Here is a 72,089-nt window from a genome sequence, read left to right as displayed (position 1 = left end):
CAATACGAAATTTTCCACCGGGTACGAGTCCAGGACAAATATTGATTGAACGATGTGTGTCTGTGTGTGTGTGTGTGTGAAGTGCGTGGCCTGACACCCGGTGCGACCTTCCTCCTCCCTGCCTGATCCCCGGCCGTGGCTTTGAGCTTCCTTTTGTACCCAAACCCCGTTTCATAACCGAGTCCCCCCCGCTCTTTGGAACCCGGGTTTCTGCATTTGTTTGCTCACTGAGCTGAAGTCTGTCGGGACATTTCTCTGTTTGGTTTCCTTGTTAGCTTTGTTGCCGTCCCAAATGGCCCGGAGCTGGTTTGTTCAAGGCTGTATTTTTCTGGGAGAGCTAGCAGAGGGTTTCGTGCTCCACAACTTTGCCGGGGTCACCGCGGGTGATTTTTGCCCCATTATGCTCTGCTCGCCCGCTCAGGCTGGTGGCACGGTGTGTTTGCACGTGTGATGGCCTCTGCTGCTCACAGCATCCACCAGGGCTGGGAAAATGTCTTCCTGATGGGAGATTTTTTTTCCCTGAAATTTTCATATTTGCAATTCCTATAGAAAATCACATATATTTTTTTTTTTTTCTGAGGTCACAAGAGAGCAATTTTCAAAACTGCACGGGTGAGTTGGGCCTCCGATGCTTTATATATATATATATACATATTTTAGATGCAGCTGAGTTTTTGGATTTGGGGTTTATTTGTCTTTCATTCATGCCCTCACCAAAACTCCCGACGTCCAGGCCTCCAGATCCTGCCAAGGATGTGCACATCTGTGGAGCACACGTTGCTGCCTTCTGACCCTTACAAGAACCAGTGTTATTTTCGTCTCACGTTAATGAGAAATATTCGTACTGGTTTATTCTGAGATTATGATTCTTACTTCTATATATAATACACATTTAAAATATAAACACATGCACACTATATATATGCATATATGTATATATATCCCTTCCCCCTCCATCCCTTTTCCTTCTCTTCTCACAGCCCAAACAGTCCCAGTGAGAGGACAGCAACTTTCCATCACAAATGCTTTTCCTGTGACTGTTTTTTTTGTTTTCCGAGCCTGCCACATGAAAGTAGACATAACATTTTCATTTCGGTTGTCTATAAATAAACAGAAATCTGACTTCCAGAAAGCCGCGTTTCGAGGCAGAAGGGCCCTCATGTTCTCCACTGCTGAGCCCTGAGGTTGTGCTGGGACCTGGGGGTGTTCACGAGGAAACACGGACACCCCCACCCTAAAACACAGCACCAAGGCCTGGTTGTGGAAGAGACGGGTCCTAAAACAAGGCCTAGGGAGCTGCTTTCACCATGGCTTTTTCTGCATTCCTTCTTTCAGGCACAGCTGTGGTTTCGTGGACCTCCAAGCAGATGTGTTGGTCGTCCCATGGCCACCATAAAACACTTCTTTACTGTGAGGGTGACAGGGCACTGGGACAGGCTGCCCAGAGAGGCTGTGGAGTCTCCTTCTCTGGAGATACTCAGAATCTGTGTGGGATCCTGCGTTTGGGTTGCTGTATTGACCTCTCACTGCCACAGGCCTGTGTCTGTGTTTGCTGCCCTGTGGTACAGGCCTCGGAAACCCCTGCGCACCTACACCTCTGGTTTCACCCAGCTGTTTCTCTTTAGAGTTTCTTTACCTCACAACACGCAGCTGCTGAGAAGTGGGATCGATCTCCTGCCCCCTAGAGAGCCGAATAGAGAGCCAGGCAGCCTCGGCGATGTTTCTGCTTGAAACCACGTCTCAGGAATTTTATATGGGAATTTTAAAGAATGACAGAAATTTTAAGGGGTTTGAAAGCTTTCCATCTCTCTGCTTTCGCAAGAAGTTTTTTTTTTTTTTTTTTTTTTTTTTCCTGTGCTTGTTTATGGGTTTGATGCTCAGAGCGAACAGATGCTGGTTTAGAAACAGGTCAGAATTCCCAGACTTGCAGGAAACACCGCCTGCCTTATTTTTCCACTGTTTAGTACCCAAAGCTGGGCATGTAAACTGTCCCTGTGAATAACCTGGGTGGTTCCCCCGTTCAGGGCATAGCCCTCTCACTCATGCTGAGGGTCCTCCGGCAGCACAAGCAGTGGGAGACCATCTGTGCACGAGCTGTGGGGACTTGTGCTGATACTGCTGCTTTGGTGCCACCAGAAGGTGCAGAGATAAATGATTGATGAGTGTGCTCAGCACTGAGGCTGAAAGGATGCTTCTCAGGTTGGCTTTTCATCACTGACATGTCCTTATGGGGTCTCGCTTACTGGGAAGTTTTACTGGTAACTGGGTATGGGAGGGAGCTGCAGCCCCAGCTCCTGCAGATGATGATCTTGTGCTCAGAGCTGCAGAATGAGGGAACAAATCCTGCGGGCATGGTCATCCTGCTGGATCCAGGATGGATTCCCAAGGGGCACAAGCACGTGCCGGCACGACGCCACGCAGCACAGCAGCTTTAGTCACAGCCTTGTGTCACCTTGCTTCGCAATATTAGGCCCGATGTGCAGAAAGGTGCTTGCCCTCCCTGCTTGTCGGCGTCATTTTGTGTACTTTGCTTAAATAAATGCAGAAATTGCTGCAATTGTTCGGTCGCAGGGGCTGGAGCCTTTGTAAGGCAATAGCTGTGGGCCTGGTGATAAGACCATGACCGACCATTGACAGCATTGTGGTAGTAAAAATGGGGAAGTGCAAGGGTCTGAAAACAGAAGTGCAATACCTAAATGCACACACACAAGTAGCAGAAGGGAGGTGGTGCAAAAGAACTGTTAATAGGCCAGGAAAAACCTGAAATTTCGTGTGTTCACACTTTATCAAACCCCCTTGATATGAAGTTACACGCAGGCCACTTGGGAGCAGTGAATGAGCCTCTGCTATCCCAGAGCCTTAACAAATTAAATGGGTGAGTGAGAGGGCTGCTCAGCTGGGGCAGTTCACAAAACCTCTGCTTTGGTATCAGTCGTGGTGAAGGAGCTGTAGGTCTTTTATCATATAGGTTGTGGGTTTTTTACTTTTCAAAAGGATGCTGGATCTGAGGAGCATCAAATATTCTCTGTGTAGTCTATGAGGTCAGTGACCACGGAAAGAACTGCATTGCTTTATTTTCTTACTCTGTTCCTGACATTTTTCCACTTGTATGGTTTATTCTTGCTTAGTATATAGCATAAATACACGTATAAGATATAGCTACCAAAACCCAAGTGTTAAAAAAATGCAGAAAAAGAGGCAAGAAGGATTTAAAATGGGGTAACCCAATTTGAAATACTAGATTCACCAGTCTGAGGGCTCAAGGAAAGCCACTAGAGTAGGAGGGGGATAATCCAGACTGTGAGCCTTAAAAGTGGCTGTGGAACAGGCCAGGGTCTTATGAAAGGGTCTCGGCCATCCCCGTATTAGCATGATTCCCAAAGCTTGGGGAATCAGAGAATATTTTCACACCAAACTCCCTCTGCCAGTGACCCAATGTCCTGCCAAGCTTTTTATGATGGGGTGTGGATTACGTTGCTGTCTGGTGGCTTAACTTCAGCATGCTCCGGAGCGTGCTGAGTCTCCCACCCTTTGCAGCAAAATCCCCCTCTGAAAGCACTTGCAGCTAGCTACCAAAGGCCTGGATCCAGCATTGTGAGCGATATGGGAAATGGCTGAGGGAAATACATTACTAAGATGAAAGCAGACAAATTGCTTGGCAGGCAAACATCAGTTTTGTTCCTCAAAAGGTACGTAAGCCCAGGATTTAGGAGAGCCGAGCAGATCTGGAAGAAAAGCACAAGCTTCAAGGGGTATGACAGATATTAAATAAACTACAATGGCTTGCTTAAAAATAACAGCATGCTTCGTAGATGATGAGTATGCCACAGATGTATTTGAGAGTCTGGGGACCAATTCTTGTAGCTTCATCTGACAAAATCCGCAGTGGCAGGCAGCTCGGCAGCCAGCAAGGCGGTGTGTGCGCAGGGCTGGGGGTTTTCTTCCTTCACCTGTGACAAGTTTTGGATCCCCGAAGTTCCCAGGTGTGCCCAGGAGCAGCTTGGGCCAGTGTGGTTGAGCATTCAGGGCTTTGGCTCGTCTCCCTCCTGGTTTCAGTTCTGGGCTCCCTCTGGGAGTGAGGAGTGAAGAAGGCCCTGAGCTAGCACACTGCGAGGAAAGCAGGGTGGCACCTCTTGGTGGCAAACTGGAACTGTAGGAAAACGAAGCGTTGGCTTTCAGGAGACTCCTGCAGGTATCATAACTGCACGTTGAAGGCAGCTGCCTCCCCCAGAACGACTCGGTGCTTGCTACAGCTCACGGGGGCCTTGCCTGGTGTAAAAAGTATAACCAGGAGGTTATGGGGACATGGGTGATAGCCCCCGGAGTAGGTCACGTCCAGTTTACATACTCATTTGGAATTATCATTTCTAGTCTCTTGGTAATAAGTGCCTTAGGTCTTAGTGTTCGTTTTCTCATGTCCTTCCCAGTCCAATCCTAGGATAAACAGATTCTGCAGAAGTTTCCTTCTACAAGCCTACAAGATCCATTTCTATATATGCTGAACTGGAGTCAGTTTTCGTCACAAAGGGAAACTATTTTATTTTTTTTTTCAATTGTTTCAGTGCTGGTTCACATTTGTTGTAAGGAATAGAAATCCTTATATCAATGAAACCCTTTCTTTGGAGAAATCATAAACACAGTAATTTTAAACAGCCAGCACGGCCTGGAGACCCCCAGTACTGTGTACAAGCGCATACTTGTCTTCCAGAAGTACTGATCATTTAATAAATTGACAAATCTAGACAAAGCTTACACAAAAGCCTCCCTTGCTCATCCTGATGTGGAGAAGCCCCTTCAGGAAGCCTTGAAACATGCAGTGCGGGGTGACACCAGCAGGCACCCCAAGGCTCCCCCGCCCGATGCTCTCCATACCTGAGGCAGGAAAGACATGCAGTGAGGAGCCACAGAGGCAACTCCTTTCTCAGGAACACACGGTGCCTTTCAAAACTCACTAAGAAAATACCCCGTGTCAATACTCAGACAAGAGGAATAGTTTCTGACACCCATCACTCTTACACTCTTAACTCTTCCAACACAAGCTTGAGAGGAATGGAGTTGTATTTCCAGTGGTTTGGTGTGCTTACAGATCAAGGGAGAAGGAAAGGGAAGAACAGCTAAAGCATATTCTTTGTATCTTTTCATATTTCTTTTTTTTTTTTCTTAAGTGTCAAATTATTGGGACTAAATTTCAGAAATTCTGTTGCTTTGCCTGAATGATTTACAAGGCATTTGACAATTCATTAGCAATTAATAGAGCACGTTTGGCAGGCTAGCAAACCAAAGAGTGTTATTCATTCACTTGATACCTGGCAAGCAACACGCTTTAGAAGTGCATATAAAAAGCAGAGTGATTTCAGAGCGGGTTGTCACCATGTGTTTGAATTTCTTGCCTTCTTCTCATCTGACAGTAATGATATAAACCGAATTGCATTAGGGCAGAGTGAAATACTTCAGCGAGTTTAATATTTCAAACCCAATTCTTTTAGATGTAACTTTGTGGAAAATCCTGGCTTTTTTGTGCCAAAGAAGAACACTAATATGATTTGAGATACTGGATGTTTCCCTGGAATAGAAATAGCAAATTGACTTTTCCGATTTGCAAGGATCGGCTTCTTGGCTCTACTTGTACTCATCCTTAGGCATGTGTGATAGGGTACCTGGCACTTTTGTAAGCTGACTGAAGTAAAAGAAAAGTTGAATTTAAATAATTGCCTCTTCTGGGCCATCTGCTCAACATTAAAAGAACATCAATTCATTATCCGATACACGTTATCAGAGATAATGTTAGCATTTCTTATTTTTTATTTTATGCTCCTTCTCAAATGTAGTTCAAATTCCCAAGCTCTCTGAAATGGTGAGTCATTAGGAATGTCATTTCAAAGACTGTTTTTAATCTCTTTATCTTTTCCCACAACTGATTTACCCAAGGGCACAAGTAAAGCACATGTAACAGATTCCCCAAGGTCCAAAAAATCATCATTTCTTTCCTATCTAGCCTTATTTTATTCGCACTTTATTTAAAACCGCCCTAAAAAGACTCGTCGAGTTGGTAATTTTAACTATGAGGTAATGGGTGGCTTTTATCACCACATAGATGTAAGACGATAACTGGCTCTGAATTTTGTCTCCTCCGCTTCTCGTTTCCAACATCTGACCCGCAGCCTGGTCTCCTGGCTATTTCTGCTGGCTTTGGAGTACAGGCACATAAAGCTCTTTTCTTTTCGGTCATTATATTATTTTTTAAAGCCTTCTCCCTGTGAAACCATTGGCTAAGTATAGACAATATGAGGTAAGGTGTTAATTCACTGAATTCGTTCAAAATAGATATTCAAGTCGGTGCTGAATTTCAAGCATAAAAATTATATACATGAATCAAAGACTTCACTGATTTCTATTCTTCATTTTAAAGTCATTTGTAAGAACGTCAAGGATGCTCTACGTAAACTACTCAAAAATAACAAGAAAAGGGCAAACTTCTGTATTTCCAAGACGTGGTTAGAACGATGCTTACTCTTGCACTGTAGTCGAAATACATTGTTTCACCACCACATGAAAACTTTGATTAGCCTCTTTCATGGTTTTTTTTTTTGGCTTTGGAATGCCAACAAAAACCTTCCAAGGGCAACCAGTCTCCAGCTGTCCTTCTCACGGCTCCTGCTGGGCAGGGTTATTTCCCGTAACTGTTGATGGCTCCCACCTGGGAGCCTGGGGGCTCTGCCACCACCATTCTTGCACCTAAATGGCCACATGCCTGGCCACCAGCACATCCTGAAGATATTATTAAGAGGAGAGGCAAGCCTTACGTACTAAGAAGTCGGAGAAAGAAGGCAATTGTAACCCAGGAAGAATCTCGTATTAATGGGACCCTCAGGGGAACATTTGTCCATATTTATAGCACCCATTGTTTCAACCCTGATGGTCCGAACGCATTGCGTATTTTTATGCCACATCCTCGTTTTCAGTCACAGCACCCACCAAACCGTGAAGCTCAACCCAAGCAGTGCTGACACATCACTTTGTGACCAGTACCATAATTCACAGGACAACACTGTTCATGTTGTCTGCAGCACATCATTTTCCATGGGCTGGATGCGTACAGGAACACAAACTGACCTCCAAGGCTGCACGCAAAGCACTGGCTAGAGAAAGAGGAGGAATTCCGGGGAAAATGCTTTACATTTTTGGCTTTATCCAATTAAATTGTTCCACCTGGGCATCAAGCTTTCCTGGTCCATCTTGCACTGAGTGGATCTTTGGGCTTACCTCTGCATTGTCTCACTCCTTCCCTCAGCTGTTCATACTCATGCACAGAAAACACCCCCGTAAATGTTATGCTTGCGCTGTGCTGGGACAGGACAGTGAATCACTTTAGACCGAGCAGTCTTCCTGCACTTACACATGGAAGGGAAAGTTATTGTTAGTTCTTTCTCCCAAATTTTTCCCAGTTGAGCCGTTTAAACTCAGCAAAGCCCTTCTTTCTTTGAGCATTGGGGCTGATGAGATCAAATTGACTTCAGCGGTCTTCCTAAAAAGAAGAGCCCACTGATACCCCAGGATGCATCAACAGCAAGAACCGCACCAACCTCTTCTCCCTCTGCTCTTCCTCCATCTGTGTTTTGCTCTCTTATGCACTTTATTTTATTTTATTTTATTTTTTCTTGACAGGATTCCTCATTAATCTGCAGACAGACACTGTCTTCCTCCTGCTTCATTAGGGCTAAGCCATTCATCCTTTCCATCTGAGAGCAGCAAAGTTCAAAAGCACAACTAATTAAAAGCAACTAATGACCGGGATGGCCTTGCAGGCAATGAAAGGAACCATTTGCCTGGGGACATTTTAACAATGCCTGACTTCTGTGCTCCAAGCAGCCCAAAAAACAGTTTATGATCAAAAGCTAATTTTTTGGGGGCTATCTCTTTGTGGATCAGGCAGATAGCATTTCTGATGCACTGAAGTCAGCCGTTTGCTATCTTCACGGTTTTGGGAACAGCCTTAGGCACTGGCTTGAAAACTGGACCGCTATCGGGCCCGTGGAAGTGTCTTAAATAGATGCTAGCAACTACTAATAACACAGGGGTGATGCTCTGTGCTCCAGTACTACAGAAGAAACTGCTGGAAATACCAAGTGCTACCTTGGATCTAAGTTGAGAGAAGCTGACTTTCAGAAACCACTTCAACCTATTCCAGCGGGGTTGGTTTTGACATCAAATGGATGGGTTTTTAGATGGGTTTTTATCTCCCTGAGGATTGTTACTATGCCAGACTCGTATCAACAGGCGGGTGGTGCAGGTACGACCCAAGAGGCACTGCTATTCCAAGGTTCCCAGCTGGGTACCGATACCTGGATACACCTGAAGACAATCCCAACCCCCTTTTTCTTCCATTTCCTCTGGGCAAAAAATATGCATTATTACAAGAGCATGATAAAAAACATAGGTAAGCTATAATTAGAAAATAATACTAGAATTTACTGCAAATAGAAAACTGTAACTGAATTTCTAACATTTGTCAAATTTAGTTATCATTTTTGGTACACAGAACTTGCTCAGACTTCTGTTATTTCTTTAGGAAATTCTCTCTTTGAAGGGGAAACCATGGTGTATCTCAGCTGTTGTTTCTATTTTTACTTCTAGGTGATTTTTTAATTATCTGATCTCATCAAGATGAAACTTGGTCTCAATAGTAAACATTTTTTTTTTCCCTGGCATTATTGCAGATGGATGAGAGATTAAATTTTTAAGGCAACTGAGCTCTTAAAACATTGGTTAACTAGAGTGTAAAGGGCAGTTCTTATTCTTTTACATGTAAAAGCAGTTCCTTACTGTCCTCTAGTGGAGTAGCACTATCCTCATGAACAACAATGGACTTTCAAAAAAAGAAAAGTATTGATAAAATATTCATTTCACTGTATGTTGTTCACTCTTCTGTACCCAAAACCTCTGCAAGCTGCCTTTTGTATTTCAGTTGAAATACCAGCGACCTTCGAAGTAAGTACAAGGTACTATCAAATGGCAGAGCCTAAATAATGGATCATTTCTGCAAGCTTTACATCTGTGGATCTGTGGATCCAGGGGATATGATGTGTATTTAGCCATGTAACTCTGAAGCATAGCTCAGGAGGCAGACACAGACCAAAAGATGGGGTACAGCACATTTTCAAGGGGAAATGGCATCTCTAGTAAATACTCTGTGGAATTTTGGCAGTATCCTAAGTGTAACATGAACCTAAGTGCAGCTATACTGAGGGGCACATACGGAGACAGATACTTCCCCTAGGATACTCTCCCTGTTTCCTGTAACCCAGACTTCAGGAATGCCTGAGGCAGCAGAAGTATCTTTAACACATTCCATCCTTGATGACTTTTTTCCACTTTATATTCTCTTTTTAACCTGCCCAGACTTTCTGTATCCATAATATCCTGCAGTGGTTCCATAGCCTAATCCAAAATTCAGCTGGATATGTAGAGAAATGCTCCCTTCTGCTTGCAATTGAGCCTGCTACCTGATGCCCCTGATGAGCAACTCTTCCTGTTTACAGATTCCACGCTTCAGGACTTCATTGGCATCTGTCATAGCCCTTGTTATGTATTTCCTGTTCAGATTAAGTCTTACCTTCTGCTTTGCAAAGCGTGCCCCCGCCCTTGTTTTTCTATATTCCAGTTCTACTGCTGTCCTCTTTCACAGCAAATAATTTAGTCGACTTTCTACTTTGCCTTTCTTTCCTTTTCAAAACAGTTGGGCTGAATGCAAGAGGTCCTAGAAGAACTCTTATAACCTCCTCCTTCTAAAGGTGCATCAAACCTTCACAAACAGGTATAATCTAAGAGGTAACTTCTTTTATACCTGCTGTGAGCAGAACTCTGTTTTGACACCTTCAAAGAGACAAAGACAGGTCAACTCTTTGCACATTTATCCATAGCTCTGCAAATCCTGCTCATCATATTTTTTCAATTAGCTCACTGTTTCCAATGAACCATAAAACTACTCATGCTGCATCTCCACTGATCTCCTCAGAGTCTTTAAAAATCTGGTGGCAGAACAGTCACTCTGTACTCCTCGAAGAGCAAAGCTGTTTTTACGCTACAAATTCCATGCTATAGCTAAGGGGTCAGCAGTTTCCTCGCTTTTGAGTCCACAGGAGTACTCCCCAGTGCCGCCAACTTGCTGACACTCACTTCATTGATGTTTTCTGCCACTTCACTTTACAACAGCTCCTCTTACCTTTTCTGCAAAGAAAGTTCCTTAAGCACTTCTGTAATGAACATCGGTCAAAATAAAAAGAACATCACTGCAAAGAAAAAGAATCCAGCTTTGTCATCTTATCCTTTAAACGTTCATATTACAGTGTAACCATTTAATGACTCACTGTAAACTTCACTCTGTCTGACAATTACTTATAAATATTGTTTTAAAGAAGAAACTTTTCATACAGCCAATTTTACAATGAATTTTAGGATTTGCTGTGTTATTATAAGTCTCCACTTTTGTTGCGGACATAACTTCTTTTGCATGGATTCTTTGACCAACTGCTCCAAGAAATGAATACTGCTTACAATTTTGTAAACATCTGCTGCCAGCACGTGTTAGTAAACATAGAAATGACTAATGATTTTCATTGTTATTTGGCTTTCTGCCTTTGCTACACAATAGGACATTCCTGTGTGATGCTAAGGCAACAAATCAATCAATCAGGCAGGTAGGATGGTGACAGTGCCTGCGGATACATTAGTCTATTTTTCTGCAAGGCCTACGTCATCAACCTAAGAGGGTTCTGTGCTTCTTCTTCGTGCAGCCTAGATTTTTTTTTTATTTTTGTCTTTTTAGGGATATGCCATAACCTCTCCACCAGTAGAACCTACGGCCACTCCTGTAGTAACTGCATGAGGAATTACATGGTCCCATCCATCAAATATTTAAATACATTTTTTTATAAACACACAAACATCTAAATAAACTAAATATATGAATAAGAAGATATATTTATATATACACACACTATATATGGTATATATGTATACAAATAAATGTATCTTCACTTCATACGACTATATAAAATCTATCTATACTTTCTATTCTTGTATTTCGGTTTAAGGAATATAAATATTTGCTTATTTTATGATCTCATTTTAAAAAAGTATTCTCTTTGGTTGAGCCTATCCTTGGTTGCATACTGCTTGCACATTTTATTCTTCTCTGTCCTAGAACACTACTTTATTCCTAAGTATCATATAGTGATCTTTGGCCTGTGTAAAAGCATTACACCTTGCCTCTGTGATACCGTATGTTCTTACCCTCCCATAAAACACCTCTACAGAATCCTTCATAATCTAGTGAACAGCAATCATCATTGCCTAGGAGAACTCTATGCATGGCTGTCATCCAAATTTAAAAGTAACAATCCTTATCTTCTTATCAGTAAAGCATAGAACTGAGTACAAGCAGATGCAAATTAAAAAGAGAAAAATTGGATACTCCAATTTAAACAATGTAGAAACATGGTGCTATACATCTTGCCCCAACATTTTAAGAAAAACACTTAGACTGTATGGATTTCTATACTTCCAAACTATTAACAGTAGATACCTTTCATATTTAATCCAGTTTTATTACAAGTAGATAAAACTATTATTGCAATAAGAAAAAGGTTATATAAAAAAATCCAGTGCAAAATGAAAGCACCCTATGAAATCTGCATTTCTGTTCCCATTGAGAGGCGTTTAAGACCTTGCAAGAACAACTGTGATCTCGGTGACTTCAAAGAAGTTACTTAATAACACAAAGATCAGACAGGATTTGCTGAAGTTGTAACCGTTGACTTCAAAGAAAAAAAAAAGAGACTTGTTGTTTGACAGGTGCAAAAATTAATACAAAATGTATTAATACAATATGAAACAAACTTACATTAAATAGTTTTGTTTCCCGGTACATACTTCAGATTTTCAAATGAATTTTATAAAATTTACATATTTAATGAAATGATTTATCGTTGTGGAAAACACAGTTCTCTATTTCAAGTTTATATTAACTATAAATATCTAAGGACAGGAAAGATGCTCTTCCAGTTGCCCTACTTCCCCATCATTTATGTCTTCTGCTCTTTGGCTTTCGGAGAGAACATGACCGCATAAGGTTGCCGCCTTTTCGGACGTTGACAGGGAGCAAGATCCTCTTTAATATATCCTTAGAAGAATAAGAACAAAAATGAGGCAATCAATACAATATAACAACATGCATAGCTTCAGTTTCATTGTTTGTTTACCCTGAAAAAAAGCTGATTATGCCTCCCCCTACCCTCTCTCGTAACTGGTTCTCACTTGAGAGAAAGTCGGAGATCCCAGGGTGCAGTATCATTAATGAAAACACTCAACTGCTTCCTGGTAGATGGCTGCACGGTAATGCAATACCAACAGGAAAGACTGAAGAGAAGAATGGAGGCTACAAACTGTTCATCTAAGTGCAAAACCACATTTTTAATTTTCTTCTGAAAAAGATTTTATATAATGTAAGAGTAACAAGTATATTGGTACTGCAAATTCAGTTGGCAAAAACAAACAAACAAAAAAAAAAACACTTAAAAATGTATTCCCTAGTCACAAAGAGGAAACTTTAGGCACATGCATTTCGTGGGTCTGAAGGGTACGTGTGTCTGTTTTGAGAGCATTCTTTTTTATTAGACTTGTCAATCTGGAAGAAGCCAAGCAGTAGCCTACAGATCAAACACCCTTTGAACAGCTCTCTGATAAGGGAAGCGTATAGGAAATTTCTGTAACATGCTCGACTTCACTAACACTGACAGTAAGCAGACACTTTATGCAGATCAGTTACAGCATCTGGCTTTTGTCAAGCCCTTACTGTTTATCAGCAATAGCATCCGTTGAAGCGAGAGGAGTAGATTCTGACTTCATAGTTGGAAAATACTTTCTTTACGACCCTCAGTTATTTTAAAAAATCCAATTGGTTTAAGATACCACTAAGACACAGAAAAAACACCCTACATCCCCCCCTACTTCTGAGTGACAACTGCAATTGTTCGGTAGCCTCTCTAGTGTCCTTGCTGCACTCTTGTACAACATGTTTTTTTTACAAAGAAAGGGCAGATGTAAAGTCTGCCTTTAATATGCTGTCGAGGACCATTAACAACTAAACAGCTCTTATCCTAGCAGAACAAGAAGATTGCTCAGAAGCTCATTTTAACAAGCATGCAAGCAGATTCCAAATGGGTAGTAAAAGACAATTTCCCTAACACGGTACCTCGATTGCCTGATGTTATAAATCGACACGGCTTCGCATTTAGACCAGCTTCCTCACTGGCTGCAACAGGTACAAGGCAACCAAGATCGGAAGGACTACGATTTGTTCATCTTAAAAAACAGTGATCGAGAACCAAAGAAGGCTCTACAATGAAAATTCTATCTCATTACCTGAGGCAAAAGAGGAACGGACAAGCCACAGCCAAGCCCTACCTAGCTGGACACAGAGGGAGGAGAGAGACAAGGCACAAAGGAAGCGGTGATTCAGCAGTGTTCCTGCTGGACTGATGGATTCACTCTCCCATATGTGATACCAGAAAAAGATTTATGGGCGAGGGGAAACTTTCCTGAAGCCTAACCACGCCCAAGGAAACTTAATGGCCTGCCAATTTGGTAACTCTCTTAACCCTTCACATTGGCTACATTTTCCTTCACCTGACCTGAAACTGTTAAGAGAATGGGTGAAGATAAGGGAAGATTAATGTTTCGCAACCAGTATGAATAACATAGCTCACAGACAGTTCCTACAGGACTCCGTATCTCAGGTTTCCACCACTTCTGAAGAAACGTACATATAGTACAGTACAAATTCACCATGTTTTAAAGCCATTAGTGAAAACTAATTTTTATACCAAACTCCAGGATTTAAAAAAAAATATTTAGGAAAGAACAATTTCCCTTGAGAAGTTAAAAAAAAGTTAACAAAAAATAGCTTTTGATTTTCACTAATAACCAGGATATATGCATCTAATCACATCTGACCCTCAACTTTTCAGTTTTCATTTTGTGCTAAGGAGCTCTCAAGATACAGAGGAAGGAGACCAGTGGTGCTGCCTGTCTCTCCTCACTAAGTTCAGCCTTTGCCTCTGAAAATGTTGACCTTGTTCTTGCTTTGCTTCAAAGACAAGTAGAGCTTTAGTTCAAGTTCCATAACAATTCCAATTATTTCTGCCTTCTCTATCTAGGTTCTGAGAAAGTTTCTCTATGTTCCCTTCTTCCTAGTAGTAAAGGTGCTGCTAAACAGGGACAATATTCTTTCAAAATTATGGTTGCTGGTAAGGAAACAGAGCTCAGAAAGACTGGGTGAGAAAGGCTGCTGTATGAGCTAGAGACAAATCCAGAAAAACATTAAAAAAAAAAAAAATCAGCATTAAGAGTGCTTTATAAGCCATTTTTCACACTAACCTCTTTCCACACAAGTTTGGGTGGAAGGAAATCCAACCTCCCAGAAATTTTCAGGTGTGTTTGGAGGAATGTAGCGAAATCTGTGTCTTGAACAGGCAGCTAGTTTCTTCTCTCTCTCTTCTTCTGGAATGTCTGCATAATACTGTGGGTTAGAAAAAGAAAAATCCAAGTTAACACATTTATACATACACAGCAACTGCTTTACATAATGACACGGTCAATCATTGTTCATCAACACAGTTACCTAAAAATAAGGGTGAGGATAGCCAAGAGTAAAGATTTGTTATCCCCATGACAAACATCTGGCCATTATCCTAAAAGTTTACAGAATTTTCAGGTTAAGCATAACCTTACAGTGGCATGTTTGTTAACTTCATTTAACATACCACAGGTACAAGGTTTTGCAGTGTGTATAGTTGCTTATGTCAACAGTTTGACTGACTGATTTTGTGGAGCTGTGACACAGGTGTTGAATTAGATAGGAATTCTCTAATAAAGTTTCAGTTTACAGTTTCAAATAAAACAGAACAATGAAATACAATGCTAAAAATTCACGCTGCAAGATTATTTGCAGTATCTAAACTTACTGAGCTTATAACAAATCAAAATGCTTCCTGCTTTATTATCCTCAAGTTAGGTGTGCATCAAAAGCCAGTTTAATGTACGGTGATGGACCTCTGGGACTCCAGAAGCTACCTGGACATTCTCTAGAGCATGCAGTAAATTGACTAGCTACTTCTCCGCCAAACACACCATTTCTTTTTAAAAAAAAAATCTTTGTCAGCAGAAAAGAGAAAAAGTATATATACCACCCTCCAAGCTTCTTTGCTATGTGTTCCCTTCAGTAGCATCTTGAAAAAACAGATTTTTTTGGTGCAGTTCTTTAGCTTAGGATTTTAGTTTAGTATCTCCTAAAACAGCAACATGACACTTAGATACCACAGGGTACCACCATGGTATTTTCAAAGCCGAAAGCATTGTTTGGTTCAAGTGGCAAGCCAACACTCAGAGTCTGGATTGCACAAGAAACCTGGCCCTCATAGAAGTGGTGAAACGATTCCACCAAAGTGATAACGTTATGATTCAAAAAATGCAGAATTAAAACCTCATTCAGTCAGCTGGAAAGCGATCTAGAGTGGGAAACAGGAAAGGAACAGAATTTCTGTCAACAGAGATTACTTCCTGTCTCCACCTACTGGTAGTATTTCAGAAAAACCTATCTGGAATAGGAAAAACAACAGGAATTTATTAGTGTACTTTACTAACAGATAGCAGGTAAAGTAAAAAATATTATTTTGTGGAGAAGAGCTTTTTATTCCTGAGATGTAAATATTGAAGATCATGTAGATAAGAGAGCAACCACAGGTCTGAAAATGCCAGTGACTACTGTACAAACCAGGAAAAGTAGCCTTGGTTCATCTTAGGATTCTATAGTCTGTGGGAATTGCAGCTTTTCCCTCAGTATCAGTTCAGATTTCTCGCCCTTCTACAAGAAGAGTGACACCAGAACATATTCTGCTCTAATAGCCCTCATTAGTACAGGAAGCTGATCAGGAAACCCACGTGTTACTAGAAGACAGCTTACTAAAAATCTGCAGTGTACTGCATTGGGAAGGGGAGGAGTTAAAAGTTTATGATTACAAGGGAATATTTGTGGATCGAACACTGAAAAATACAGCAGAGTTTTTGAGGAAAAGAAAATGAGAAAAACACAATCAAGCTAAGTGTGCATTCAAAATAAATTTGAAAGCAATTTTTTTTTTTTTTTTTTTTTTTTTTTTTTTTACTTTAGCTTGTATTGGGGTTGGCAAAGAATGAAAGTTACATATATGTCTGCTCTACAGAAAAGTCTGCTGTTTTCTAGATTGAGATCACTATTTACAGCATCTGCAGTCATCACAGAACATTTAAGCTAGGTTTTTCTACATGTGCGAAGTCTCATCCTGCAGTACCTTCACCATGGAAGAGTTCTTTACAGAGCTCCACCTTTATTTGCAGTCTCAAAAAGAGAGCAAATCCTTCAAACACTAGTCACTGGTTTAGTAGGTATTTACTCATTTGTGTAATCTACATTTATATAAAAACATCTGACTCATTCTCCTGCTTAAAAGTGTAGCTAGACTTAATCACACTTACCAATGTCACTTTTACAAGCAGCGACTCCTCCATACAATTTTTCTCTGATACCATCACAAAGTTATCATAACAAGGCAAGACATCGTATCACATGTTTTATGCTGCGAAGTGAATGAGATGCTTCCACCACGTTTTGTGATGAGGATTTAAAGGACTTAAGTAACTCTTTGCCAAGGCACAAAGAGAAGTGAAATCTCTCATATCAGCTCAGAAGGACAGGTAATCCCTCCCACTCTCACACTGCTTGTAGCACACGGCCAAAACAATTTACTGATTTTTACCCACTCCCTAAACATTTCCTTAGACTTCACACACTTCTCTAAACCTTATCACTAATAAGCCTAGACTTTTAAAGCATCATTTACGCTTCGTCTAACACTCCTTTTTTTCACAGGCATTTAATTCCAAGGTAGTTTTGTTATGGAGCAGTGATATAGCCAAGCATTACGCATGTTCTAAGACGTGCATCTTGACTGGCCTAGACTAAAAAAATATTTTCTGAAGTTTAAAGTAGAAACCTAATATTGTAAAAATCAAAGCTCTTACTGTTTGCAAAGTCACCATTCTAATTAAGAGGCCAGGAAGTAACAAGACCTGGATAGACTGATCTATAGCTTACAGAAACAGGAAATTGAAACAGTTAACAGGTGTCTCTAAGCCCCCAAAATAGGCTAAAGTTGTTATTGTTGTTTTGTGGGTTTTTATTTTTTCCCCATTCCTCCAGCACCCTGTTTTCTTTCAAACTTTCTAAATTAAACACCTTTTTTTTTTTTTTTTTTTCCTGAAAATGGTATTTATAAGTTGACTGTAAAACTTTATTTTTATTCAATGAGTTTTACCAAAGATATTTTTCAGGAACATATTTTTGTCCAAAATGCACTCCAATAAATTTCTTCAGCTAAGTAAATACAACTATAAAGTGAACAGCAGGAGAATCTATGAAAAATGTTGGTTCCATACAGGTGTGGAAATTATATGAAAAGACTCTGGGTATAAGTCACACTTGCAGCATGTTTACTTATTACGTCATTGCCTAATTAACTCCAGCCTGAAAGTCTACTGTAACCAAATACATTACCAAATAACCTTACTATACATGGAACTGTGTCAATATTTTATCTTTATACAAAGTATCTGAAAGCAGTTCAGTAATTTTAAAGGAAGGGAAAACTTACAAATGGAAAACCCTAAAATCTCACACTTTTTCCCTGCAGAGGCAAATTTTTTTTTTTTTAAACATTTGTATGTATATTTACATTGGCACCTATGCTGGTTTAACTATCTGAAAACACAGACCCCTCAGAAAACAAGGAACAAAACAGAAATCAAGACACGTGTATAACAGGAAACAGAACATACTTATTCCAGTACCTGTGAATTTCAGTAGATTTTGTTGAACTACAGAAACTTAAAATCATTCTTTGACTAGCTAATGTATCTTTCAGTAACAGAACCTGGTTCAACAGTATGGAACTATACTGTGAGAAGTTTCTAGCTTCATACAGGCATTAAAAAAAAAGTTATATGCAGTTGCTACAGTTAAAAAAAAACAACAAAACAACTTGATAAACAGCTTTGGTGGACAATTTTTTGCTCACCTATGCACTAAAAATGACAACCAGACTCATAATTTCAATAGCACTTCCTAACTTAGATAGCAGAAGAGCTGGAAGACCAAAATTCAGAGCAGTACTTACTATTTCACATTCCTTACAAGTATGGCCAGGCAGTTTTCTTCTTTCTTCTTTCTTACGAATAACCTCAATATGAGGAAAATCTAACATAGTATTCTTTCTGAAAAGCAAAAATATTTTCATAAGATTGTACATTCATTTCCTCTGTACGTCTGAGGAATTCCTCCCCCCCCCCCTTTTTTTTTTTACAGTACAATAATGGATCGTTTCAAGAATGTATAGTTTCAAGAAAAGAAAAATCACAAAATATCTACAAAACCCAAACTTACTGCACTTCATACACGAATAACATTATTTCCATAAGGAAAACAGACCAAAGGTTTTTAAAATATACTATGATCCTTAACATACCCCCAGATGTGTCTCAGATTTTTATGGCTTTTCATAATATGAAAGTAAGTAACTTGATCTAAATTACTCAAAAAATACATCTGAAGAAGAATACGTATTTTGTCTGGGACAAAGAAGTTCTTACTCTGATTTCTGAAGGAGGAATATATTGTCTGGTTCAAGCACTGAACAGATTTACTTTTTTTTTTTTTTTTTTGCCAGTGTGCTCTTTTTCAAAACCAGAACACACTAAACAAATCTTCCTCTGCAAAGAAAACATGCTGAGGTGTTAAAAAAAAAAAAAAGAAAAAGCAAAGCCAATAACTACTTAACTGAAGGCCATAATATCATTATGAAATGAGGATTCAGACTACCAATGATGATTAGGCAGAAAGGCAACAGAGGAAGCACTACGAGGTACAGTTGCTTACAATTCCTCATTTATTGCCTAGAGGAAGGGGAAGAAAATGCCAGAGATAAGGAAGTTTTTATTTGTACAAGCAACCCCTAGCCTCTTTGATGATAAAGTCGTGCATGGCTACTTGCCTGTAAGAAACTGCATGGAGTACAAAATGCTTCATTCAACAGGATTATAAAAAGCAGAAATACTATTCATTTCATTTCAGCAATTAGGATAGAAATGTCTCTCAATGTGTTCAGTCGTATCCCCCCCTTCATCTTTTATCTAATTTACTGTGTTTTACCTGTGCATCTTCAGCTGCTAGTAAGCTACATACAAACAGCTTTGTTTTATGGAAGAACAAGTTCTCTATAGGGAGGAAATGAAGAGCCTTAAAACGCCTGCATTAAACAACCTACTTTTATTTCTATTTTTATTAGGAAAATTACCTTTCATCACTTTTGAAATATGGCTCCACAAAAGCTTTCTGTTTGGCTTTATCTTGTTTATCCTCATGTTCTGTAAATATATATGAAGAAAAAAAAAATACACATCACATAAGGTTAACAGACTGCCTAGAGAAATGCCTGCAAAATGATAAGCTGGAAATTATTAAGAACTATAAAAATGCCATGAGCACGCTGCTCTGAGGCAGCAGATTCAAAGAAAAAGTAGAAATAATAGAATTGAACCAGTGATCAAAAAGCATTAGTGGAAGAGAAGGAAAAGAGCAATGGACAAGCAAAGAAGATGAGCAGAATAGCAAAGGAAAGGTTGCTTAAAATACAGAATATTGAGAAATCTCAGTGTAGGCAGGGGAACAAAGGAAGCAAGCAATTACAATCATAATTTACAGCCAAAAACTGGTGATTCCTTTAAAAGTCACCTCACCATACAGCTTCTATGTCAACTTCCATTACATCTCCCATATTTGTGTGCATGCAACGCAAACCAACCAACAAAATAATTTTCAGGTTGGTTTGTTATGCCATTACAATTCATGAACTTACAAAAAATGAACTGAGAGTTTAAGTGGCATATTTGTTCCCACAGAACAAAGCCTGACTTCAAATCAACTCTCGCAGTTTGATCAGTCTAACAAAGACAAAAAAAATTATATCCCACTCTTTAGTTTCTTGCTTGCTACTGTTATTCCTTTATCCTGCTCTTCTTCATGAAGAGTTTCTTTTTCATCACACGCAGAAGGGCCATCTTCTGGTAAGCATGATTCATATTCTTCATCATTCGTCCGATCAAACATTTCTGTTATGGTATCATTCATTTTTTTTTCTCCTCCTATTATAAAAAAAACACACAACAACATAATGAACATCCACATCAGTCTCTCAACAATTTAAGAACGCATATTTTGACTGAATGGATATCAAGAATCAGCATCCACTTCCAACTCCAGGAGTGATTAACTTAACAATACTGATACATTTATTCTTTCTGCAACCTTTCCATGAATCTTTTAAATGTGTACAAAACTCAAATTTTTCATGAAGGTATCTTGATTCCATTTCTAAATTTTGATTAATTGCTGAATCTCTTTCATATACCTTTAACCTTAGAAGTACACAGATGAGATTGTTGTAATTCCGGCTTAAGCCGAGCAGAAGGAAATACTTTCTTTAGGTAGGAAATAAACTACATAAATGTGATCAAGCTGCAATGGCTTAAAATAGAAACGAACAAAGAAAAAAAAAAGAAAACCCACCCCAAAAAACAACAATCCAAAACACTGTGGCCCCGCCATGAAAAAATCCACAACCACTGTTGAAAGTCACTGCCCTGCAGCCATGATTCACCACTTACCATACACTAAATGTGATATAAATACACCTGGACTTATTTTAAATGCACTAGTTCCACTTGTATACTATTAAAAATGAAACTTCCAAGCTCTTAGCTGTAAGCATGTTCATTACAGGTCAGAACATGGAAAGTATTTAATGTCTTAAACAATATAAAAGCATGGTACTAGCTTTGTCTCAGAACAAACCTTATTTACACAAGGTAAGTTAAAACAAACAGACACCATTGATTCTATTAGGAAACAGACTTATCTTTGTGAACTGAAAAATAAATACGTGTCTTTTACTGTAAACCACTTCCTATAATCTAACCACACATGGGGAAAAATATCCTTTATTCTTTACTGCTTCACAAGAAGTGAACCAAAGAAGAAAAAAAAGTCTTACTTGGACTGCTTTCCTGGTTTTGCTCTTGATTTTTCATTTTTATTAGTACACTATCACTAACATACGTATAATCCATATCAACTTCTCCTCCAATTCTTGACTGAGAACCATCCTGAATAAAAAAATAACGAAACAAGATAATTGGACTCAGAAGCAACTGGTATAGTCATTATCATTGCTATGTATATAAAATCCTTTCATAACTGTTACTGAAAACTTTTGGACACTGTGGTATTTTTTTTCCTGCAGTAATGTATTTAAGATAAAGATGTAAAATAATAATAAGAGAATAACTTGTTTTGAAGTTGAAATGGGAAGTATACATTGGGTGAATAACATTATTTGATAGACAATGAATTCCTTAAAGTTTTTATGTTAAAATTCTACAAGGAAAAAAATAAGTAGCAACGAAACACTGACAAATTTCAAAATAGTCGATTCGAAACTCTTTGATAGCTCTCAAGCTAGACAAAGCAAACAAAGTTCAGGAAAATTCTTAGTGAACCCATTAATTCTAATAACCAACGTGCCCCCAAATCAAAGAAGGATAGTAGTCGTGATCTGTACATCTTCCATTAGCTTGAAGACATGTCACCAGGAATGCTTTCAATGGAAAAATTATGAGATTTAGAATATTTTTTGTCTTAACATAAACACCTAAATACTCTTCAGACAATCAATTTTGTACTGAATACCACATGGCAAAGTTTATCAAGTACAAAACGGCTGAAATGTTTTAGGATAACTATACTGTACTATGCATAAACAAACGTTTTAGGAGTGCAAACAAATCTCAAAGGAGCAAAGGATTTTTGTTAGCAAGTGGTTTTGGACTGCCCAGAATAAAGCTCATGATATTACAGAATCCCAGAATGGCTGAGGTTGGAAGGGACCCATCTGCAGAGCTGCTTTCCAGCAGGTCAGCCCCAAGCCTGTACAGGACATGGGGTAATTCCTCCCTAGGTGCAGGGCCCTGCACTTGCCTTTGTTGAACTTCATGGGGTTCCTCACTGCCCAACTCTTCAGGTCCCTCTGAATGGCCCCACAGCATCAGCTACTCTTCCCTGTTTTGTGTCATCATTACTTCTAGAGGCTTTTTTTTCCAATATTATGGAACATGCTGACTTGGTGCAAGAGATAGTTTACCTTTGTATCAATCACAGTAACGTCCATTTTGTACTGCGAAAGGTCAGCTCCCGGGTCTATGCTCCACTGAAGGTTTTCTAAGGAAGTTTTATCTTTCAGGTCTGGACACAGAATATGACAAAAAAGACAAATGATTAGAATTAAACTCTGGATACACCATCTGATAGTATCTAAAACACAAGTTGGCTTTCTCTTCATCAATTCATCTTTGGTTTTAGGGACTGATTTTTCTCAAATAATAAACATACTCATTTGGTATAAATAATTTTATCTGAAGATTCGGAAATACATCTTAAGTTTTTTGTCATATTGAGAGAGGACACCATACCTTTGTGTTTATATGTTGTATATAATATTTAACAAATACTCTTGCAGGTAAAATCTCTGTACTGTGCAAATCAATTGGTATTAAAATTGGATAGAGCATTAGATCAGTAGGACCACAGAAATTAAGTCTTAGACCACAAGTGTAGAGAAGTGTCTGGAACAATGGTTCCAGAGCTGGCTCCTCCTGATTTGTGAACCAGAGATCTAGATTACAAGATACATGACAATACCAACTGCTTAAAGATTTTTAAGCTTATAATGCAAGTATTTCTACATAAAATATGCAGCATAACATTTTAGCTAAGGAGTACTGAGACAATCCCAGTTATAAAAATACAAATTTTAGGACTGGGATCACTTAAGGGAAAGAACATAACTTCTAAAGCAAGTATCTGTCAGAAATCTGTTCATCACTAAAGGCACTAATAGGTCATTGGGAATCTTGAAATGTTTTCAAGCATTTTAAACTCAAACTTCCTGAGATTTAATTTCAGTATGTTATTGACATTTCAGTACGTTATTGACATGCTTCAGTAAGATACTGTGTGCAGCAATAACAATACTAAATAACTGAGGAAAAAAAGGTTTCCTAACTTGTTGAATTTACAGCTGAATCCCAATGATAAATTCATCATACAGGGGAGGAAGAAGAAAAACTTTATGAAGTATAGTAAATTATGATACAGGTTGAAAAGCTGAAGGTGATCTTGAGAAGTGCTGAATAGAATGAGACTGAACTGAGAAAGTTATTAACGTGGGAGGAAAGAAGATAGAAAGAACTGTATTCGGCCACAGCATAGGTTGGCGAGGTTAGGGAATAAAAGGAACATTTTCGTTAAGTTACCTTGTTCGTTTTGCAGTGCTTTGTTTTTTGATAGTCTACAAGGGTTTGGTTGAAGCACAGATGCTGGTTCAGACTCTCCATGTCCTGTTCTTGCTTTCTTTCTGTTTGGTACATGTCCACTGGGAACCTAACAACATATTGCAATTTCACTGTTTCCCAAAACTTAAAAACACCATTTCAAAGGAGAAGGAAAAAAAAGTCAGAAAAATATACCTTTACATCATCAAAAAGTTGCTCTGTGTCTACAGTACTCGGCAGAGGTGCAATTTTGAAGGGAGGGATTTCTTCTTTCATTTGGATCTGTTTTTTCTTATCTGGAAATGTTTTTCCCAGCATTGCCTCTTGTACGTAGGGTTCCTCTCGTAAGTCTCTGCCAAACGAAGAGCTCTCATTGTTGGCATTCTGAACAGAGGTTGGACCCTCAGGAAGGGGCTTCCTTAGCTGTGAAAAAACATCATGCAGAGTCACCTGTTTCAGTCTGTTTTTACAGGTCTCCTCACTCCCTTGTTTTTTCTCTTGACAACGAACTGCAGAGAAGCGATCAGACAGATCCAAGGGCTTATCAACCGTGTGTTCCCCATTAACATGCTGAATATCTGATTGAAAGGGTACAGAGTTCTCTTTGTTGAAAGATGTTTTTTCACAGCTAAATGCATGCTCGTCTTCAACTTTCTTTCTCTTAGCACACCTGCCTTCTTGCTGCTTCTGGTGTATGAGAAGGAAATCACTCTTGATCACCTCATTTTTAGCTGCACAAGTGTTTCCAACACAAGTTACAGCCTCATTAGTATTCTTTTTCACAACCATTTGCCTGTTGATAGAGGCCTGGCTGATAACTGAGCTGATTTCAGTTCCAAGATTCAGTGGCGCAACAAAAGCAACATCTTCAGATTTTGATCTGCTTTTATGAGATCTAGAACTGGAAGGATTGTTGAAGAGGTTGGTTTTGACATTAGGCTTCAATCCTGAATCTAAAATACAAGGGGTATGACATGTACTTGAGTTGTTCTTCATGTTGCTAGAAGCTCCAAAAACAGGAGAAGCTACCTGAGAATCCCAGTCAACATGTGGTGGAGTATTCTGAGATGCATCTAAAAAACTGAATACAGTGAGACATTAAATAATTTTCTGGTGTACGCAGGGGGTTGGGGGAAGAAAGAGGGACATATAAAAACTATACATTTCCTATCGATGTTCTGCACTAAAGCTGTTAGAGTATTAACTGAAATTATTAACTAGCATTAACTGAAAACAGAAGGAAAAAAGGAAATTTTTGGTCTAGGAAGTAAATATTGTTGCACTTAATGATGTAAAAGGCAAGTAAAAACAGACCTTGTCCTTCATTTTAGCACAGTGAGAAATTCTATTCCACATTCAGCTGAGAACCAAGGACAGAATTAAGTCTACCCAGGAATCTCTCCTGTCAAAAGGCTGCCTACCTTTCAATGCAGTGAAATGGAGGAAAGTGGGAATGGCTGTGAAAGCAGTTTATCTAGGCTCTTGTACAGATCTTATAACCATGACAACAGATTCTCAAAGCTTCTGCAAGTGAAGGAAAAATCTGCAAGGTATTTTTTTTAAATACTCTTTTTTACTTGTGAACAATAAAACAAAAGAAATCATTCAGGGAGCGACTGCGTACATAGGAAGCCTGTATCAGAAGTTTGAGAGCAAAGTCCACAGTTTTGTATTTTATCAGTTCCAAATTACAACTTATTTACTTGAAAGAAACCCATATAATATGAAAATACTTAGTTCTGTGTCTGTAGCTTTAAAGCAAACTGCTGTTTAGAACAATATTATTAATGAGTGGAAACACACCCTAAACTGTTGTCATCATTTCTTGATTCAGAAGCTGGATGTTGTCTTGAGTCTTCAGACTGCATGCTCTCTGGAGCTTGGTTCACAACAGTACTAGTGCGGGGAGAATTCAGTACAGACTGGGACTCCTTGAGAGTGGTGAAGAAAAACAAAGAACAGAAGCACAAGAAGTTATTTGAGTTAAAATTTACAAGTATTCTAGATTTGTATATAAATATTCCTAAGTCCCATTCAAACAGAACTATTCGAAACTTTGAAAAATTAACAAATGAAAAGATAAAATTTCTTTAAAAGCCACTGGTGAAAATTTTCTGGAAATTCAAAAGTTCACTTATGCAAATGTGCACACAAAGACATTTTGTCTAAGAAAAAAATTGTCTGTATACCATCATCTTCACTGTACTTACCAAGCAAAAATTATTAAATAATCTCACCCAAGTCACCAGTCTTATCACCAAGTAAACTTTTTTAGTGTGTTAGACGTCACTGCTGCACAGAGGCTGGCAGACCCAAGGATTTACTCCACCGTCCTTGTCAAATTTAAAAGATGTGTACATGGCAGGAACCACGAGCCTCCCATTTCCCTAGCTGCCAGACAGGTGAGCTCAGTTACATCTGCTCTTGCTACAGAAATTCTTAAGTAAGCCAAAGCAAACTAGAGTGAACTTACTGGAAACTTTGAATACTTTTTGCAGAATTTTAATGCAAAAGAGAAAACAAAGTGTTTTCAAACAACTGGCAATAGAAGTTGATTACATGAGAAATTTGGGAATATTACTTACAGATTCATCCTGAACAGCAAGTCCAATTGTTTCTGCAACAACTGCAGCCAAGTTAAAAGATGGCTTTGGAACAGGATAGCCTCCCATCCTTGATTTACCTTTATAAGTAGAGAGAAGCTCACGTAATGAGTTAAATACAAGTTATACGATCTTATTCCACTTACACAGGCGGTATAAACTCAGAACTAAAAAGATCACAAATTAAAATCTGATCATTATGGAAACAGTTTGACCTGTATTAGATAAAATCGTACCTGGATGCGGTGAGTGGAGCAGAGGGGTAAAAAATAGAATTTATGCCGAGGGCAAACTGCTGCATTTTTAAGGAGAAATATACTTCCTGTGTGGTTGTGGTACCCCAAAATTAAAATACAAAAGACAATTTTATGTAGAGGTTACATTTCAAATTCACAGTCCATGGCAGGAGCAGTATGAGAGCAGCATGTAGAATACTAAAACTGAATATTTATAGTAAAATGACTGTGCAGTATATTTCCAAGGTGACGCTTGTTATTATTCTTGTGTTTTTATAAGGAAAATAAAAGAGATGAGTTTCCCTTCTTTCAGGGATTTAACATTATTAAGTTTACTGTACTGGGGTGAAGTAATAATATGATATGAAATTACAGCAATTAGAGTATGACAACCCTGACCTACATGAGCAATTCCAAAACATTGACTCTCTCTGTCATCTATAGTTAAATACTTCACAGGAAAAAAATAAAATAAGATCAGGGATATAGAAAGACTTTATTAAAGACTATATTAAACACTTATACCAATTTACAATTATAGAAAAGGGAGAAATTAACAGAATCACTTCCAAATTTTATATACTTGCTTCAGACTAAGTGCAATTCTCAGAGTATTTTAATCTTATTGTTGAAAAATCCGATATAAGACAATTGGATGAGTTGACCAAAACAAAAGAAATCAGCAGGAAGAGCCACACTGAGCTTCTTTTTATTTCTTGACTCTAAGCCCTAGCGCGATGCCACCAGATCACATATCTAGTGGCATAGAGACAGGATAGGCATCTCAGAAGCAGTTGTGATTAAACATAACTTCCTTTTAATCTCAGCTGTTGACAACCCCTCAGTTTTACAATATTTCCTCCTCATTTTGAATAGAATTAGTACAAGATCTGTTAATATACTTACTTGGTATAGGGGACAGTTGTGGATCACAGGTGTCTGCCACTAGTATCTCTTCTCCATGGTGACTGTTCACTTGTGTGGAATAGAGAGGAATTTTTCCAAACTCTAGGAAAAGTTGTATAAACATTATCACACGGTGAAATTCGATATTCTGTTCTGACAGTTGTGCGTACACACAGACCATGATCCTGATCTTAACAGCACTTAAAAATGAATTTTGGTATGTAAGTAGGTCCATTCATCTAAGCACATCTGCTTATTTTCATTTTAAGGTGACCCATTTGTCATAGCGACACAAATATTTCATATTAAAACTGCCTCACAGATGTGTCCCCAGTCAGTCAGCTATAACAATGCTGACATAATTACATCACTGTCTACACAAGCTGCATAAGCACTAGGTATTTGATCTATAGTTCACCTGTTAACACAGCATCAAACTACTGAAGAGTAAATTGTCCAAGACAATAAATTTTTTCATCAGCTGAGATAATGAAAAAGTGAAAAACATGAGATTTGAATCATGAACAATCTTGTTTTTGCCATGTCGTCCTCTCCATCCAGACACCGATCGTTCTCCTTAGCTATTCATTAACTGAGAAAGGTACTTACACCTTTTCACACACGTTTTAATTTAGTAGCTCAAGTGTTGTTAGTGTTTTTTTGTGTGTCTGTGTGTGTGTTTTGTTTTTACTCAAAAAGTACAGAAGTAGGTATGTTTAGAAAGGGTAAACTTCACAGCACCAAACTTAGATCCCTAAAATAACAGGCACTAATAACTAACCCACCCTTTCTACCCCATAGTTGTACTACTTCTATTCTTGTGAAGCTTTAAGTCAAGGCTTATATTTAGATCTAATCACATATTTTAAAAAATACTTTATTATTATTATTATTATTTCAGAAGATAAATTACTGCATTAAAAGCACATGGATTGTTTATTGTATTTCCTGTGTATCATTACAATACAAGCCATTCATTAAAATACTTCTTATGGTTAAAACACATTAAAGCTACTTCTATGACATTAGAGAAGCAAGTCCAGAAATTAAATGTGCACAATACTTCTGGACTTAGACACAAAACAAATGCAAACAGTGTATCAGTACTAGAAAAAGAAAGATCACGTAGCTACTAGAATTAAATATCTGCCAGTTTCAGTAATATTTAATTGCAGGACAATTGCTGAATGTGCCAAAACATTTATTTCACTCTCCACTAGGTGGTGATGTAGCTTTGTACACACAAATCAAACCCTAAGAGATTTTTGGGTCAGTTTGGAGTTAAATAAGCATTATGGGCTTAAAAAACTCTGTTGTATTTACATGAGGATGTAGAATAATAAGAGGTTAAGACAAGCTCTGAGCATACTGGTGATAAAACAGATGCTGCTAAAGCTGTTCCTCCATTGTCTCATATTACTGCATAAATGGAAAAAAAAAAAAAAACAAACCAAAAGACATGCAAAAGAATTACTGAGACTTTTTAAAAAAAAAATGTTTTTACCCTTTGCAATCAAGTGTCGGTGTCTTTTTTCCTTAAAAGTAAATTTTTAAGCAATAAAATGTATTAAAAACCCAGTAATACTCTCTTACCACTGTTGCTCTCCTTAAGTTCCAAATCTGGATGCGTATGTTCTGTGTATCGGATATGCCTGTTCTCTTTTTTCCTTCTCATACGATTAACCATAGAAAATGAAGAAGTCAGAACTGGAGAATCTGGAATGACTCCTTCTTCTAATTCCAACGCTTGCTGTTTTTGCTCCCTGGAGTCCAAAGTAGGAGGTCAAACAAAACCCAAGTCAGAAAAATTAAGAGCTTTAGCAAGCAGGACAAGCATTTCATTTAAGAAAGCACAATTTAGAAGATACAGCCATCCCAATAACATCTGTGCATAAGAAGTAATACTAAAAGAGAACTTTTAACAACAAATCCAAAATTGCTCCATCAAAACCAAGAACGGCCTGCAACCCTAGCTCTTCACAGTTGACACTATGTTGCAGATTCAGTATAGAAAAATTAGCTTAACTGTGTATTCTCTTTCCAAAAACTCTATCTACACATAGCAAGAAAGCAAGAAAGATAATTTCAGTTTTTATATAAACTTTATAAATAGAGTTTGTTCAGTATTTAATGAGGGCATCACTCCCTGCCATATGGTGGTGGTAGTGGAGAATGGAAGAGGCAGCAAAAGAAGCATGAGGAAATCCGACTCTGCCTGCTTGGTCATCTTTGGCAGCACTTTTCCCAATGATTCTCAAGAGAAAACATGGGCCAAAGATTATAGTTAGGAAATTAAGAGAAGGATGGAAGGTTTTCATCTAAGGGAAGAGGAGGCAATATGGGTATTTCTGTTTGCATTAAAATGAACCATGGTATCTTACATAAAATAAGTTAATCATGTCATGGTTAACTGTCAGAAGGTATCTGGCTTGAGACAAGCAGAATTCTTACAAAGTTCAGCCTTTTACTGAGACTAACCGTGAACGTTAGTCAAACAAACATTGATGCATTTATTTGCTTCTCTGACACTTTGATGTATTCCATTGTGCAATTTTGTAATTCCTCTTTTATAGCGCATTTACACAGAAAACACCATAACTGGAAGCTGTGCCATCTATTGAAAATATCTTCAGGAACAGATCAAAACATGCAGAAAAACAGTGAATTAATCCATTTACATCACAAATTTAAGTTAGCTGACAGAGTTCTCTTTAAATTTACTGGCACAGCCTGGTATGACATATTAGCCTGCCTAAAATTTTTCCATGTAAGACGAGATAGTTCTTAAATGCCACCAGAAAAAAAAAAAAAAAAAAAAAAAAGAACTTGCCATATATACATCATAAATATGCATTAAATCATTTCTGAATTATGGAAGCATTTATTTGAGATTACAGAAAACGTTTTTGTAGAAGTCTTCTTGCTCTTTCCATCCATAGATAATGAAATTCTGATCTGATAAAGGAGCAGATAATGCAATTCTTCTGAAAGTTCACTTTTATACAGGATTCTTAGATTTTCTATTAAAATATTAAGCCTTGGGAACAGAACACACGGGATTGCAAAATCCTGATTTAGTGTCACACACTAGAAACAACCTGCTACCTCGCACCCATTTGATGCTGTTATCTTGCTTTATTTAGACTGAACAGCTTAGGCCACAACCAAATGCGGTGGCTCTATTACAAACAGCGGAACCATCCTTGTTAAATCAATTAATCCACACAACTCCGTACCCACGTATCCACTGAACATGCTGACCAAATAATTTGGTGTTATGTTGATCATTCTCAGCTTTCCTACAGTGGCCAGAGATTTTTACTGGAAGCTAAATTGCAAGACTAGGGATCAAACTGGTAAACTTGGATGGATCTGTTTGGCATCAATTAATATTTTTAATGCCGGTTCCTAACTGCTTTTAAGCTACTTAGCAGACCCATTATTGAAAAGGAATTATAAAGTGAAAGCATATAGGAATTTGGTACTACTTGGTCTTGAAGAGGAATATTTCCAGTGTTATCAAGTATGTTCTGGAAAGATGAAACGCATACAGAAAAAGAATAGGATGATTAAGGTGCAAGAGATGGGAGACAAACAGAGAAATACAAAAGGAATAGAACCACAGGCCTTTCAAACTATAATCTAACCTTCTTGTCTGAGTAAAACAACTTACTTTCTAATGAACATAAGAAATTATAGGCCGAAAAAACCTTACATATCAAGCCCATACAACCTATCCCACTGCCTCAGCCCACATGTAACTTCTTCACAGATAGCCAAAATTGAGATAAATTTCATGTCAGACCACAGATAGACAAGAAAAGAAAACAACCTCTGCCTTACAGAGTGTACAGTACTTGCTTACTAACTACAGCATTATACAGTACATTCTTGGTAGCATACCAGAGTACAATCTGACAGTCAATTATTTGTAGCTCGCTATTTTTATGACTTTCTTTCAAAGTTTTTTCTTCTTTTTAAAATTTTAAGATTATCAGAAGTTCATTTCAAAAATTTATTGAAAGATCCTGGGACTCTGACTACTAGAGAAACTACTTTTCTAAAGCCTTACCCTAAGAGGAAACAACTGTTAAAGGGTCTACAAAAAAAATAAAAGAACGAGAGGTAAGGTTTTCCTATGCACTGCAAACAAGCAGAATCATTTTGAGAAATTAAGTCAAACAGAATTTGTACAACAGATTTATCCACCTCTTTCCATTTACAGAAAACACCTCTTTGCATTTACACAGTTAAAAAACAATTCTGCAACACAAAGATGCTAGTTTTACATTGTTAATATCAAGTGGCATTAGGCTATCTTTTCCCAGTCAATTAGAAAAGAGCAAAATGAAGTTTTTAAAGACTTGAAAGCTACTATTTATATCCCCAGACATTACTAGCAAGATTAAAAACAAAATAAAACAATTCTCAATACTTACTCCAATTCCTTCTGCAACTGCTGGAACTGTTCAGCTATCTTCTTATTTTCATCCTGCAAGTTGTTCTTTTCATTCACTGCAATTAATGCATAACAAAATCAATTCACACGTGGTAACATCGTATCAGATCTCATTTTCTCAGGTCTTCTAAGGAAATAGAATCAGTTCTAAAACCCTAATAGCACATATCTTCTGCGGCTTACCAAACTGAGTTTTCAAGTTCATCACTAAAAATGTTATAAAATGATTGATAACAAAGGCGTCACAGCTACTAGATCCCAACATTAGTTCCACACAATCATTAATTAATTTTGCCCACATGCATGCAAGTGTTGTAAAGATGAATGAATTGTTCATTCAGCTCTGTAGACAAAAATTGCCACAGGACACAAGCTTGACGCAGGTAACTTTTGTTTGAATTTGCTATTTTGTCATCACCAGTTACTTCTAAAGCCAGGGTTTCCTTAGAAAAACCTAGCTGTCAGTCATTTTGTGTCTTGACTCTAGGAATAAACAGAAGCAGCCACATTTTAGCTCCAGTAACTACCTTACAGTGTAAGATTTTCCACGTCAATACGATTTCAGTATTAGCACTTCAATCTACGGTGGTTCAAATAACTAGTAATTGATCTGTGTTAAATTATTTTCAAACTGTAGAATTAAGTACCCCCTGACTGAACTTCTTGGTCTTAGAAAAACATACCATGTATAAATTCTATCAAGTTACAGGAATTCATGAAGGATGCCTTCACAAAACATACTGTTTTGTTTTCAGCCTTGTGGACAGAACTTACTAAGCTCAGTGATGAGTTTAAGATTCTGCTGCCGGATATTTTCGAACTCTTGCTGTTTCTTTCTCATATGTTCTTCAGTTACAGCACAACGATCACATAATCCTGCTCTTAACCTACGATAAAATTAAGAGGGAAAAAAAGCTTTATGAAAATACTGCCATGTGCAAAACAGATATCCACGCTTAACTGGTCTTTTGAACAGTGAAAACTAGATAGTTTCTGACAACTCCGCAGAACACCACTTAGTTGTAAGTACTGCAGATTTATGTGGGGACACAGCTGTATCTACACGCACTCTCATTTGCATAAATGGCTGTAGGTACCAGTTACTTCTAAAACAACACATTTGTGGTACTTTCATGGAGTGGAGCATCCTGCACCTTGCTGCTGAAAGACCGTCAGGTAGGCTAATACAAATTCGGTCAGATATAAATTAACATTCATTATAGGAAAAGTTATTTCAAGCAAATACAAATAAGCAATTGCTTTAGTAACCCTGATTACTCTTTTGCCTAAGAATTATGCACAAGAAGAATATATCAATGCCGTTAAGCAAAGAAATTAAATAAAAAGGACAAATTCACAGTTCAGTCTGTAACAAATACCAAGTAAATGTGACCTTTATCTAGACAGCAATACTTCGAACTGGATCCAAAAGGCTTCATTGAGACATTGCCTCCACTGTCTCTGCTAGTCTAGATCAGTTGTTTAAGGCTCATCTGTGGTCAGAAAAGGACTCGTAATAATCAGTACATCTTACCTGACACATTCATTCATGCTGTGAAACCTGTGTTCAGTTTAAAGATGTTAATTAAACGGTATTTATTTGTGGTACACAGCAAGAAGTAGTAGTATTGTCTAAGTGAAAGACAGATTATTTGCCTTCTAAGGCAAGACAACAGTTGGTTAAGAGTTCTGCTTTGCTGCTGTTAGCACATGAAACAAGAAATAGCTAAATTTCCAATTATGCAGTTTCATATTGGAAATAAAAGCCATCTTGGTTTATGAGTATTTTAATATTGTGGAATTTGGGAAAAGGTAAAATACTGAGAAGCCTCTTCATGTTAGCTTTTCTGATTGCATAATAAACACACTATCATCATCTCCCTGAAATAAACAATTTTAAATACAATTTTTTTGTTTTCCAGTATGTATTTCCTCTGCTAAGGGATTAGAAAGTTCCATCCACTGCGCAAATGTCTCTACCTGTTCACTGTGAAAGCTTATTACCTGCCTGGCTACAAGTTTATGCCTACTGCCTTTTACAGACAATCAGAGCTAAAAGCAAGTTTTGAGTATCACAGCTCTGATGTTTGTGGTAATGCAGGAACGTGAGAAAATAATTTCATTTGTAATGGTCTCCAGTTCCCAGAAAGCTTCTAAGAGCCTAACAAAGGCAAATTTAACAAACATTCGAAAACAACTATCATTTTTTTAAAAGATGAAAAAATGCACTGTGATTTCATGTCAATTGGTTTTGGTTTGCTATACCAGATTAAACAGAAGCAGATAAGGGAAAGGGAGAACAGGTCAAAAGGTGATCAGAATGGCTGAGCCAGTGGCAAGAGACAGAACCAATGATTAAATTTAATATAAAACAGACAAATGGAATAAGACCCCAAAACTGAAAGTTTTCTTAATGAATTATTTCACTTGTTTCAAAATACGTTGTGTAGTTCACCTTTGGGTTTTGTATTGTTTCTTGACTGATACCAAATTTATGTCTAAAAAAATGAACAAGAAAGAATGTGTCTGTCTGCCTTCCAGGTTGATCTGCTTAACTTCCATTTGTCTTTACTGCACTAAATGCTAAGCACTTAGAAAATAGCAAAATAATAATTCAGTCAGAAGAATTCAAATTCTACACTTTTCTTTAAAACACACTATTTGGAGTGTATGCGAAATGGACTGGTTTACAAAAACCAAACATTCAAACCTGCAAAGCGTACGGAGCTATTCTGAAAGAACAAAACACAACAAATCCCAGAGCTAAAAAACACTGGTTCACCTGTCTTCTAGAACCTTGATAGTGTCATGAAGCGCCTTTTGCTGTTCTCTGAGCTGTTGGTTCTTGGTGTAAAACTCTTCAAGCCTCTCTGCATCCCTAAAATCAAACAGAGAAAAAGCATTACCTCTAACTTTAGGTTACAGCTTCTATTTTTTCCAATAAAGAATTCTTTCTTTCATTCTCTTGGGTAATTCAATTGACCATCAGCAGAAAATAGTAAGTTGAAGAAAAATGAAGCAAATGTTTCTTATGAATAGTAATTTAGAGAAGTCTGAGCTAGAAAAGTAGCAGCTAGTTTCTAATTCTACAGCTAGAGTTGACCTTCTATAAATCTGATCTTTGCTCAGGACAAAAAAAAAAATCAGTTGATGATAGTCAAGGCATAAAAGCTAATAGTATTCAAGTAACAACTTCAGGGAATGTAAGCTCAAGTGCTTCTTAAGGCACTGTCCTGCTGAGCTGCTGGGGAGCTAACTGTGGGATTTTGCAGCCAGGTCATTTTGCTCTTTTTTCAAGCAGTGAGTGCAACCTGTACCACGGCAAACCACAACAGGTTTGTAAAGCTATAATAAATCTCAAGAGCCATTAAAGGTTTAATTCCTCAGGCAGCAATTGCCAGGCTACAGAACATGAATTCCCAGAACACGAATGGGAAGCAAACTCTCTTCCCAAACATCTCAGAAATAGAAGAACTTTGGTATAATTTCTTCTCTACAAGACAGGAATGTTTAATTAATGAAAAACACCTCCTCCTCAGAATAGTTATTATATATATGGAGTGGTAATTCATGTTGAGAAGACAGTTGATATTAATAAAGAAGGAGGAGATGTGGGAGTATGGCCATGGGGGTCGGCAAGCCCCATCGTTGATAATGACATTAGACTCTTAACGATGATGCCATCAGGAATGTAAAAGAGTTTAGAGGGAGCAAAGAAGGGTGATTCAGGAGACTCCATGCAGTCTCAGGTTTCTTGTTCTCCAGCCGTTAAGGCATGGAAGTTTCTGGGTGTTTGCCATTGCTGTTATATGCAAAGTTATTTTGAAAAGAACTGCTGTGGGGAGAAGGGTATAAGAGGGGAGCCTGTCCTCAAGATAATAAAAAAAGGCAACACGATATAACGAAGTTACGTCATCAATAAAGAAGCAGGAAAAAGGAATGAATAGGGACCGGTTAGCAGAATGGAGACCAAGACAGGAACAGGCACGTTGATCACCTCATGAAGATGGGTTCGGCCAAACTCAGCAAACTGCTCAGAGAAGCTCGTACAGAAAGTCGCTGGAAATGGGCGCACCAGAGCTGCAAAGAAGCTCCAGCTGAGATAAGTGGACCCACGCACACACAACTGCCCCTTGCTGGTAAGCGGTTGCACATTATGGGGAATCATACGTCCTTAGGAACAAAGACTGTCCTGGTAACCTTACAGCTTATTCTCCTTATTAACAGTTTATGAGCCTGAAATATGGGACCAAATTGAGGTCAAGGCGTGGGCCTCTGCAACTAAAGACGACAAGGTTGTGGTGGGATTGCTTGGCACCTGGCGAGCAATCTCTGAGGCCTTAAAGAGCCGTGTGGGGCCACAGTCAGAAACGTGTGGTTTGCCAGACAGTGAGGGAGCTGCGGGCTCCTTTACCGATCCGACTGCTACGCCATCGGCCCCTCTGCTGCTACAGCCATTGAAGGCTTTTGCTGTTCCGCCCCCTGGTGACCTGGACGTGCCTTTTGACCCAGGCCTATTGGCCATGAAAAGGAAATGGATATGCTTTTCTTCAATCTGGGAAGATTAGGATACATAAGGCCCGAAGACCGAATTGCTTAGTAACTTAAAGCGAGACATATTGTTCCCACGACTAGCCCTGGAACTCCCCGGTGTTTGTAATCAAGAAAAGGAATGGAAAATGGAGACTGTTATAAGTCATGGAAGATATGGGAGCACTTCAACCAGGCCCACTATGCTTCCCCAGTCATGGACATTAATAGCAATAAACTTAAAGGATTGTTTGTTACCTTTTCTGATTGTACATATGCATAGGCATACTTGGGTTTAGTATGTAAAAGCAACGCTCTGTATATTTAGAATGTTTGATGTTCGTGTGTGTGTGTTGGTGGAGCGTAGACTCCCCGCACACCCAGCACTGTTTACTTGCCTTTTATAAATATTCCTTTTATAAATATTACTAAATTCAGATTGAGTTGAGACTTCATTTATAACACTCCCCTTGACATTTATCATCTGACCACAATATCCCTTCAGGATGCAAACACAGCATAAGCAACAAGCACATGATATTTTTCTACAAATTAACTTTCAGAAGCTCAGCAGCTGAACCTATGCAACATGACAGTATCTAAGTTCTGAGAATTCATTCCTAGCTCTTCTTTTTACCACAAAAACCTTTGTATATTCCAAGAAAGTTCGTGTTTTCATCATGTCTGAGATGAATTATTTCAGAAAACCATGAAATTGGCTGACAAAAGACAGCCAAGGACAAACACAAGTAAAGAAAACACATTTACTAACTTGTTGATACAATTCTTTTACAAAAGATTTACTTTCAAAACAGCACTCCCTTTAAAATATATTAATCAAACATTTGCATATTGCTGGTATTGCATGATTATTATAGCAATACAGAAAAGTAATAATCATGGGCCATAAAGTGAATGGGACAGCTGGGAGGATCTGCAGCATACAATCCAGATGTATTTTATTAATTCTGAAATTTAAAAGTGGGTATTTTTTCTGCACTACCACCCAGTCCACTATTGTCCTTTTCAACTGCCTATAGAACATATAAAATGGTTAAATGTTAACAGCGTGCCGGACCATTTAAGGCTTACACTTTCACATGAGAACAAAGTGTTGAAGTTCTGTTACTTCAGTTCATTAACCATGTAAAGGCAGGCCGCGGCAAAAGGTTAAGTCTGAAAAAAGCAGTCTATATTTTTCTGATGCTTCTGACAAAAAAAAAAAATCTCATGTTTTTCAGTTTACTAAATTACAGAAGTCCTAATATTCAATACTAATACTCCTACTCAATTTCAAAATCCTTTCTCAAGCTGCCTTTAAGACGTACCTTATTCGGTGGCATTGATTTATTTATTAAAAATACGTAACATACACTAATACTCCATTCCTTCCACGTAAATCCTGTAAAATATCACCAAGATATTAAAATGACAGGAGAAACAAGGCTTTTTTTTTTTTTTTTAAAGCCAGTGCAGCCAATAAACCCAACAGACATTTTAGACTATGAGGCACTCTTCTTAATGAAGAGTCTCTGACCTAGCATTTACAAGTCATTAGCTCCAGTGCTGAAGTGGGGTACAATATAAGGCGCTCATTGTCAGCTGGTTACAAAGTCTGAAACTTTAAACCTCAGGTATTCAGATGCATCCAGGAGAACAAGACCTACTACATAAAGAGTATTGTATTGACAGTGTGGTAATTGGAGAAAGATTCCAACAAACAATAATTAAAACATTTGCTATGTGTTTGGTCACATCACTGATAATAGTCAGCATCTAGAAAATTAATCAAGTAATTTAAGATTTTTGGGATACAGAAGCACGTCATGACATAGCAGATCAAGTTAACAGTAAAAGCAAGAGATCTTTTCACCCTTTCAGATTAGAAATTTAATAACTACTTGATTAGAGAATTGTACATAAAAAATAACAAGATGTTAAACTGACCCATTCTCCCTCAACCCCCCCCCAAAATACACGTAACCTGTTAGTATAAAAACACAGCACCAAATATTTGCTATCAAAAAGTAACCTAATAACCATGATGGCTCAGCCATCCATCCACAGTAACAGAGATGGATTTCCTGTGATACTGCATTACCAATCTCAATGTTCAGTAAGCTTCTTTAAAATATAGACAGGTATGCTGCTTGATCTTTAATGAAGGATCTGACAAGATGCCATGATGCATCCTGACATCTTGGTAAAGCCCATATGAATTAATAGTTCCAATTGACTAAAAATTTGCTGACAGACCAAATAAACAGTTGGACTCTACTGCTACATTATTTTTTTTTTTAAATCACAGTTAAAGAGCAACTGCAAAGAATATATACTGTAGTAGTAGCAGTCTAGTGCTCGATTGAACAAGCAATACAAAAGTTGACAAACCTTGATCCGTAGGAGCAGGTACATACTGGGGGTAGCTGGGAGTTAGTAATGCTGGTACCCTCAGGATCTGTAAAACCTGCTGTGGTGAATTGCTACAAAAACGTAGAGGATCCTCATGGTACCACAGTAAGATGGATGCTGTTGTGGAAGTGATTAATCAACACTTCCTTTTGTGATCCTGTCCTGAACTGTTCCTTCAGCTGCCACTGCTATCGCCTAGCAGCTTCTCTGCAACATTTAGCCCCAAGAAAGTGCAGAGAAAACATCGTAGCATCTGCTTAAAGCATCAAATGACACCACGTGGACAAGTCAAAACCATAGGCAGGAAACCTACATCCTTCACAGATTAGATCTTTATGAAAGCAGATGAAATGTGAGAAGATGTGACACTTTGCAGCCTCAAAGTACTACTGCGGATTACCAAACACCAGCAGGATTGGCATCATTTTACTGAAGTAAGCAAAACACACAAGCCTTGAGGAGGTTCAAACCTAGGGGAGCCTTATTTGTCACTTACACAATTCAAGAAACCAAAAAAAAAAAAAACAAAAAAAAAACAAACAAAACAGAAAACAGACAACTAAAACCTAACAGGAATTAATAAATGACACGATAATATAAATGTTACTTACTTCTGTAAAAGCGCAAATTGAACACAGCAAGACAAGCTTGCTGTCTCAAAACTAGGACTGCACGTCTTACTGCTTCAAATAGCAATGCTGGGAATGTCAATATGTAGGTTTTTTGCTTATTTTAAGAAGGGTTACATTTTATTTCTTCAATATATCTAACACAATGATATTGTTTTCCAAATTGGAAAGAGATGAAGCGATTTATTTTTTATTCCTCTCACACAGCACTTTAAATTGCAACTCATCATACAGGACATTAATCTTGCAATACAGATTTTTTTCCCGAAATTGCTTCTAATGAACAGAACAGGATTAGCAGCAAATATTTACTGCAAAAGAAGTCACATTTGCCTTAAAAGTATAAGAAGTGACTGAAAATTAGCGAATTTTATTTTTTTTTTTTAACCAGAATCCTAACTGAATGACTAAAAGCTGGGTTAAGGCACTTCAGCTGATATTAATGGCAAACATCTAATGAGGAGAAATATATTAAAAAGTTATCTGTAAAGAGATGTAAGTGGCAAGAGAAGACTTGACCTCAATTTTAAAATGTTTCCCTAATCATCTTTTGTTTTAGAAATGCCAACAGTGTTGATGGGCATCCTAGAAATAGCATAGATAGGAAAACTTTACCAGCCATTTGTTGAAGCAAGACAAACCTAGCGTTCAGGTGACACATCCTACAAAGAATTATCTACATCTTTAGATGACTTTAGGTGAATTACTAAAATGAGCAGAACTTCCTACTGTCTGAAAGGAGACATCCACAAGACTTTACTTGACCTTACAGGAATTCCCACTCATTAGTCATACTTAGACTCTCCTTTAATAAATCAGATCATAAGGGTGAGTACTTACAAGCATCTTTCCTTCTTTAACTTAGATATTTTCAGTTGTAAGCCTGAAAGTGGAAAGAAAAAAGATAATTGTTATACAATTCTGATTTAACAAAATCAGTGGACATAAATAAATTCTCCTTTTGCCAATGGTATCTGCAACAGAGAGAGAACAGTCACTAATTTGGAGAGAAAATGGTTCATTCTGGATTTCTTGGGTATGTTCTGCAGTATCCTGGAAACCAGTAAGGCTATTACAATCCTGAGGAAAAAGGTACTTGTTAAACACTCAGAGTTACACTTAGACAGGTATAAAAACACCCTCTTTGTAAAAAAGAAAAAAAAAATAAAAAATAAAAACCCACACATGCTAATACCAAGTACTATCAATATATTTTCATTGACTACGCATATATAGAGCAAAGTAAGTTGTGCACATAAAAGTTGTGTATATATAAATCCATAATACTACACTTAAAATGAAGCATTAATCTAATAATGTATTAGATATGCATAAAGGAAAGTTATTTAAAATATATTTTAAGGCTTTAAGTACAAAAGGACAACGTGTTCTGTTGGAGGTACGCTACCAGAACCTCTCAGCCAAAGCTTTTTTGGAACCTCTTAAGGCAGACTGAGGAGAGATCATTTCATCTGTGGCCCTTCTCCCACTAAGGAATACAAAATCCAAAATGTATGTTCCGTGCATGAGTAAAAAGGTACCCAAATCCAAATGATGCTCTCAGGCACAAGTGGCCAGCTGACAGGCTGATCTAGAGAGCAGCCCAGCCAATCTGCTTGCACTGTTTTGGGTATTGGATGAATGTGCACAGGTGCAGGAATATAAAGGTGCTTCAAGTAGGGCCTGACTTAGGTGGGATGCAGTGAAATTTATGTGATATTAACCATATGCAAGCTGGACATAATACCTATTCTGAAAAAAAATGGTTGGAAATAATCAGAGTCCTACTGTGTAACATTTCGTTAATTACATATGCAACAGGGATTTTAAGAAATAAAAAGGAAGCGATGTAACATTCCCAACACCGTATTTTCTTCAAACGGTGAAAAGTAGTGAGCAACCTGTGTCTGAACACGAGGTGTCTTGTGCGTTTTTGCAAAACCATTAGTCCTTTTTTGGAGGATATAAACTTACGACACCAGAACACTGTTAGACAAACTTCTGACAATTTTAAATTTAAACCAAAACGCATATCCAATACATGTTTTAAATAGAAGATGCTGGCTAAGGCAGCTTGTAGACTTCTTTTACCTTCCACCTACCACACTTAACTGGGATCAGCTCAAAGGGCAAACTACTTGCTTGAGAAGGCTCATTGCTCAGGACACGTAAAATGCAATGGTCAGATCAGCCAGAGAGTCACTGAAACCATGCCACAGATGGCTACGTGGTGCCAGTGAGATAATGAACTAAGAATGCAACAATTGCTTAAAAAAATGAAAGGGTTATTGGGAAATATAGCAAGACTTCTTTCACATCTAGGTGTTCAACACCTGTGAGATGTTGTGTTCTATAACGCAAATCAGCGCAGAAAGAAGGTTTTTTTTTTTTAAAGTAGTTGCTATTCATCAAGTCAATTAGGCATCTGCAATTAGAACCCCTATAAAGCATGCTTTAATGCTGCTCCACACCCATCGGAAGGAATGAAGCTGCGCAACAATGCATCTCCTGTATGAACAGGTAATCTGTTCAGTGAGGATTCAGGATTGTAACACCGGCAACCTGAGCCACAAATTGCAGAGGCAGCACTCAAAAGGCACAGCACTGTGCTGCAGGTAACACTATCTCCCCTCTCACCTGAATGCAGGAGGAACCTAACTGGTTACTTACAGGTTGTGTTTTTTCTTAATTCAAATGACTGCAACGAGAAGGCAGGAATCCAGTTTGTTACATTTATCCAAGAGCACTGGATTACTACATTAGGTGTGATCTCTTCCTGTTGCTTTTCCAGAGCATGGGCAGACTTTAACCAAACTAATTAAGACAACTTTTCGTTTTCTTTTAAACAAGAAGTTTTCAGATTTCCCCAGTTAAGGGTCTAGTAAACATATAAACATGTGCAACTACACTGTGTACAGTCCCAAGTCAACTTCCTCTCTTACACAATAATTCTGTGAAATAGGCAAGCTACAGAGTACATGAATCTACATTATGTAAAGCTCATAAGTGTTCTAGTAGATGACACTATCTCTATTAAGATGATGGAGGCTTTCTTTAAACTATCATTAGGCAGATTAAACACACAACACTATCTTAGGAAAATTGCAAGTTGATTAAATTATGTCCTTGTAATATTTCAGTTAATAGATGTGACAATTACTGTGCTGATGATTTTTCAAATGCAGTAATCTTCTGAAAATCCACAGGGCTTGGGAAAACAGCAGAATCACTGAAGTTCTCTAGGAATTGGTTAGACAAGCTTCTGTCAGCAGTGACACAGACGAAATCCTACCTTGAGGGTACAGAAATGGATCGGATGGCCTCCTCACTTCCCTTCCAGCCCTGTTTTTTTTTTTTTTTTAAACTTTTTGAAGAGTTTCCAACCATTTCCTTACCTACAGCAATAATGAGATTGCTTTCCTCATGGTTTTCCCAGCTTCTAGGACTACCGTCTTTTTCACCCCTTTACCCTATTTCCCCCAATACCATTTTTAGAATTAAGGAAAAATTGAAAAGAATTAAAGCTATTTCTTGCACACAAAATTCTCTTCCCCTATTTTTACACTGAAATATGGTTCTTTTTAGTTCTTTAGATGTGAATTCATCCTCAGAAACCACCTTGATAAGACACACATGCAGGAAGTATTCATATAATCATTTTGAGCTAGATTTAGATGTTAGCACCTGCAAAAATTAGTCACTTTATAAAACAGCATTTTTAAATTCCTTTCTGATCTGTGTGAGCTATGTAAGTGTTTCACACATTCTACACGTAAGAAATGGAAGCAAGTGTATTTTTAATAACCATTAATCTGAGTTGCTAAGCATGCTTGAATTCCATGAAAAGTCAGCCAACATTGACCATGCCCAATCTCTTTGGAAACTGGGTTGTAGACTGTCACAATGAATTTGAGAGAAACGTTAGGCTAGCTATTTTGTCTAAAGAGATCCAAAATTTGGAGATAGAGCATTTTTTGCAAACGATCATGTTAAAAGAATAAAAAGCTTTCACTCTCTAATGAGGTCGCAGGACTGGGCATGTTTAGATAACATGGAGGAAAAAAAAAAACACTCTTTACAATACAGTAATTTAAAAAATCCAATGCAACCCACTTCAAAATGTGTGAGTTTATATATTTACAGAATATAGACTACAGAACACTTCAACTATTATAACTTGTATAATACATCTGATTGTTTCAAGCTTGCTCTTCATAAATTCTGCTTTTCATGGACTTGTAATGATTAGCAAGAATTCCATGATGGTAGCACCCTGTGCATTGTACTTGCAAAAGACTTTCTCTCCAACTACTAACTTTCCCCTAATCCAACTTCCACCATCTTTAAAATAATTTTTTGCTGACATTTAGATTGGAAACTCATGAGTCAATTTTAATTCTTATTTATAGACTTCAGAAACAAGCAAAGTCCAGGCAAGCCTGTGTTTGATGTTTCTAAAATATCTTCCAGTGCCATTTTCTATAAGAGGATCCCCACCTTTTGAAAAAATTAACTATCCTTCAGGCATGTCTTTGATGTTATCACGGAAGACCTAATTTTACCTAACACGGTGCGGGACATACTGACAAAGGGCTAGGCATGAAAAAGTCTGCCTAGTGGCAAAATTATCTGGCCCCACCCAGCACGCGTTCTGAAGAGTATCTTTACATGCATAAAGAAAACCAAAACGTTAAATCACGTGCTGCACATCCCAAGGAACTAGAGAAGGGGTCACTTAACATTACCCTCTACATTAGAGCTTTTTGGTTTTCAAGTTTTTGTTGTTCAGACATGCCACAGATTGCCAGATCCCATTCTGTCAGTAATTCTGCATGTTATCTGTAGCTGACATCACGCCCACTCTGAAAAGAAATATCAAGATTAAAAAAATAATCCTCATGAAAATCATGAAAATACTTTTTTTGTGTGTGTGTGTTTTGAACACAATATAAAATTGTGTATTATATGGCTTAATGTTTCATTTTTAAATGTAACAATATCATACTAACTGGTATATCTCTCCTTTCAGCTACCAAACCAATGGATTTTTTTTTTTTAAAGAAAAAAAATAGCTACTAACACAAAGAATCAAGGCTTGGCATTGCTAATTGTTGAGCTAATACTTCTGTGGCTTTTAGCATGAAGTATGAAGCATCCCTACAGCTCTTAACTCACAAAAAAAAACACCTGCTTTTACTCCACATGAATAAAAATACTTTTTCATGCATAATAATGTGTTCGTTGAAGATGCTGACAAATATTATTCTAATCCATTCAGAAAAGATGGATTGTGTGCCTTAAGAAAACAAAGCAGCTTGCTTCCAAAGTATTTTAGCAAAACATTTTACGAATATTACTTCTGAAACAGTATTATAAGAACATAAATATTCAGTGCAATAATTCATCTTTGAGTGTTATTAGTTTCCTATACCGCTGAAGAATGGAAAGACACTAACAGCGAACCATAGTAAAATTAATAACATGCTGATCATAAAGTGTAGCATAAAAATAAACAACGTTATTATAAATTCTGCTGAGAAATTGTTGACCACTAAAAACCGAAGAAATGTTTTTCACTTCAGTAATACGAATCTGCAATGGGATTTGGCGTATGTCAGGGGACATAATGCAAATGCTTGTCCTGGCCTCCGTTTTAATATATCCCAAGTGACTAAACCCAAAGGAAAAAAAATACATTAAATAACTTGATTTGGAAACTTAACCATAACCATTAAAACTAAGCCAACATTTGAATATTTCCTTACGCAAACACAGATCCCATATAACATTGTGTTATTTGCCTCTCAAGTGACCTCGCAAATCATTTTATACCTGTTGGTAGTTTAAATCTGATCCTGTTAAGCCAGGCTTAGGTGGTCAGTCTATAAGGCTCACTTGTAATCATTCAGTCCCTCATCTTGGCATAATATAAAACTTTAAACATGTATTTAGTTCCACACAGATGGAGTGGTATTCTGGTTCAAAGTTCTACTGTGGCAAGAGACAGCTTTCTGTGAAATCAGACTTTACTTTTTACCTTGTACTTCTTTATCGTGACATTCTTTCAGCTTGGACCACAGCTCCTTGAAGAAATCTCCAGAAGATTCTGCAGAATTAGGGCTCCCACAAGTTCCTCCAGATGCATTCATCTTGTTTCTTCCGCTCGACTTACTTATTTGCAGAACTGGCTCGCTCTCACACTAAGTTTTAAATAACATAGTTATGAAGCTGTTCCTGAAGACAGGTGTATGCCTGCAATGACAGATCGACACCATTTATGTTTGCATTTATCAGAACATAACTTGCAGCCAGAGATGAAACACAAAGCTCACTCATACTCTTGTCAGGTTGTACTTATTTACTGACAGCCACCCTGACTGTATAGAAGATGGCAAGGATTTTGCTGCAAGTAATAATAAAATAACAGAAATTTGTCCACTCGTACTGTTCCCCCACCCTTTCAACAGGTATCAACTTAGAAATAGATTAAAATACTTGGCAGTCTTTAATATTTCTCCCTGGAAACTACCGTTACACAGAACTTGTTTTCTAGAGTAACACGTGCTTCCAAAATTTTGCTATCAGAAAAACTAATTTGTGAGAAGTTTTATCAAAGATAACATTTGTGTACATGCTTTCTTTACCTAGATGTGGATAAAATGAGAGATTCTGCAAAGAGAAGCTCCGATCTCCTTGAAGCCTTCCTGAGTCTACACTGAATTTATTCCTACTCCACGACGCAAAGGAACTAAACCAATTTCAGAATTCCTGAGTCCCCAAAACATCAGTATTTTAGGAGAACTCTATCAGAGTCAGACAGCTCTGCCTTAAAAGTCAGACTGCCTATACAATTCAGATGGAACAACCTTACCTGTAATTCCTCTTTCTTTTGAAGGGTTTCTTAGCACAGATGATGCCCTCAGGTGATCTATAGGGGAAGTGTGGTACTCAGATCTGGGTCTGAGCCAAGGTGATTCAATTCTAATTGGTGCACTGGGTGTCCAATATGGAAATGCTCACGTAATCTCTGCCCTTTGGTTCCCTGGGTATGCAGCTACTGGTTTAACTGGTCACCACAATAAACCGTTTAGGCCACTGGTCAACAACCTTGTCTAGGATCTGGAGGCCTTGGTTCCTGTCTCCTTTCTCAAATCTCTGTGTATAGTCTTAAGCAAGTCACTTTTATTTCAGAATGCCCATCTTTAAAATGTAGTAAGAAAAAGGGAATTCAGCATTATTTTCAACAACGCAGGAATACTCAAACTGTATATACTCAAACTTCTATGGAGTAAAAAACATTGGTAATCATTAGGTACCTAAAATTTTGCTTTACTATGCTACGTCTCTAGAAAATTGAGTGCCCATGTCAGCACCTGATTTCAAACCTAGCTTATATCCTTATTTCCAGAATAGTCCTGAACAGAAAATTAGTTTACCTTTTCAAACTGGAATGCCTACAGTTCTTCAGCTTTAGTTGAATGGCACTCTGCTTGCATCTTCAGGGCTGAAATGCTTCGCTTTGTGTGCTGTCACATTAAGCCATCTTACAACACTTCTTTGTGGAACCGATTGCCTAGTGACATTAGGAAGGTCTTTTAAACTCTTATTTTTCTACCTTCAACCACAGGCAGCTACCTCAGAAAACATCTTTTTCTCCGTTGAGCGCTAGGGTGGTGAAATCAATAAACTTGCTTGTGCTCATTGTCTCAGGTTTGAGTATCTCCAATCAATCATTCTTAAGGAAAGTGCACCTGACTCCAGAATAAGGTGTTCAACCTGTCTTCAAAGAGAGGGCCCCCAACAAGCTTTCAAAGAGACCCCCTGACACTACTAACCCACTAACCCATGTCCCCAAGCACCACACCCAACCTCCCCTTGAACACCCTCAGGGACGGTGCCTCCACCACCTCCCTGGGCAACCCGTCCCCGTGCCTGGCTGCTCTTTCTGAGGAGAAATGTTGCCTCATGTCCACCCTGAACCTCCCCTGGCGCAACCAGCGAGCCATGAGGTCTCCCTGCGCCTCCTCCTCCCCAGCCCAAACCCCCCCCAGCTCCCCCATCCTCCCCTCACAGGGTTGTGCCCCAGACCCCTCCCCAGCCCCACAGCCGTTCCCCGGACAGGCTCCAGCCCCAGAGCCCAGCCTCAGGGCTCGATCCCCTCTCCCCGTGCCCTGCCGGCCGCCACACCACCCACCCCTGACAGGACCCGGGCAGCCGTTGGCCCCAACGGCCCCCGCTCCATCTCGCCTCAGCCCCGGGGAGCTGGGGAGGGGGGGGGGGCGGGGGGGGGGGGGCGGGGCGCCGTTACCTGATTGGCTCCCGCCGGCTCCGCGCCAAACGGCGGGAAAAGGCAGCGCCGCCGGCCGCGGCCCCGGCGGCAGCGATCGCGGCAAATCTCGCGAGAGCGGCGGCCTGAGGGGACGGGAGCCGCCCCCTCCCCGTCCCCGGCTGGTGTGGGGCCGTTATGGCGGCCGGTCAGGGCAGCGTGAGGGGGCAGAGGAGCGCGCAAAGCGTTCAACGTTAAACATTAAACATTAAACATTAAACCCGTCAGGCACGGAGCGACACGGAACTGCCAGCGTTACCGTGCTGCCTCGGCTGCTGGAGCCTGCTGTTTGTGTCACTTGGGATTTTTGCCAATGCGATTTTTTATTTCTCCCCCCCCCCCCCCCCCAAATTGTAGATCAACGTTATTTAGTGCTTTGGGACCAACCCTGCTGTCTGCCATGAAGGAAAAACTCTTCACCTTTAGTTTCTAGCTTGCCTTAGTTATGAAATAGAAACAAAACACTGCTTTCCAGAAATACTATTCTGCCTCCACATGGTTCCACTTTACCATTATAACACATATGCAGCTTAGTGGCATCCTGAGAGGACACACTGGTGTCCTCTGGCAAGGGCCGGTGCTGCAGGCATACACTTTCTACTCTATTAATTGTGGTATTTAAAAGATAAGGTGTTCTGGTATTTAATAGATGTTAGTAGCTTCTTCATCTTACTCTTGTCCCGTTACTCATACCACTCAAATCCCCATAAAGTATCATTAATACGGAGCTACAGAATAAATGCAATTGGATCTGAAATAGAATTGTAATATTTCTAAAAAAAATTGAAATTCTGTCAGAAAGGAGTCAGAAATGACCCATGATTAAGCAGGCTTTACATCTGTTGTTCAGCTTTGTCAAAAATACTCTGAGTTTCCCATCAACTATATACCTTGGATTTTGAAATGTTTCAGAAATCTTTGTTGTGGAAGAAGTTAACTTTTCCACTAATTCCTTACCATTGCTTAACCACTATTTTCCAACTGAAATAAAATAAATCCATTGTTGAGTAGCTCTCAGCAGCATATTACTTGCACTGATAGTTTGGCATACCGTAGTATCAGTATACATTCAGTAGAACTAAAAGTAGATGTCTCCTCTTATGAAGGAGACTGTCATCATAGGTTGCAATAGACACTCCACTATTCTTAAATAACCACTGCAAGAACTGTCTCATTGACAGCTTTTTATTCTACTTTTGAAGGTTCTGTAATCTAAAATGTAGGAAAGTAATTATTTCCTTGGGGTTAAGAGAAACAGATGTTTTAAATATGTGCATAGACCTGATAAGTAGCAATAAAATAGCCTTCTTCTTTATTGTTCAGGTGTTTACCACAAGCCAGGCTTTTCTTTCTGCTTATAGGAAGCACTCTAGATAATAAGAATGTCACCAATTTTATTTGCCAGTAAACTGCATGAGCAGCTTAATCTTGTATTTGCTCATGCTGAACTTTACAGCAATGTAATTCCACTGAGTTCTGCAGTGCTATCCTTATCTGCTTAACAGTGAGTGATAATGGATTAAGACCAGCAGTGGAACTTTGCCTTTATCTCCTTCCCAGATTTATTTGATTTTTTTTTTTTTTTTTTGTATCCCATAATCACATATTTGAGCACCAATTACTGCATTGATCCTTGGCTCATTAAACATACTAGAAAACTACCAAAAAGTCTTGTATTCCACATCCACTTAATATGTCTTAAGCTGACTAGTCTAACTGGAACTCATCTCATTCATCTCTTACGAGTAAATGCCACACCTAGACAATAAAACTGTGGGAAAAAACAAACACCTCACCACTGTTCCGTTTGAACAGAGGCAATGCTTTTTGTAGAGTCATGGCTCATGTCCAGTTTTCAAAGTAGCCCTTAATATGATATATTAAGCTAGGTGACAGACTACTTACTTAGCCATGAACAACTCTGAAGAAAGAAATCTTATTTAGTCCCAGCCCATTTTAGACCTGGCTGGTCTGAAATGTTTATCTTTACTAATAATATGTGAAGCTCTTGATTTTCAACCACTGTTTAGTGGTAATGCCTTCTTGTTGACTGGCCAATTCACCAGCATATCAACTAATGACTGAATTTCTATTTTAAGAGTACTACAGAGTTGCAACACAGATAAAACAAAAATTAAGAAAAGCCTTTATGCCTCACCCACTTCTGTTTTTGGTGATAGAGACTGCCTCAGTGTTTCTAACCATTCAGATAACAGTAGGTGACCTAGCCCACTGCATATGCATACAAAATAAGATTAAGAGAGATTAGCAGATAGTTTACTTTTTTTTTTTTTTTTTTCTCCCATTACTTCAAATTTAGATACAAAGATTAGAACCAGCTTTGAATTACACTGGGAACTCTAATTTAAATATTTTAATTGCTTTAGACACAATGATAAATATATCACTCTCTTCCTGTGTATATAAATATATATACAATAGTTAAATCCTTATTTATTTATGTGAGATTTAGTAGATTGCACATATACACACAAGGCCAGTGTGCTCACAGCCTCCCCGACTGGCAAATCTGCACTGAGGGATAAATATATTGCTCAATTTCTAGGCATGTGCATTTCCTGCACTTTATGTTGCAGATGCCACTAAGGGCATCAAAGGCATGCAGCTGCAGATGCAGCAAACAGGCGCATGTGGCAGCTCAGCTGCTGCCTCAATGGGCTTTAAACCTTGCAGGAACTGGCAGTCCTCCGACTGGTAGGTTTCTTACATCTGGGAATGCACACAGAGCATACCATTGCTGTCTGGCACTGGTATTTGCTTTTTCTGCCACTCCATCACCCCCCACTAGTTGAATTTCATTCTTCTCGAGCTGCTTGCGTAGCCACTTTTGAAACCCAGCCAAGATCAAATTCCCTGATGCCAGCAACAATGTTCACTTTAAGAGACCCTCTTCTTTGAAGTGCTTTCACTGCTCCTCATCTGTAGTCAGAAACAGCCAGGATTTGTTCAACTGAAACTCTCAGGTCTCTTAGAGATCCTTGATGGAGAAAAAAAAAAAAAAAGAAACCTGAGGGATGCTGTTTCAGGACTCCAGTGCAGTGTTGCTGGTCCTCAGACTAAGGTGCAGTACCTGTGTGTGTTATCTGCATGCAGGAATGTTTTGCTCTTACTGATGTTTCTTGGGTTGACATGAATAGTCTTGAGTACTTTTGCATATATATATATATCAGCCTTGGAAGGTTATTTCAGCTTGGAAGGCTGAAGTAAATGTTTACATGTCTGCGCACAAAATCATGCCACCTACCTTTTGGTGTAGCGAATGACAAGAATTCAGGACAGGAAAACAAGTGAAAGAGAAATAACAAACGGGAAACAGTATTTTACTTACCTTTTGAGGAAAAAATTCCCCAAACAATAGCCCCTGCCTGCCACCTCCCCCCCAAAACAAACAAACAAACAAAAAAACCAAAAATACAGCAAAGGAAAACCCAAGTAGAACAACAAATTGCAGAAGATGGCAAGCAGTATTTTGAAAAGCTAATTTATTTGCTTCAAATTTTATCTTTTTTAAAATGTACCATATTTCCATCTGTAGCTTTACAAATCAAAGCTCCCTTGTAGCATTTTATAGGTTCTACACAGTCTCTGCTCAAACCACACAGTTCAGCCAGTTACAATTTTGGCTTTTGAGAATTGCTTATTTCTTAGCAATTTTTCATTCAGTATTTGATAGGGAAACCAACTGCAATGATAAATTCTGTTTTTTTTTCTTTCTTTTTTTTTTTTTTTCTGATGAACAGTTGCAGTTTCTGTGGGAGTGCTAGACTGTCCCTATGTCATTTTCTGTGTATACCCCACACCTTAAAGAACAATTTTAACACAGAGATGCAATGCTGCTAATGAGAAGGTCTGTTCAATTTTCTGTTCATTGATTTTTTTTAGCTGCTCAGGAGGTCTTTTTATTGGCGCTCTACAAGAGGATAATGTTCATTTTCACATCAACCTGGAAATAGCAAGCAGTAAACACTTCCTTAACTCAACCTTCCTGTTATGTGACTACCATAAACTCTTGCCTAATCCCATATAAATCTTTTTGTATCTAGTGGTTTATGTCCACTGGGGACACTGATTTATTTATTTATTTTTAACATCATGAAAGAGAACTTGTAATTGTTTCGCTTCAAGACAGACTAAATTAAGATTTCCAGGGAGATGGAAGAACCTATGTGAGGGTTTTCAAAAATGTAGTTACACGGATGGTGAGAAGATTCTCATTTACTTAAGTTAAAGAGTTATTTTGTCCTAACAGGCATGACAAAACCTGTCTTCATTCCTTTCTATTCAGCTCAGCAAGTACTTCTGTGCTCCGGTAGTTAATCAGTTACCAGATTCCACAGCTTTTGTTTTCACACTGTTTAATTTTTCTTGTTTGACACCATACCTGTGAATGGATTCAGTTGCAGATGCGGGCGCAACCTTCAGGTCTGCCTGCTCTTTATGACTAGGACTGCTTTTCGTTACCACTGCCACCACCGTTACTCATTATTTTCTAAAGAGGAATGTTTCTAAGAAGTATGCAGAAAGAAAGCAGTAAGAATGACAAGAACATTTCCTATCTTACCAAGAAGCCAGTTCCGAGCATGTAAATCTAGGTTTAACTAACTCATTTCATAAAACTGAATAATTAAAAAAAAAGCCTAGGAAGAATTAGTAACCAGACGTCTTACTGGAGTGGCACTCTGCCTTGTCACAAGTGTTAGTGTCAGGCAGGGATTACAAAAACGCTGTATAAAAGAGAAGACCAAGAGGCAGCACTTCGGTGACATGCTCAATGCGCTAAGTCATTGGCAGGGAAGCTTCTCTCATTCCTGCACTTAGCTCCTTAGCTGTCTCTCCAGTCAATGCTCCTGCAGCCAGATGCTGAGCTGCACACAGCGGGGTCACAAAGCCGCTCTCACAAAAATGCTGGCAGCGAGCACCGCAGAGACTGGCGGTACCCGGGCACGTTAAGGAGATAGCCATTATACCACTTCAAGCACAAGATACATTTTTGCTTAAGGTTATCTTAAACGAATTTTAAAGAAAGACTTTCAAAACTCACCCTTCTGTTTGAATTGTGAAAAGCTCAGTTCTTGATCGGGGTGATAAATATTTACTATTGACTCCCCCTCCGGCTATAAACCTCAAGTGTAAGTGAGATGCGGAAGCCACCGTGGACCACACTAGAGAGTGCCGAGCGGAGAGCTGCCGCGCCTGAGATATATACAATGTGCAATGGATAACCTAATCTGCCTCTCATTTAACTGGCCGGGCAGGTTCCTGCATCCTGGGGAGCGTGGAATCATACCAGAATTTGTTGGCACAACAGGCCCGTCCGACCGGTTCACGGGGCGCTGGGAACCCGTGCAACCAGTTCGCATCAAAGGCCGGGCCCAACATGCTGCGGCTCAGCTCGCCGCCTCGCCTCGCCTCGCCTCGCCTCGCCTCCACCACGGGGAGGGAGGCTGCGTGTGCACCACACGGGGAATTATTCACGCCTCTGTCAGCTCCCCGCTCCGGGAGAATGATGTAGCCTGCAGCAAAATAATTCACTGCGGGGCGGGGGAGTGATCCATCCTCGGTACGTGGAGCGAGATCGTATTGTTAGACGGCTTCTTTCGTTTTGGGTGCTGATGCACTGGGCTAGAGGTCTTGCTCAGCATAAGTGCAGAGGGAAAAGGGAAAGAAAATACCATTTTTAGAGTACTAACCTTGCAAACTTCTTATAATCAAATACCAAACACCAAATCTCGAGTGTGACCAGCAAAGAAAACAACAGCAACAAGCACACAAACCAACAAAAGTCAGGCTCTAATTTCACCTAATTTCCAGTCCTGCTCTAAGTGTCTGAGTATACCTACTGCATGTGTAGGACTCAGCACGGCTTTGTTACGTGCGGGCGAAGGGAGCCGGGGAGCTTGGCGCGTGGAATGTGCACCTCGTGCCTTCGGTGGAGCTCTGGGTCAGTGGAAGCTCGCCCTGAATTACCGCACATGATATTTCAAGGTGAAACAGGTCAGAGAACATGAAGTGTCTGGGACATGCTTCCATAACCATGAGGAACTACTTGTGAGGCAACACCCTTCTCTGAAGGATACAGCAGCTGCCCTGTTACAATAGCACTCGGGCTGTAAGCAGCAGCTGCGCTGCTTCGTATTCATGGCTGGGGGGCAAGAATACTTGCACCGCAGTCCTGCATATAGCATATTTATTCAAGCTGTAGGCAGGATATGCCCCAACAGAACCCTGCATCTGTGCAAACTTATTACTTTCTTTCAAATACAAATATAGACCATAATTTTCAGATCTCCTGCTGTGATTGTCGGAGATGTTGACTAAAATCAGTAGGAGCCGTAGAAGGTTAGCACTTTTTTGGAAATGTGATCATACAACCAGTCTGCTAAACCTAATGCTTAGGTGGATTCCTTAATCTTTTATTCAGGCACTTAAATTTAAAAGCTCTATCCTGACACATTTGTCTCTATTTAATGTTGTCAGAGACTCTAAGTGACTTTTGAAACCTGTGTTTGTTCCTAAAATGATCCCACAGTGGTATAATTTATCCTCTTTTAGGTCTTCATTTCTTACTTACCCATTTCAATAATAGTTACGAGACAACTAGTAAGTAGTCACAACAGGAAGTTACCATCAAATTCTACCGGTGTTGTGCAACATGGGGAGCTCTTTCATCATTGACCAGAATAGGTAAAAGAAAAAATGCTGATATTTATATATGCTCTACTCAGATTATTGCGCTACTATTGCACTATAGTTACCCTTCTTCTAAGTCTGCATTTTCTGACAGCCTTGAAAAGGCTTAATTCTGAAGAAAGCAACTGGATTACTACCAGAGCTGAAATGACAGATGTACCCTGTTTGTGCTTGCAGTCACACCACCTTAGGGTATGATTTCATACAACTGAGCAGGGCTGGGCTTGGTCAGTATTGGAGAAGTGATTTACAGAAGAGTCCTTTGCAGGAAGTGGTTTTGGTGATTCAGTGGGCTATACTGAATGATTGGGCATCGGTGCCAACTGTGATGGAGATACTGGTTTCTAGATATGCGATACTTTTGGTGCCATGTGAAACTGAAGTTATTAAAGACTCCAAGCCCTTTTCACAGCCACTACATTTGGAACTGCCAATTCACGTCCAATATGTAAATACTATGTCTGGAAACACTGCCTTCAATTTGTTTTAATGGGTGTCATGTAATTGGATAAACTGCCCAACTGATTAACATAGGTAAATTACAACCCCAAATAGCTGTTAGACTATACAATGTGGAAAAGGTTCTGCTTGCCCAGTAGACTAAAGAAAAGCTGTTGTGCTTCAAAGTTGGTCTACTCCTTCCAGCTGTATCAGCTGGCTTCATAAAAGATGCCATCTGAAATTTTTCCTCTTGCATCCTGAGTTCATCACGGCAACAGCAGGACTGAGGGGAGAACATTTGGACCAATTTTAAGTGGATATAATAAATGGATAATAGTGGATATAATAAGTGCCAGCTTTCTCAATACCTTTTCTCTAGATTAAACCTGGTGCCTTACAGCAGATCCCATACCGGGCCTTTAAAACACATTGGGCCTGCGATTTAACTGCTTATTGGAGCCTGAAGGGTACAGGGACAAAAGAGATCTTTATTATTTGATTTGATTACTTGATCTGGTACCTTAAAAAAGAGTTAGAACACCTTTTCTCATTTCCAAACCTAAACCACCATGTACACACTTTACACAGTCAGTGGGGTCTTCTCATGTATGGTTTCTAGCAGGGCTGAGGCCCTAAATTATGCTTTTATGGCCTCACTTCCATGAGTTGCAGATTATTTTTTTTTTTTCAGAATTAAAAATCAAAGGTATTAGAGACAAAGGTAATTGTATGTATCAGTACAGCTTTGGATAAGAATCACTTGACCATTGTTCTCAGCCTTGTAACTCATGACAGTTCTAAAAATACATATACCATGGAGATAAATATTGTACTATCAGATTTGCTCAGAGTTGTCTGTGAAAGAGATTTCTTTTCCTCCTGAAGAAGTAAAGAAATCTAAATCCTTTCTTATTTCTAATATAATTTACCATAAGGGGATCTTTTTCAAATCAAACCTATTATTAAATGCTTTTACAATTGAGAATAAATTATATATTTTTTTCTCATCTGCAACTTCAGCTGAGAAAAGTCACATAATGCTTGTCTGTAAATTCTTCCAACTTATACAATGATCACATAAAATCTTCTTTGGGAGAAGAGACTCAGAGAGATGCAATTCTGAAAAGTAAGACAATCTAAATGGTGCAGGCTTGAACTTGTTCTTATAGTAAAGGTATGCACAAACATTCATGTCTACAAGTATTCATTACAGAGAGTTTACAACATACCTCCCTGTAGCTATCAAAAGCTGCTCAGTGCTTTCACAAACAAATTCAGATAACGCATATGCCCCCACACCCTATCAGAGTTAGGTAATATCTCTCTTCTTGACTGGTCGTGTAGCAGTGCAAGGACAGTGAGACCTTTGGTTCATAAACAGCAACCTGAAAAACAGACCAAGTCCTATCTTGGATGGAGCAGGCAGGCAGGTAGGTAGCAGCCAACTGTCTCTAAGTGGGCAGAAGGATGCAAATAAAAGTATTTTCTGATGCTTTTCTGAGCAAGAACAGTTTTAAAAGTTGTTACTACTGATTTCCTAATGACATGTTTGTTATAATGTCAGGAGTTATAAAGCATGAAACAGAAGTGGCATTGCTGTATTTTTTTTTTTTGTCTAATTAATAAATACTTTTCTGTTATTTTTCTTCTTTTTCAGATGATACTGTCTTAAGCAACAGGTTTCCTATGTGGAAGCATGGGATATCAGGGACCTCAGAGTAAGCCTGTGAACCATAAATGCGCTTGGATCAGTTCAGCACATCGCCCAAGAGATCACTAACCAGCTGTCACCATCTACTCTGGTGAATTTGGTTCTGTGGGAGAGGTGTAGCTGCGTCCTGTTGCAATAAGCAGGAAAGCACACTGCGTAGTAATGCCTTGTGCTCAGAGAAGCCTGTTAAGCGGCAGACTCCCCAGCTGCATCACAGGGTTTCTCCATTGTGCCTCTTGCCTGCCAGGTAACACCATGTGTCAGACGTGTCCTTTTGCCTTGACAAGCGTTGAGGTACTGTGCTGCATGTCAGAAAAGAGGAATCATAAGAACATTTTTAAGGAAATGCACTTCATCATATTTAGTGGTTTTGCTTCTGTACTGGCTGCTCTTCTAAGGTTAAATGACAGTAATTTGTTGAGCTATGACTGTATATATGGAATATACAGAATAAGACCAGTCTTCCTTCACCAGTCTGTCTCCAAAGTAGCTAATCTGCTTTTTCATCCTCTTCGCAAGCTACAACATAGTTAAGTTAAAAGGCACCGCAAAAAGGGATGCTGAATCTGGTTATCTGCTTTTGTTTCAAAAGTAGTCACTCTCAGATCAAATGAGTAACCTATAGAAAACCGATAAAAACTGGTGTGTATGTAGCTCATGTGTCTGATTCATTAACAATGTCCTCTGTTTCCCATGGATATCCATAATAAAAAACAAATGTGTTATGTTCTCATGTTCTCATCTTTTTTTTTTTGTTTGTTTGTTTTTAATTTAATTTGTTCTTTATATAAAGAGGAAAGAACCTGTGTCTTGTGACAACCTTTCTTTGGTCCTATTTGTCATTGTTTCTTATATTAAGTTCAATACCTCTAACAGGTATCCACTGTCCCCAGGTGTCTGAGCAGTTCCTTAAGTCTTGGCTTAATCACACTGAACTAAATTAATTTGTGTTAAAGTTAATGGATCCCACAGGGAGATGAATTGGGTCTACTTGTTTCATCCAATCTCCTCTCTTCCATTTGTCGTTCCTCAGCTTCTGTCATATGTGGTCAGTTGTATCTATTCTGCACCTACGAGATAGTCATGTCACAGAATCAGAAGATAGCTGCAGTGCTGGCAAACCTGGGCAGGGCAGGCAAAAGTGATGGGCCCACTGTTAAACAAAGTCTATGCTTCATTTTAAAACAAAACCATCAGTGGTAGTGTGTCTGAGGGGCAAGTGCTCAGCCCTTTTCAATACATAAAAAGGATCAAAATTCTGGAACCTGGCACATACCTAAAACCTTATTCCTGTAACACTAATGTTGTTCAAGTCTTAATTTCATGGAGAAACTCTATACTGACTTACAGCTACCATGCTAGTGCATTGCTGGACTAACTCTGGAAATGATACAATACATTTTCTTCATTCCTAAACTGTTTATTGCTGAAGAGGTGGGATCAACTAAACAAACAAACAAGCACAGAAAATGTAATTGTGATTTAACAATGTCTTCTGTGTTAGATTTTCCTCCCTCGGGAGAGCTGTATGGCTAAAACACAAACTCTTCACCTGCACAGGAAAGATTTTTACTTTGAAGTGATTCTTCGTTACACGATGCCGGTCAAGTTTCTTTTTTTGCACTGTGGTTACGGTGCTGTGCATAACACCACTGTATTTTCTATGCTCTAGTGATCAAAAAAAAAAAAAAAGTCAAGTACAATACAGACACAATGCAAGTATTGTTGCTACCCTAAGTACTTTGAGCTTCTGAAAATTCCAGAGGAAGTGGGAATTTACCTTAAAGAAAGCATATTTTTTTCTGGGTCTACCATGAGCTCCTGCAAGAAGACAGTTGTGTCAGGACTGGCTGCTCAGATAGCCTTTGTCCAAGTCTCCACCTGAAGCAAAACCAGGATCTGGCCTGTAGTTCTTCAGGACTCTGAGTTGTGCTATCTGAGAAAAAAGATGCCACTGTATTTCATTGTAGAACAGCTTTTGGAATGCTTCAGTTAAGCTAAACTAATTTCATCTGCAGCCACTTGCGTTGATTTCCATTGGTAGTCAGCTCAGCTAAGCTAGGAAGTCTAGTCTGAATGCAAACTTCAGTGATCAGACAGCTTTTTGGGTTTGTTCAGGGCTATCAGTTTAAAATCTCATCTTCAACAGTTTGTCTGACAGGAAAATTGGAGGGAAGTAAGCTAAGGTGTGAATTTACAGCTCTTTAGCTGCTCTGCCCTAGTTCCTTCTGAACTAACACTTGTAATAAGCATAGTTTGTCCTACTTTCAACATGGACTGACTAGTGATCCTCGTGGCATTCCCTGGTCCACTCTGCAGGAATTGCCTTGTACAGCTGAGACCTGAGTTACCTACTGAAACTTGCTCATACCCCATGTGTGAGATTCATTTGTATTCTTCCTGGGTTAGCACTAAGCGGGCAGAAATGTCATCAAGGCTGACCTGGAGCACCTCCTCTAGTATTGGTTCTTATAAAGCGTGTGAATCAGGTGCCATCTAATTCAGTTATCTAAAACAGACTTTCCTACCATGCCTTGTGCAAGTTCTTCCAGTATTTTCATCTTAAGGAACTAAATCATATTTTAACAAGTGTTTTATAGAAAGTAAAATGGGTGGAATTTGGTCAGGAGTTATAGAAATGGACCCACCTGTACGGTTTGCAGCCGTGTGGTTTTCTTCTTATGTAAGCATCTAGAAATGCAAAATCCAAACATGCTGGTAAAGCCATTCTTTGTTTGGCCCAACACTGCAAAAAATAATTTTGATGCACCCTCTAGAATTAACATAACCACATCTATGAGGGGAAAAAACACCACCTTGACAATCTATTTCTAGCCAAAACTAACTGGGTAACCATCCCTCTCCTGAGCTGGCCCAAACACAGGTTCTCCACCTACCTTCTTATAACTGGGCTGACTCATACACAGGCAGGACTAGGCAGTATGCTGCATAAAATGGTGGCAAATAGGAACCTAAAAGACAGCGAAGAATATTGCCTAACAAACTATTGAGCTAAGTAAACGAAAATGGGTAAGCTAAAAAAAAATCTGAGAGAATACCTTCCCCCACCCCAGGCAATTCAAAATGCACACAGAATAGTGAACAAACAGTGTGTAGGTACTGCCTGTCATATTTTCTTCTGACACTCATGTTCAAGCAAATACAGAAATATGATTAATTCTAAGAATAAATATCAGAGACTACATATTTCAGTTAAGCTTTATATGACACAGGAGAAAAAGCACAAGGTATTAAACCACATCTGAGGTAGGATATAGGCTCTGTTACCTCTTAAGCAGACTTTCTTTGTATATATTAAGGTGTAAAATATTCAACTAATGAAATGCATGTATTTATTTTTCTAGACTAAGGTGGATGGTCTCAGTGTACGTATGGGAAGTATTTGTCCTGTTGTGCTTTCTGCTTTTGTTGATCTGTTGCTCTTTAGGTTTTATGTTTTAGGATTCCTCAGAAAGTTGTCTCAAACTATTTAGTGGTGGCAGACAGAACTGAGGGATGAAACAGGTTGCCCTCTTTCATAAACTGGACTGGCAAGGGGCCTGCTAAGTTCCTACACTGGAAGAAACTGGAAGTGCTTGTTGCCCAAGAAGAAAATTTCTGTATCCCCTGTGCAGCCAGGTATCTAGCTGTTTCATCAGCAAAAAGGCCAAGGAAATAGATGGATGGTGGCTATTCTGGGGAGAAAGCTTCTCTCCTTGCGGGGGCAAACACTACTTCCACTTTCTTCACTGCAGCAGCAGGGGTTAAACCATCAGCCACTGAGTGTTGTCGGCACAGGTGAGATACTGTGTCCTCCTTTTTAGGGTGCCAAGATCCGATCTTGCCTACATGCTGAGAAGCCCTGGGACAGCCCAGTGTCATCAATGCTGGTTTCTAAGAATTCGGCGCACTTATGTACTTACTGCTCGGATGATATCTTTGTTGTTTTTCCAATCGTGTCGGCCTCTTGTATTTTAATCAGAAGGCGGTACAAGGATTAATGTTAGTGGAATGTGCATATTGGAACATGGCCTATTTGTTACAGGAAACTATTGTCACGCGTTGCTGACAACCTGACATAGACTCGATTGTCTGAATTGCAGTGTAAAAAGGGAAACTTACATCTGAGGAAATATAAACCATTTATCAATGGCTAATCTCCAGGTTGTTTTCTTACTGTTAGTGGGAAACAATAATGCAGTGACAGAGAGAAGTTGTTTTTTTGTCATAGGTACTCTGCTTGGGTCACCAATAATACCAGGTGAATTTTCTTCAGAAAATAGTTTTTTTTTTTATTACTTTTTTGTTTGTTTGTTTGTTTTTCATCAGTCATAGCTATTTACAATGCTAGATAAGAGGAATAGCACCAACGACCAACAAAAGGCATTCTGGTCTTGGCGAATCTCATGGCACAATGGTGTTGATTTCATCTCGTACTATAGTTGGTTTAAAAAACAAAAGCAGTCACTTCAGTTTCCCCTTTCATCTCTTTTTGGAAATTTCTAGGCTGTGTTTGGCCCATTTATGTTGTCTGAAAGAAAACAAAATCTCAGTTTTGCCCTGGCACCCTGCTACCTTTTTTGCTTAAAAATAAGGCAGGATCTGGCCCAGTCTCTGCCATTCACATTGAGATGCCCTTTTAAACATAAAAATAAGTTTATTTGGGGCACAGAAGTTACCACACTGGATTGCCTCACAAAGTTTCTTTTAAGGAACACCAGAATTACTGAGAATTCAAGTTATATTTATCTTTGGCAAAACCCTGAGTGTTTCTGGCTGCCATGGGCATGACAAAATGGTCAAACCGAGGCCCTGGGAGCAAGGGATATCAGGAGTGATCAGGTACAGAAAAGGTGGACAAGGCACTACATCTCATATACTGCTTCAAGGCTCATAGCAGTTCTATTGCACCTCTTCTTGGAGGGCTGACATCCTCTCTTCTTTGGTTGGCCTTAAGAAATAGTCCACCTTTCCTTTTGGGGTGCATAGGGATGTGTTGTAGGAACACAGGGAGCACAGTCAGTGCTGAAAATCTCACTGGGGATGAGAGAGCACACTCCAAAAACACTTGCCTGTATGGCAGCACTGTGTGCTGTGGTTTTTGGCAAGCGTCGTCAAGGCCAGGGTTGGAGAAGGGAGCAGCTGACACCGGTAGTAAGCATTTAGGGTGTGAATAGGAAGGAGTTCATGTGAACAGCAGGGATGCTGTCCTCCAAGAAACCAGACAATTCCAGCACCTGGAAAACAGTAACAAGAATGCTTCCAGTCACCATCATTTACAGCAGGATCAATCCAGCAGCATGCTAAGAAATCAGGAAAACATCTTTATCCAAGCAACTTTTTCTCATTTCAGTTCAAGAGTTAAACCAGGCTGAATATGGCCCTTTTGTTTGTGGTATCTGTACTTTTTGTACTCTAAAGCCCAGGGTGACACCTGATATTGTACTTAGTCAAAGCCTTTCAAGCAGTTCTCTCTGTATCAGATTAATGATGCTCTGAGTTACACAGGCAGCAAATCAACCAAATCAATACACATACAATAGTTCAGGTGGCTTTTTGTCAGAAGAATGAAGGACTTGCTGTGACAACAACACCGGAAAGATAGAAATATGTGGGCAGATGGCAGTAGGGCCTCGTTAGGACAAGTGAACAGACTGAACCGGTGTCATCTCACCTGGCATGTGACCTGAATTTGGCTCTGAGTTCTTTCCTCCCTTTTGCTTGGCCCTTTGTTCATTGTCTCCCAGCAGTGACTGATGTTTGAAATCCATACGTTACTGCTGCTTACAGAGCCCTAGCACCAGAGGACAGCAACCTGAGCTTTAGGTACACTTCAAAAGCAAAAGGACATAATATCTATCTTGGGACAGCCACTTAGACTTTTTTTTTTTTTTTAATTAAAGGTCTGTTCCTGTTAACATGACAGTTGGCTAATTTTGAGCAACCATAACCTTCCCTTTATTTTGAGGAATTGCTTGCCTCAGCTGGGATCTTTGCACTTCCGTTAGTGCACTTCCATTAAGCAGGCTAGCCATCTCAATATCTCAGGAAGTAAAAACTGAGGTGCAAAATACTTTTAAAGATATCCTGATGCAAGGAGGAAAAAAAAGAGAGATGAAACTTCCATTACATTTTTTTATTGAAATGTTTGGGTCAGAACAAGAGGAAGGACCCTGTCCTGTGCTGACAGCTTGAGGAGTTTGTCTCTGCAGGGACAGAGCACAAGCCTTTCAGAGAAATTTGGAGGAGGTCATTGTCACAAATGCTAAATTGTATTTTTTGTTTCTTTTCTTTATTAGTTTTTGTTTGTTTGTTTGTTTGTTTTTAATGTAGAAAGATTTAAAGGCATAAAGCACCATGAAAAAAAAATAGGAAAAGGTGCAAGTGCAGAGAACCTGTTAAAAGTCTACCAGGTGACTGACCTCAGGCTTCTGGCTGGGTCTGGGATTCCAGGGCTAGATCACAGAATCATAGAACCACAGAATGGTTTGGGTTGGAAGGGATCTTAAAGATCACCTGGTTATAACTCTCCTGCCATGGGCAGGGACACCTCCCACCAGACCAGGTTGCCCAAAGCCCCATCCAGCCTGGCCTTGAGCACCTCCAGGGATGGAGCATCCACAGCTTCTCTGGGCAACCTGTGCCAGTGTCTCACCACCCTCACAGTGAAGGTGAGGGAAACCTCCTAACCTTTAATCTAAATCTACCCTTTTGTAGTTTAAAGCCGTTTCCCCTCATCCTGTCACTCCACTCCCTGACAAAGAGCTTCTCCCCAGCTTTCCTGTAGCTTCCCTGTTTAGGCACTGGAATGCCACTGTAAGGTCTCCCCAGAGCCTTCTCTTCTCCAGGCTGAACAACCCCAACTCCCTCCGCTTGTCCTCACAGGAGATCAAGAGAATTACTTGAACTGGCCTCTTAGGAACAGCAGACAGACAACAAGTGGATTGTTGTTTCTGTGCTTATTGTCCTTGCACAACATATTAGAGACAGCTAACAGCATGGATGCTGTTTCCTCAGATGGAGCATGCGTGAGGACAGAAGCTGGCTTCCTCTCTGCAGTACTTTCCCTGATGAGCTGCACAGCGTGACAAATAGAAGAACACTTTCATGCTTTATAATACATAAATACAGGCTAACATTAGAATCAAGGCCAAGTGCCAAGACAGTTAATTAATCCCACTTTCCTGAATTGCACATCAGGTTTAGGTTATGTATGCCAATCATCTCCTTCATACTGTTAGGGGCGCAGAAAGTGGCTCTCGCCTGCCGTCTCCCTACCTCACCAGAGCTACACTGTGGACAGTTTGGAAGCAAACCCTTCTGTGTGTGCCAGTATGAGCACGGACAGGGCTGTCTTGCTCGTGTGGTGGCACCGCCATGCTGCGTTGTCCCGCTGTGCTGGGTGGTCTGTGTGGGGGCAGCTACCAGTACCTCCCTTCCTGTGGATTTGCCCTTCCAGGAGATGAGGAGGAGGAGGGTAAGATGCTGGTGTACCACCATCCTGGCCGGTGTACAGAGGAAGAGCAAGGAGAGAGCGAGATGAAGTGGCCCTAGGTCACCGTGAAGAGCTGGGGTTGCTGCAAGGAACTGAATCCCCCATTTAACCCACGTCTCCATCCCCGGAGCTACCCACAGAGCTCTGGGTTAAATCACACAAATCTTGCGGTGGGCCCAGACTTCTTTTACAGTCTAATTTCCTCATGCTGCTAAAACAATGCCAGTCCCTGGCCATGCTTGCTTTATGTAACTTCAAGGGCTCCAGCAACTTAAGCAAACAAGGAAAACCACAATCAAAGGGCAAAACATGCTACTCCTTGCTTGGGCTTCTAGTCTTTTTTCTTTCTGCTGAAGGTGCCTGGTTGCTTTTTAATTATCTTAATGGGATTAGCCTTTGCTGGACCTGACGTATGATAATGAACTGGAACTTGAACCTAAGAGCCTGAGGCTGCTGTGTGACTGTGTAGGGGGGTAGCACCTTCAAGTCTCCTTGCAGGACACATCAGAGAGCCTCTGTGCCAAAGCTAGTGGACTTCAGTGGTTCTGGTATTTCATGACAACAGATACCAGATATCCTGCAGTGTGTCCCACAGCCCTGACAGCTTGCTAAGCCATGTGTGCTGGCTTCACCACACAGGGCCAATGTACTTGTGAGACTCCTTTGGGCTGCCTGGTTTGCTTCAGTGGTTTATTCCTGGGTTCCTTGGCAGACTTCAAGATACAGCCAGCTCTCTGTCAGCTTACAAGATAAAGATAATGTATCAGGGCCATCTGTAATACCTAGACCATCATCCATCCCAGCAATTCAGAATAAGTGGACAAACCCAGAGGAGAGTGTACAAGCAGGTGACGAATTTGAGCTCCTCAGGGCCAGGCAGCAAGGGGCAGGTATTCTCACAGGATCACAGACTGGCTGAGGTTGGAAGGGACCTCTGGAGGTCTCCTGGCCCAACACCATGCTCAGGCAGGACCACCTGGAGCCAGATGCTCAGGACCATATCCAGGTGGCTTTTGAAGGTCTCCAAGGAGGCAGACTCCAAATTCTCCAGACCACAGCTTTCCCTGCTGGTTAGGACATACATGGCAAGGTGGAGCGGTAGAAATCCAGCTCAAAGCATTTAAAGCTGGGGTCGCTGGAGAGGGATGTAGCTATAAAAATGCATGCCCTAAGCCTACTAGGAAAATAAAATAGTTAATGGTGAAAAATTAGGGTGTTTTTACAATTGTATTTAAAACCCTAGGGGAGCCTATAATGGTCTAAATGGACTACTTAAGAGAAAAGCCTCATGTTTTCCTCTTTTTTGTGTGTGTTTTAATTTACTGTGTGTAGCTGCCATTATCCATAAACCAAAACTTACGACTCTGTTACAACAGGAGAAAAGAACACTTTATTGTCTGCTGTTGGCAGATCACCCAAAGTCCCCTCCCAACTTAACAAGCGTTAAGCTTCAATAAGACACAAGACACTTCAGAAAAAAAACATCGCCACAAGGCTAATGATGACAACAGCTGCCAGCAAACTTTCCATTGCAAGCAAGTAAAGACTTGAAACAAATTTTCGCTCAAGTTTTGTTTTAGTAGCATCAGTGACATGTCTGTGCCGGCAAAGGCTCAAATTGCATTCCTTAACACTAGGACTGTAGACCTATCTCCTGGAGTCATTACATTGCAACAGCCTGGTAGTCATGGGTAGAGTTGTGAAGCCTTTAACAAATCTGACCTTCCGTCTTTTAAGAAAAGGTATTTATACTCCAAAAGACCAGTGAGGCAAGTCATTGGATCATACAGATGAGAATTTCTGCATGCCAAAGAAAGTTCAGGTGCCATTTATGTTTGGAGGAGGGCAAAAGGAAGAGGTTGTGGGTCTCAGCAAAGCTGGGGAATCAAGAACTTTGTAATTCTGTTTTCTATTCTGATATTATTTTTCTTTCTAGCAAGACATTTAAAACCCATTCCGCTTTGGAGGCTACATGAATAAGAGACCTGTACAGCATGCATGGGAGAAATCTGACCTCTAATTTTCCTCTTCATTTTTCTAATCCATAGTGCAGTGCCAATTTTATTTGTACACCTCTCCCAAGTGACAGGACCATGAGGTTGCTCTCAACAGAAACCCAGGAAGATAACTGGATGGAAACAACAACCCCAACCCTTGGTAAAAGTAAAATGTCTGAGCAATATAACTGCAAGATGGTACAACACACATAGTGTTGTACCAACTGTTTAGTTGGAAGAAGAGTTCACACTGTCTGTTGTTGGTGCAGTCTCCCTTCTCAGAACAAGTGTTGCCATTTTGTTCAGCATCTTCAAGAACTGTGAAGAAATAATCAACAGCAGACTGGAAAGCTCTTCTGACATCCTGGCTATCTTTTCCTTCTTAGGAAAAACATGATCTTAAAATGGGAAGTGTCTTGCAGAGGTGGAGTTAACCATTGGGTAAAAATGGCACATATTTCACAAATCTGCTCCCTGTGCCACAATCATGAATTTTTACATATAATTTTTCTGACTGAAGTACATTTTTGGTGTGTATAAACGAATACAGAAGTAGAGTTTGCTTTTGGTCTAAGAAGAATCAAGAAAATCTGGGCCAGGTAGGCTGCATCTCCCTTACTTGGTGGTAAACCAGAAAGCACAAGCCAGAAAACTGCCTGAAACTAAACACACTTTGTGTGTCTGCCCTAAAGTATGGTTCTGGCCCTAAAGTATGGTTCAGCAGCCTCCATAACCTATAGTGTCTTGCTGCAGACACCAGCTTATTTAGCAGGCTCTTGGTCTGACTTGTTTGTGTTAAGATTGACAACATGTAATGTTGCTGTGAGCAGCAAACTTGTGCTGAGTTTACATAGGCATGTGCTTGAATCTGGGTTAAGGGATAGAATGACTTCAAACCTCTGCTTGTCTGAAGCTCCTGCAGTTTGGGTGTTAATATTCAGAAATATGAAACAAATTGGAGTTCAAGCATGTGTTGGGACCTACGCTTGAAATGCAGTCTGGAAGTAGCCATGGTGGTCATACCCATGCCAACTACATTATTGAAGCTGCACAGGGGCATCAAGATCTCATCTTATGCTTTTTGTTTATTTATGTCACCTGTAAACTACCAAGGTAATATAGCTTGGCCTTTATGCCCTATACCAAATTTGTACCATGTGAGGTTAGAAAAATAGTTTTTAAAGAAAATTTACACTAGAATATTAAGTCACTAAGTGATCATAAACGCCAAGCCCCATGTTACTACTGTTAGAGTAATTTTTCAGACCAGAAATGTACTATAGAGATCAAGTTTGCATCTGGCCAACAAACAGAACAGTATTTGAGAAATTGGCATATCTACCATGTAAAACATTTCCCCTACCAAAAATACAGTCCTTCTAAGGGGCTTCTACAGACCTTCTAAGGGGCGTCTACAATGATAATTTATATTTATGGTCCTATCAACAGCATGCAAAGAATGGTGCAGGAAAAAGGAGTGTGTTGTAGAGGGGCTTACACTGACTAAAGTAAAAAAAATGCTGACTTTAGAAAGTAAAGAAAAATATTGGATTTGAGATTTTCTGAGTGTTGTATATAGAAATCTGTATATTAAATCTGCACAGAATTCTCCTCTGTATTTCAGGGATGTAGTCCTGGTTACTTATATACAAAACATTTGTCTGTCTTGATTATTTAGGATATATTTCTTAAATTAATTTATTTTAGAACAGAACAAGACCAAATTCCTATGCTTTTTCTTCAAGGCAAAACTCCCACATTTGGCCTAAATGAAACAGACTTGGCTTGATTTAGCTTTTATTTATTTTCTATGGGACATGTTGTGGTATTAATTTAGGCGGGACACTCCTTATTGTTTTCATTGGGGAGTTCTGCTTAAAACATGGCTCCACATTGCACCATTCTAATGATGAACTTGGAGTGAGTAATCAGGTCTGAAAGAAGAGACAACCTGATTTTGGAAATCTGTTACTTTTTATGCATGCTCAACATAAAAAATAAAAAAAAAGGGGGGGAAATAAAGAAGAAAGAGAAAAAGGTTGGTTTGAATTCTGCCACACAAAAGGCTCAGTCCTTCCTATTTTCTGAGAAGGGAGGTTCATGTGGAAAAAAAAAGGGGGGGAAAGAAAAAAGAAGAAGAAGAAGAAGAAAAAAAAAACGAATTGCATCCTCCCACAAGGACATTTAATTTAATAAAGCAGCCTCCTTGGGATTGCTCCACTGTTGCTCAGGCGCCTCGGGGGGAGGATTCTTCCTCATGAGGGGGAGGATCTTGGCCAGGCATGAGGGAGACGCTGAGGCTGGGTGTTAGGGAGTGGATTTGTCCCTGAGGGCAACGTTCCCCTTTCCAAACAGCTGTATGGATTTCTGATGCAAATTCTGCCTTCATTATGCGCGCGAGGTGATTCAGTTTTTAGGTAGATCAACAGTTTCACGCTCGGTTCTGAATTTCCCTGGTGAGTGTACTCGGCCTGGCGGTTTGCAGAGCTGCCCACCCCACGTCCTGGTGCCTACCCGCTACCCACCTCCAGCCTTGACCCCAGGCAGCGGTGTGGCCGACAATAACAACATGAAGGAATTGTTGGCAAGATACCAAGGGTCATCAAAACTCTGGTGTGCCACTGAGGGTAATCCCAGGGGGGATAATTTAGTCTTTCCTTCTTTCAGCATGAGTGGAGGTCCCAGCTCTATCCATAGCTGGCGTCTGGAGTGGTTTTGCTGGCTGCTGCCCCATCACCAGCCACCCACCCACCAGTTCTGGGGGCCAGAGCTGCTCCTCCTTGTCACATCACTATGGCCAGCACCTATTTCACCATCTGTTAACGTTCTCAGAAGCAAAAGTCATCCCTAGAGAAGTTAAAGCCCATTGAGACTGACAGCTTGTGTGTCAGCCTCAGCACGAACAAGACTCAGATGAACCCGATGAACCCCCCCAGTCTTCCCAGTTGTGTGAAAGCCTTTCAAAATGTGCAATGGATGCCTGCTTTTGAGAAGACTGCTGCTTACCTCGTACACAGTGCCTATAACCCAGAAAGGGCAGCTGTTCAGGAAATGGCAAAGCATTATCTTTAGTTTTACATACACAAATAATGCCCTTTTCTATCTAGGGGGACTATGCTATGGAAGTAAAATAAGACATTATTTGTTAGTGAAACATTCAGACCAAACAAACCGAAAATGGAATCTGGAAGGAGGACGCTTGCAAACAAATTACATGGACGAAAAACCTTGCTAGGTTGTCTGTGTTCTTGTGCAGCTTCTTAAACATTTTCCTGACTTTGGGGAATAATATGGAGGACAACTCTTTTGCTATTTTTTTTTCCTTTTGCTTTGTCTTGTTTTTGTTTTGGTGGTGTGGGAGAATATATGGGTGTGTGATTTGGATTATTTGATCTTCTCTGTGACTCCCATCTTTTTCTCCAGTCACTTTTCTGTGACTCTCTCTGGTTTGTCTGACTTGATTCAGGTTCCAGAGGGCAGCACAAATACAAAGCCAAATTGCTGTGGAGAAAAGGACAGAAAATATCTCTCACATCCAGCAATAGGATTCATTTAGCATTATGTGCGTGCCTTTATCTAAGCCAAATTTTCTCCGCTTAAATATTTTTGGCCCCAAGTCAGAATTGATAAAGACATTGAGTATTGAACTCTTTTCAAAAAGTGTAATGAGAAAGGAGGGAGAATACTATTTAGATTAGAAAATCTCAATGGCATTTTAATATGCAACTGCATATTGTAGTTATCTGTACTTATTCAAAAGTGGGATTGCTGTTGAGTGTCAGGGTCACATAAGACTCCGACAGAAAAAAGCAGCTAATACCGCCAGATGGCGCCGAAAGCACTAAATAACAGCAAACCCCCCCAAAACTCAGTCCTTTCAGTGCCACCTAGTGCCCTTAGGCAGGCTCCTGCTGGAGCCAGGCGCATCCTGACCAGAGGGCTGAGTTTTGGAGGAGCACTTTATGCTGCATCTGCTGAGATGGGGAGTGCGCCTGGAGGAAGGATTACCTTGCGGTAATGTTCTGCTATATTGTATATCTGTAATATTCTGAAATGTTAATGTTCTGGTATATTATATATCCATAATATTCTGTCTCTGTTCTTGCCCTCCTCTTAAAGCATCCCACTTGCATGGACAGGATGCTGCTCTTGTGGCCCTTTTGTATAAAAGGAAAAAGTATAAGTGCAGAGAGGTGGGCTGTGAGAAAATAAATGTCTTCATTATCCTTTTCAGAGTGATACATTGTATCCTTATAAGCCTCCAATAAAAGTTTTACAGATCTTAATGAGTTTTTGTTATAGCTGTAGCCATCACATTGTTTACTTCCCCTCACCCTGTACCAGGGAATGACTGTGGGCAGTAATTTTCGAGGATTCGTTTCAAGTAGCAAATCCCCAGTTCCTCCTGCCTTGCTGCTGAGCTTGCAAATACTGGCAATCTCCGTTGTTCATCACAGGGGGAAAATTTTAAAGCAAATGAACATCAAAGAAGTAGTGAGAGGAGAAGGGTTGGCAGTTTCCACATTAGACTATCCTGTGTTTAAAAAAAAAAAAAAAAAAAAAAAAGAAAAGAAAAAAAAAAGTTGTTTTATCTCTGAATGGATGGGACTTACTCATCTCTCCCCAGCTGCCTACTTTACACAGTCCTCCAGCTTGCCTGAGCATGCATGTTCTGAGTGGGAAACGTCCTGTCCTGTCAGCTCCTTTTCTCCTGAAAAAGGAGAGCTAACACTAACACTCTTCTCTTTCAGACCTATGGTTTTCTGGGCTATGATTTTCCGCCTTTAGTGGCTTTATTGCATGCTGAATACTTGCCATTTCTAAGAGAATGAAAATCTTCCTAATGGTTGAAGCAGGTTAATTGCAATTAATTAATACAACAAATGCTTACAGGCATTGCCTATTAAGTCATTATTTTGCGCAGCAACCTGTTGGTCTTATGATGTTGTTCTCCTACCCATGCCAGTTCTCTGTTCCTCCCATGGATCACAATCATTTACCCACAAGCAATAGGCAAATACGGGCGTAGGTTGCATTTTCAGGCATTTTTTTTTCACCTCTGGGTGGTTGCGGTATGCTTTCTCTGTAAAGGACACCTGAGCCACCTAGAGGGCTGAGGGCAAGGAGCCTTCCCCGGGGCAAGGTCAGCGAGGAAGAAGAGGTTTTTACATCCAACATGAGTGCCCCAGGGGCTCACTGGGACAGCCAGGGTCAGGAGGACACAGGGACATAGGAGTCTCCTGAACCAGGTTGGGTATCTCTTGCTCTGAGTTTTGAGTGTATAATGAAGGGAGGAAGAAAATTCCTCATTAGGTCATCTCCCTCCTGGCGGGAGGGAGTAAGTCTTTCTTGCCATCATACCATATTTTTCCTTTGCCCCCTCTCCCCCCCACTTTTTTTCTTTTCTCTCTCTCTCTATATATAAAAGGCTCTATTTGCTCTGTAATTTATATGCATTTTTTTAGCTCTTGGTGTCGAAGTTAAGTGCTATATAGGAGTCTCAGGTTGCTCTGGTTTAGAAGACAGTGACAAACACAGAGGTTCCTCTAGCTTCAGTGCATGCATATTAATTCTCAAAATTAATTGCATGCTGGAGAGTTTGGGGTTTAAGCACTTCTGTACAATGAGGTCTCCGCTTCAGTATTTTTCTGAGTTGAGGCCTGGGACACATGTGGACCCGGCCTTGCATGTAAGGCAAGGACACCCACTAGAACACAGGCACAACTAAGAATGTATTCCCTCGAAGACACTTGGAACAGCTACTTGTGCCTGCAGTTAAGATTGTCTGATGCTTCCCAATGAGAAAATGGGAGCAGGGTAAGTGGGAACAGATGTGGGGATGGAGAGAGAAGCCAGGGAGAACAAGAGCAGAGTTTCCAGCAAGAAAATAAATTTTTATTCTGTGATGGAACTGTGCTTTCCCAACTTTCATCTTTCATTTGCTGTCTAACAAATAGCTTTGAAATGTACTCACTAAAGATCTGTCTCATCTCCCTCCCGTGGCTGGGCATAGACAATAGTCTTCCACTGTGTCACCAAATACCCAAGTAGATCAGGACAATTGTAGGCTGTGCTGTGGATCTAAGTTTTTGGGACCT

At 39.6% G+C, this 72,089-nt stretch overlaps 1 protein-coding gene across 5 annotated transcripts; it reads right to left on the bottom strand.

The window, feature by feature from the left end:
• Positions 1 to 11,674: 11,674 nt before the first annotated feature.
• On the bottom strand, positions 11,675 to 52,832 carry RBBP8 (RB binding protein 8, endonuclease). Of its 5 annotated transcripts, none has more exons than XM_082755114.1 (20): positions 47,619 to 47,689; positions 46,747 to 46,883; positions 45,348 to 45,562; positions 40,151 to 40,193; positions 34,522 to 34,617; positions 32,514 to 32,626; positions 31,720 to 31,795; positions 28,874 to 29,043; positions 27,281 to 27,382; positions 26,121 to 26,218; positions 25,339 to 25,466; positions 23,731 to 24,616; positions 23,518 to 23,644; positions 22,347 to 22,447; positions 21,201 to 21,312; positions 20,122 to 20,292; positions 19,446 to 19,515; positions 18,270 to 18,366; positions 14,437 to 14,578; positions 11,675 to 12,181 (listed from the first exon to the last, which is right to left on the bottom strand). In XM_082755114.1, exons 3-20 carry the CDS (start codon positions 45,457 to 45,459, stop codon positions 12,084 to 12,086), a joined length of 2,742 nt encoding a protein of 913 aa, XP_082611240.1. In that variant the 5' UTR covers positions 45,460 to 45,562; positions 46,747 to 46,883; positions 47,619 to 47,689; the 3' UTR covers positions 11,675 to 12,083. The 5 variants fall into 5 exon arrangements, with proteins under 5 accessions (XP_082611240.1, XP_082611239.1, XP_082611241.1 ...); XM_082755113.1 differs by lacking the exon at positions 47,619 to 47,689 and adding an exon at positions 47,505 to 47,557; XM_082755115.1 differs by lacking the exons at positions 46,747 to 46,883; positions 47,619 to 47,689 and adding an exon at positions 52,699 to 52,832.
• Positions 52,833 to 72,089: the final 19,257 nt, after the last annotated feature.

This window comes from Aythya marila, assembly GCF_965140915.1.
Source record: "Aythya marila genome assembly, chromosome: 2".
Taxonomy (NCBI): domain Eukaryota; kingdom Metazoa; phylum Chordata; class Aves; order Anseriformes; family Anatidae; genus Aythya; species Aythya marila.
The sequence above is the reverse complement of the archived record's forward strand: the minus strand, read 5'-3'. Positions and strand labels throughout refer to the sequence as shown.

What these genes read in the sequence shown, in the direction of transcription:
- RBBP8 (XM_082755115.1), bottom strand. Translation starts at nt 45,459, where the DNA reads ATGAATGCATCTGGAGGAACTTGTGGGAGCCCTAATTCTGCAGAATCT. An exon ending in ATCAAGGTTCTAGAAGACAG is followed by an intron (nt 32,627 to 34,521) that starts GTGAACCAGTGT and finishes ATTTTATCGTAG; the next exon opens with GTTAAGAGCAGGATTATGTG. An exon ending in AACTTTTTGATGATGTAAAG is followed by an intron (nt 23,645 to 23,730) that starts GTATATTTTTCT and finishes ATATGTTGTTAG; the next exon opens with GTTCCCAGTGGACATGTACC.